This window comes from Biomphalaria glabrata, chromosome 15 (genome assembly GCF_947242115.1).
Source record: "Biomphalaria glabrata chromosome 15, xgBioGlab47.1, whole genome shotgun sequence".
NCBI lineage: Eukaryota > Metazoa > Mollusca > Gastropoda > Planorbidae > Biomphalaria > Biomphalaria glabrata.
In genome coordinates this window covers 31,896,134-31,968,222 of record NC_074725.1, presented here as the reverse complement: position 1 = coordinate 31,968,222, position 72,089 = coordinate 31,896,134, and the positions used below count along the sequence as shown (strand labels likewise).

At 37.8% G+C, this 72,089-nt stretch overlaps 3 protein-coding genes across 3 annotated transcripts; 1 reads left to right on the top strand and 2 right to left on the bottom strand.

The window, feature by feature from the left end:
* Positions 1-15,995: 15,995 nt before the first annotated feature.
* On the bottom strand, positions 15,996-19,271 carry LOC106053230 (uncharacterized). Its single transcript, XM_013208755.2, has 2 exons — positions 18,917-19,271; positions 15,996-16,705 (listed from the first exon to the last, which is right to left on the bottom strand). The coding sequence occupies exons 1-2, from the start codon at positions 19,175-19,177 to the stop codon at positions 16,355-16,357; spliced, it is 612 nt and encodes a 203-aa protein (XP_013064209.2). The 5' UTR covers positions 19,178-19,271; the 3' UTR covers positions 15,996-16,354.
* Positions 19,272-24,210: 4,939 nt separating this feature from the next.
* On the top strand, positions 24,211-32,748 carry LOC106053229 (uncharacterized). Its single transcript, XM_013208753.2, has 2 exons — positions 24,211-25,368; positions 30,646-32,748. The coding sequence occupies exons 1-2, from the start codon at positions 24,976-24,978 to the stop codon at positions 30,979-30,981; spliced, it is 729 nt and encodes a 242-aa protein (XP_013064207.2). The 5' UTR covers positions 24,211-24,975; the 3' UTR covers positions 30,982-32,748.
* On the bottom strand, positions 32,631-63,784 carry LOC129923070 (uncharacterized). The gene is made up of 4 exons (XM_056012031.1): positions 63,575-63,784; positions 61,667-61,799; positions 34,060-34,403; positions 32,631-32,975 (listed from the first exon to the last, which is right to left on the bottom strand). Exons 1-4 carry the CDS (start codon positions 63,782-63,784, stop codon positions 32,631-32,633), a joined length of 1,032 nt encoding a protein of 343 aa, XP_055868006.1.
* Between the last annotated feature and the right edge of the window lie 8,305 nt (positions 63,785-72,089).

Genomic DNA, 72,089 nt, shown 5'->3' with positions numbered 1-72,089 from the left:
GGTGGTGGTGGTGGTGGTGGTCAGGTGGTTGTGGTGGTCAGGTGGTGTTCAGGTGGTGGTGGTGGTGGTGGTGGTGGTGGTGGTGGTGGTGGTCAGGTGGTGGTGGTGGTGGTCAGGTGGTGGTGGTGGTGGTAGTGGTGGTCAGGTGGTGGTGGTCAGGTGGTGGTGGTGGTCAGGTGGTCAGGTGGTGGTGGTCAGGTGGTCAGGTGGTAGTGGTGGTGGTCAGGTGGTGGTGGTAGTGGTGGTGGTGATGGTGGTGATGGTCAGGTGGTGGTGGTGGTGGTGGTGGTGGTCAGGTGGTGGTGGTGGTGGTGGTGGTCAGGTGGTGGTGGTGGTCAGGTGGTGGTGGTGGTGGTGGTCAGGTGGTGGTGATGGTCAGGTGGTGGTGGTGGTGGTGGTCAGGTGGTGGTGGTGGTCAGGTGGTGGTGGTGGTGGTGGTGGTGGTCAGGTGGTGGTGGGAAGCGTGGTCGAGAGGCCAAGTGCGCTTCAACTTGGCTTGGCTTGGCTACCTAGAAGGGGGCTCGAGGTTCGACACCCGACTCGGACAGAGTTGTGTTTACTGAGCGCCTATAGGCAGCACGGAAAACCAACTCCTAGATACCCCCTCCCCCCCCCCCCACCTGGTCCACAAATGAGATTGAACCAAAAGCGCTCTGAGCATGCTATAAGCATGAAAGTAGCGCTATATAAAAGCTATAAATAATAATAATTTTACAGAGGGTAAGAGAGACGCTTCTTATGTATACCAATACCACAAGGTTTTCAGGGCTCGGAAAGACCTTTCTTCAAGGAACAGTACCAGGAAAAAGAAGGAGAGGCAGACAGAGAAAAAGCGATAGGAAGACAACATAAAAGAATGGACGGGTCTGTCAGTGACTGCTAATTAATGAGTGTGTATGTTTGTGTGCATGATTATTCGGTGACGGGGAGATTGGTGATGCAACATAGTTTGCATCGTCTGGTCATTTGGTCTTAGGACAGTCGTAACCAGAGCGTGACAACGAAAAATTGTGTAATTGTTGTGAGTTTGGGTTAGGGTTAATGTTATGTTATGTTAAAAAATATATAAAAAATATTATAACTTAAGTCTATATTATAATAAAAGTTATATTTAGTATTATTCACAAGTAAGTTCTGTAAGTTATTAGAAGTTGTATTAGTTAATTAGTTACGCCTACAGCGGTTTAATTATCTACTAGCTGCTCGGTGCTACAAGTCAACGACCGCCAACAACACCAAGGCAAAAGACAGAAAGGAATGATCGACGGATCTTGTGTTGTGCCCCGACGGTTCAACATAGTAAGGAATGTGCGAAGGTATAGTAGAAAAGAGTTACATCTGAAGCATAAAGCAGGAAATCTGATCCGTCACGCGTGATTATATTGTTTGGAGTTTGCTATTCTTATTGTAAGCAAACACATTTGTTCTAATGGAACTCTATTCCTCAGGGTCACGAGATCTAGCGTCTGCACGCACGTCACTACAATGTGTAGCATGTAAATACTTGACCTAATTTTTGTCTAATTGATTCATATAAGAAAGGAGATGTTTGTTTTTAGATTACAATCAATACTACATCAGTTACAAAGTGAAAAAAAATAACGAGCATCTTTTAGGTACCCTCTAACTCAGTGTTTCCCAAACTGTGTTCCGCGGAACCCTAATATTCCGCGTGGCCTGAATAGGGTGTTCCACGGCCAAGAACTATGGAATAATTAACTAGACTTAATCTCTAAAAAAAAAAAAAAAGCAAAGTGTTCCGCTAAATACTCAGAATGTGCGAAGTGCTCCGTTATGGTAAAAAATTTAGAACCACTGTTCGAAAGTATTATTGAGACGTCCCACTTTTTTTTTCCCCCTGAAACACTAAATCCTTAAAATACTTGCTCAATATTATAATTTCAATATTTGATTCAGTAAGTGCAAAGAGAAGAAGAGTTTCCTATAGCCTATAAACGATTCGCTTTTTTTTTCCAAAATATTTAAATAGACAAAACTTAAAAAAAAACAAGTAAATATTTAATAAATCAGATTCTTCTTAGAAGGTGCACAGTACAGACAATCATACCACATACGAAGAGTATATATGATTAGGAAATACAAAGATTCTTAATAAACAAAAAAATTAAAAAAAACAATAGTGATTTTTTTTTTTAAATTAATAACTTTAAGAATGTTTGAAAATTATTTTAAATTTTAATGTAAAAATTGTTGGAAGGAAAATACTACGGACTTTACGAAATGATTTACAGGATTTCGCTTCTTTGTATTTTATTGTCTCCTACTGGAGAGGCATGCAACAAAAGTTGTTCAATAACTTTTCAAGATAAAACTCTAGAACCAGTTGGTTGCAATGAGACCACGATGTGGACATTCACCAGCTGGTCAAAACTGTCCTGTGCCTTGTCCTGCTTGACCACTACCTCCTGCGCAGTTTTTACTTATGTCAGTGAGACAAGAATATGCTCGTTGTGTCAAGGTGAGCTTCTACAGAGTCTGGCCTTTAACACGACCAAAGTTTACTCATGGCCTCTGAAATTTCAAGAGAAAGGATCGCTTTCTGATTTCTATGTTGTTGATTATCTTACTTTTACGAGCGGAATCAATACAGGTTCAGTGGTAGGTATTTTGTTTACTGAGAAAACATAAACTACTTGTGTTTTTATTAGCGGCCCCCGAAAGGGGAAAAGACGCTATTAGTTTTGTGTGGTTTGTCTGTCTGTCCGTCCGTCCGTCCGTCCCGTTTAGATCTCATTAGCTAGAGGAAAAAATGAAAATCGGACATCATGTTAAGACTAAGACTAAGACTGCTTTATTGATCCTAACGGAAATTTGTTGTGATTACAAGGACTCTTTTCTCATAAAAAGACAACACAACAGAAAAATACACAGATCATTCTCAACTAAATACTAAAACTATGATTCCCGAATTATTAAAAATCAAGCAAAACTTAAAAATAAAAGATAGGTCTAAAGTTTCATCATAAAGCTTAAAGACTGTTTATCATCATTATAATCTGTCACTTGACTTAGGGGTACTGTGACACAGTGACAGTGATAGATAGATAGATAGATAGATAGATAGATAGATAGATAGATAGATAGATAGATAGATAGATAGATAGATAGATAGATAGATAGGATAGATAGATAGATAGATAGATAGATAGATGTATATATTTACATTTTATTTTCAGATCCACTTTTCTGGTAATGTGAACGTCTTGGAGATAATTCTAAGCGAATCTGACACATATGTAACAACGCCTTTGTGTATGTCCTTCTCGTACGTAAATCATACATTGTTGCTAGACATGTATACTGAAAAAATGTTACAGCGTGTAATGTCCAAATCAGCAGTTGTGACTTTCGACATAACCACACCTCAAAATAATATCGACATTACAATAAATGTATTGGTGTCAGAAGTGGGATATCATATTTACATCAATGAATGCTTCTTATATTTCTATGATCACGTCCTCCCTGTGCAAATGATCAATTTTATAAAAATTTTTAGCTTCTTGCAAAGCTATGAATTAAGTTTTTAACTTGGGTTGACAGAAATATATAGCAGGAAAATAACCAAAGGACACAGCAAGAAAATTAAACTTAAAATTTACTCTATTCATGTATTTACATTCTGAACATAGTTAACAAAAATATAAATAAGCTGTAATTTAAACAGCTTTATATTTATTTGCTTGACACATGCGGAGGAGCTTTGTCTTATTTCCGAAGCAATTTACTTATCAGGAGGTATACCCCAGTAGCGTAGCTAGGAATATGGAGGTCCGATGTTGGCCTCCCTAAGGGCAGCTGCATTCTGACATTCAACATCATGACATAAGATAGTGTACTAAATAATATATGTCTACCGAGGCGTGATGCCAGAGCGGTAAAGTGCTAGGCTTCTGAACAGGGGATCCCGGGTTCGAATCCTAGTGAAGACTGTGATTTTTTAATTTCGGGATCTTTGGGCGCTTCTGAGTTTAACCCAGCTCTAATATGTACCTGACATTAGTTGGGGAAAAGTAAAGGCGGTTAGCCCTTGTTAACCATGGGCCACAGAAACAGACGATTTAAACATCATCTGGCCTACTGATCGCAAAGCCTGAAAAGGGTACTTTACTTTTTCACTTCAATATAAGTCTAATGTGTGGAATATATGCAACATGGTCACTAATTTATATAACAACATGAATAGAAGGATAACAAATTAGACGAACAAAAATTTGGACACTCACTCCAGGAGGAGTTTCAAATTTGGACCCACCACTCCCCCACCATAGCTACGCCACTGGTATACCCTAAGATAATGTCCCCTGTGAACTTGCTTGATTATTTTGCTCTCACCTTGTGGAATAAGCGGCTAATAATTAACTAATTTCTATAGAGTCATCTAAGGCGGCTCCTTTATTGATTTGTTTAAAAGTTGTGTATAAATATATTAGTATTATGTTTGGTGTTGCTATTTAATAAAAGCAGATAATGTGTTTCATGTTTTTGTAAAAATTATTACATCTTTTAGTTCGTAGCAACGTTTTAAAAAAACGTACCCACAATTTTCTTTCTTGTTTATCTTAGAAATAGCTTAAAAGTAAACTTAAGTTCCCCTTTCAGACCTTGTGGTCTAGAAGGCAGATGATGAAAAGGTCATCTGTTTCTGTGGCCTACGGTTAACAAGGGTGTCATGTGGCCAGCACAACGACCAACCGCCTTTACTTTTACCCTAATTAATGTACCCATTAGAGCTGGGTGGACGCCCGAAGATCCCGAAATTAAAAATCCCAGTCTTCACCAGGATTCGAACCCCGGTCCCCTGTTCGGAAGTCAAGCGCTTTACCACTCAGCCACCGCGCCTCCTAGAAATAGCTTAATGTTCCTACTAATAAGGCTTGTCTTCGAGTCCGAAGATTAAGTAGGAGTGCAGTATGTCAGGTGGCTATGCAGTCCAAGCTGTGACCAACGCTGAACCTGTTTCTTCCTATTTAATCCATGAATAGCAAGTTTTTGGTCCATTTTGTTAACAGAATATGTCCTTTTTTTGGACTTTGTAAAGCAAGGTACTTCAAAATTCTTCCTATTTCAGTCAGACAGAGAGTAAACTTATTTTACACTTGCAAAAAACTAAGGCTGCTTTATTGATCCATATGGAAATTTGTTGTGATTACAAGGACTCTTTTTCTCATATAAAGACAACACAACAGAAACATTCACATAAATAGAACAGACACAACATATAGAGAGTTCATTTAGCGACTACACACAGGCATCTTGGTCCTTTTCATGTTTCCTGATCAACGAGTGGCGTTGATATAGTCTGACCGAGTAAGGTACGAACGAGTTTTTGTACCGCTCTGTTCTTGTCTTGATTGACAGTAGTCACCCACTTCGCGACAACTTGACGTAGCCATGATGGAGTGGGTGACTGTTGTCTTACAAGATTTTTCACATTTTTCTTAGACATTTCAGCTCTTAAAGTTTATTCAAATATAGTAAAGTTGTGGGTGTGATTTTTGATGCCCTTTTTATAATGTTTTTATGATGTTTTCTAGGCAGCGCAACAGTTTAGATGAGGCGTTGCGTTGCCCAACAAGTTATTCCTTATGTTAGCAGATTTTGCATAGTCGCGACGTAAAAATTTGAAACTGAAGAAGTGTTTATTTAATTCGGTACACACTAGCTTATTGGCCAGACTAGACAAAAAAAATCTAATGTGAATATTGTTCCCATATTTGGTCTAAATCATTATACATTTTCATAATCTAATCTTTTAAGATTAATTTTTGGTCGCAATCATTATACATTTTGAAAATATTAAGATTTCATTTTATTTAGACAATTTTTTTCTCTTGAACCAAGTATGTCAGCGGGTAGTCCCGCTTGTCTTAATAAAAGAGCTAAATAAATAAATATACTTCCAGGAATACTTTACGCTTTGTCTTCTAAAATCTGAATATGTAAGCCCAACATATAGTCTGGTTTCATTTATACATGCGCTTAACCAGAAAGTTATTTTGAAACTTGTTTGTTTTGTATACATAATACATACCACAGAGCCAATATTTTTCTCTCTCATGAAATAGTAAAAAACATAGAGTGAGGCTGCTTACCTACGATTCATTTAAACTTGTGTACTCATTTAAATGTTGATACGGCCATGACAGCAGCACTGCTGTGTTGAAGGTCAAGCTCCGAATGACGTCACCGCTACACATCGAGCACATGCTGGAGGTCATGTGATAAATAAAAACTGTAAAAATGTTTTACATGTTTCGGATGTTCCTTCAGAGTTGAAGAATGTTTACTTTCTAGTCCAAACCTCCCGGAGGACGACGGGGGTTGGGAGCGGGCAGGGTTTGAAGCCGGGACCCATCGATAAATCCAAACGACAGTCCAGCGCACGACCTGGCAGCCATCCGACTGCGCACTTGTTACTGAATGAGCACCAGATGGCACAAGTCAACTTTGACCTGCTCGTGATGCTCAACATGGACGTCTCATTGCAGCCAATGTCAAGGTCATGATAAGTGATAAAATGCGCTAAAAAGACATTATTGCTTGAGGCAGACATCATAGTACGAAAAAAAAAAGACTTAAAAGAAACAATATGTGAAACATTCTCTTAACCCTTAAAACGCGTGTGGTAGTTTAGCCTCTAAACATCAGAATTGTAATTCCATTTTGTATGCGCTCATTCTAAAACAGATTAGCACTTTGAGGGTTAATATCATTATACCTATTTATAGAGTAGGAACTTTTTCCAATTAAAAAGCCATTTAATTGTTATAAGTGTTGAAGCATTTTAACAAATCAATTAACAGTTCTGTCGTGGTTTTTAAATATTTATACACAAAGAAAGATTATTTTTTATACCATTTTTATGGAGTGTACAAGACATTTAAGATATTTTATTAAGAAATGCGCAATCATGCAGATATCTAAAAGCTTAATTGTGTTGATTGAGTTAAATGGAAACAGTAAAAAAAAAAGAGAAATACACTACAATAGGTATACAGCACATATACACACACTGGCATGGAAACAAACCATCCAATCTGGCCATCGTGACGACGATTTAACAATTCTTTCATCACAAAGCACACACGCGTTCCAGCAGCAGTCAATAAAAAAACAGATACAAATGCAACTATCTATGACAAAAGGATCAAGTTCTTATATGTCCTAAAAAAAACAATATGGTTTTAATGGCAGAGTCGAGACAGTCTAACTAAATACATCGATTTGAAGTAACCGATATAACTGCTATTGTGATAATCCATCAAATGATATCAAAATTAAATATCAATATCACACTACATGGACACATTGGCATCATGGGAAATGAAAAGACAGATAAGCTATCAAAGGCAGGTCCATCTATGGAGCAACCAGATAGACCTGTTAACTACCTCACCCTAAGGTCAATGTTAGTCAATAATCACAAAGAGGAGTGGCTCAACCAATGGGCATCAGGAAACACAGGCAGAGCCATGTACAAAGAAATGACTACACCTAACAAACTGGACAGTATTAACTTCCTCCTCCGCAAAGAACAATCTACAATTTTCCAACTAAGAACAGGACACACACCACTATTAAACTCCACACAACTCCCCCTTTGCAGATACTGTTTTCAACCCTTTGAAACCGTAAACATTATCCTCTTTGAATGCCCCTCCCAAATCCACCTTAGGCAGACCCTACTTCCACTAGAGCCCAACATAACCAACACCCTGTACGGCAGTGCTGAACAACTGAAGAAGACAGCACACTATTTTTCCTCGGCACAATCTGCAAAAGAGCTCACAGCTCAGCAGCAATAAAGCTGGCTAGAAGAAGAAGAAGAAGAAGAAGTTGACTTGTAGTTAATACGTTTTATCCTCTTTGAATGCCCCTCCCTAATCAACCTTACGCACACCCTACTTCCACTACAGCCCAACACTACTTTCTCTTTTAAAAACTTGGTCCCTGGTGCTGTTATTCATTTATGTTTAATATATGTATAGCCCAACATAACCAACACATTCTAAGACAGTGCTGGAGAACTGAAGAAAACAGCACACTTTTTTGTTTCCTTGGCACAGTCTGCAAAACAGCTCACATCTCAGAAGCAATAAAGCTGGCTAGAAGAAGAAGAAAATGTAACTGTCTATAGTTTATTGTTACTAGAATGTAAAATCAATGTCTACATAACTGTCTAGCATCTCTCTATCTATTGGATCGACGTCATACAGCTAGAGCGTCCTCATTGTTCCATATATTGTTTCGTTAAAAACGTTTCAATTGTCTACTAATTAATTCATTGTTTTACTATGATACTTAAATTACAAGAGAAACAGTGTACTGCTGTGTTCCCCTGTGTTCCGCGGAACCTTTAAATTCCGCTAGGTCTGCATAGGTGTTCCACAAACTGCTTGAATAATTAACTAGTATGGTACGACGTACTTTTCCATGCTAAATTATTGAGTAAAGACCCTTCAACTCTAAAAACATTAAGAAACTGGAACAGACACAAAATAGAGCAGTGAGACTCATAACAAACGAATATTCACATTTGAGTAGAGTAACAACTTTAGTAAAATCACTAAATTTAGAAAGCCTTCAGGACACAAGACTCAAAAGTAAAGTAGCAATCATACATAAAACACTGAACCATAATCTTCAAATACAAAAACAAAATTTAATAAAATACTCTGAAAGACACAAAGATAAAGGCACATTCCTCGTCCCATATGCTAGGACAAATTTGTACAAATACTCCTTCTTCCCTAGTGCAATTAGAGCATGGAATGGGTTGCCTGAGCTAGCCAGGAAAACCAGTGACTTGGCAGAATTTAAGTCATTGTTTAACATGCATGACTAAATGCATGACGCCTAGGACGTAATCATCTTCTTTTTTTGAAGTAACGTCTGTATTATATAAGATAATATAAGAAACAGTAGATTTGAGCACTGCAATAGATTCGTACAGCAACTTGATGACTTGACTAAGGAAACTGAGTTAATGGGTCTATTTGCAAAGGGACTGGTTCAAAACATGGAAGTCTTGCAGCAATCTGCTGTGTGATAAATCTGTGAGAAACTTCAGAGCTGAAATATAGAAGATAACTGCAAGATAAATTGCTTCAAGAGAATTGTGGACACTGAAATTCACATCTTGCAGCCGAGATTTGAACACCTGAAATCTATTCGATTTTTTTTTCAGCTTCAAGTGCTTTCAGCGTTATGGCATACGATGTTTACAGCCAGGCTCAACAAGCATTGACGACATCGAAAGACAAGTCTGCATATATATTTGGGCAAGAATCAGCAAATGAAATGTAATCTTTAAGGCATATTCTACCAAATACCACCAAAACCCCGGTCGAAATTTTAGCTTACCTGTCCACTAAATTACACTGTTTTCCCAAACAACTTTGTTGAACTCAGAATATTTTTACTAATACCCGTAACAGTGGCATCTGGTAAAAGCTTCTTTTTCGCTTTATACAAATCATGAGTTACTTGCGGTCAGTTTTTCAGGAAGATGGATTTAGCCATTTGGCAAATCTTGATATTGAACGTGAACAGAATTTCGATAATATACTGCATGACTTCGCTATATGTTAGGCTCGCGCAAAGTTAGGTTAATTTGGTCGTGATTTTGTACTTAGTAAAGAATGAACAAAATGCGCATTGCATTTTGCATAGGGTCTCGCAATTGTTAGGGCCGACCTTGCCCTAGAGAAATAACCAGTATGCACCATTTGGTTTAAATATTTTTTTTTTAAATTAAAGGATGGTATGTCTAGTTTAAATTGTTTGTCAGGGTACCTGACATTAGTTGGGGAAAAACTTAAAGGTGGTTGGTCGTTGTGCTGGTCACGTGACACCCTTGATAACGGAGTGTCCACATTATCATTACCTTTCAATCATCTGCCCTATTAAATACAGTGTTTGAATGGGGAACTTTACTTTTTTTTTGGGTGATGTTGTGTCATCCTTTCTGTCATATTTTGGGTGTGCCTCGTAACCCAGGAAAACAGTCCAAGTGCTCGATGAACAAATCACTCATTGATCTTTATAGACTATCATTATGGAGTTTTATTTTTACTAATCATTTATTGGTTAATTGATTTTTCCTAGATAAAACACTCGACTACTAGATCAACATTTCATTGTTAATATTTGTTGATGGCATAGAGTGGAATAGTCTCCCCTTCCTAATTTTTAAAAAAATCAAATCAACAAGTAATGGAAACTAATTTAAATTATCTCATGTATAAAAGTAGCAGAAAGAAGACGATATTACTTTGTTTCAAAATTCTTCTGGTGTTTTCTGGGTTTATTGTGTAATTTTAAAGTGTGACAAAGATTTTTTTTCTTTACACTCATATATATGTTTATTAACATTAAAATATTGACAACTAGGATTTTATCGATATAGATTGTTTTATAGTATATTAGACATTAAAGAAAAAAAAATATATGAATATAAAATTTTAGCAATATTATATGGTGAATTTTACGGTAAAGACTGTTTACAGAAAATGTAAAATTTCATGAACTTATTAAAAAACAAACTTTCAACAATGATAACCGGTTTGGTCTTCTCTTTCGTATTATTGGTAATACGCGGAGAATCCTGTAGCAGCATCTGCTCAATACTTTTTCAAGACCAACCATTAGAACCAATTGGCTGTAACGAGACCACGATGTGGACTTTCACCAGGCGGTCAAAACTGTCCTGTGCCTTGTCCTGTGTACTGCTTTCATCTTGTGCCGCTTTTACATATTCCAGTGACACACAGCTCTGCTCATTATGCAACAGAGAACTGATACGCACTGTAACTTTTGGCACGGGCAGTGGATTCTCGTGGCCGTTTCAACATCAGGAGATTAACAAACCTTCGAAGTCGTTTTTAAATCTTTATTTTACAATGCCTAATGGAATTCGACCTGGATCCGTAGTAAGTAAAACCTCAGCATTATAATCTCAGCAGTTACTTAACGGCAATGTTGATGATACACGTTGGTTAGGGTATTTCAACTCTATTAGCTGATTGGTGTCGGCTACTTTCCACTTTAAATGGGGCAAATTCTGTGAGAACAGGGGTGCTCAAACTTTTCATCCCAAGGGGTGGGGGGCTGTTGACGGTCGTTGACTTGTAGTGTCGATATGTAGTTATGCATCAAAACCGCTGTAGGCGTGTTATATTTTAACTAATAAACTTAGAAGAGGTTTGAATAACTTCTTTGTGAATAAATCTAAATATAAATTGTTATTGCAATATAGACAATTTTAGCTTGAGATGAAAATAACCGATATCTAACACATCTAACTTACTATATAGACACGACTTTTCACTCTGACTTCCTGGAGTCGTCTGGCGTACCTAACACAGCTTACGACACTGCAGCTTATCTTGCATCATTCACACCGCATAGCCACCAACCAATCGCTAGCCTTTCTCGCCGTTACAATAGATATATACACACATTCTTCATAACAGGCGGGCACATTTTAAAGGGCCGATTTCGTCCTCTTTGTTGCCATTTGTCACTTAACGCAGGTTTCCTAAAATGTGGACAGACGTTAGCTGTCTTAGAACTGAACCGCCCAATAAAACCATTATTTATAGGGCACATTTCTTTTTTCTTTATTTATGGAACATTTTTTTGAAATTATGCATAGCAACAGAAACCATAAACATCGTGTTGCATGTAATGTAAGACTACTTAAGGCTATTTAAAAAAAATTACTGGCGGCAAAAAATGAACGGGTGTTTGTTCTGAAGTTCAGAAAACAGGATTCTCCTCTATTTCCAGCTTTCGATTTCTACATTTTCTAGCTTTCCCAGCTGTAATATTAAGTCCACATAAATCTTTTTATTTCTTATTGAAATTTCGGGTAGTCTTAAATTTGGTCAGGCAGAGGCGTATCTAGCAATGTGCGGGTAGAGTGGGCCGCACTGGGCAACATTTACCCTAGCTACGCCACTGTTGCAAAGATTTGACTTAGATTTCATTTCACGTAGCATGGTGTGAAGAAGATATTAACGTCGAACTGATTAGCTCAGAGACCAAACTATAACAAATGTCCTATTATCTCATTCTGTATAAATCGAGTCGGATGCTGTAATTGAAATTTCAATGTCACATGACACATGTCCACATATAAATAAATAAATTATTGCTTCAATATAGCGCTAATTTCATGCTGAGAGCGCTATAGTCCAATCTCATTTAAGGAAGGAGGGTATCTGGGAGAAGGTTTTCCGTGCTGCATTTAGGCGCTCAATTAACACAACTCTGCTCGAGCCCCCATCTTACGTAGCCCAGCCAAGCCAAGTTCAAACGTACTTAGCGTCTCGACCACGCTTCGTTCGGCTGCCCAGTCTCCCCGAGACGCCCCCAAGTTTTCAATAAAATGAAGCTGAAAGTGAAGTCTTAATCTCACAATAATATCATCTATCCCTTGACTTTTGTCGTAGGGGTGCTTTGGCTGTTCGCGTAATTAAACCAATAATAGAAAATGAGTCCTCTGTTGGGGACCCCCTCATCTCAAGAAAACATCAAGAAACTGGATCAGATACAAAATAGAGCAGTGAGATTCATAACAATTTTCACATTTCACTAGAAAGCACCTTTAGTAAAATCACTAAATTTAGAAAGTCTTCAGGAGAGAAGACTCAAAAGTAAAGTAGCAATCATACATTATACCTTCAACAAAAATCTTTAAATACAAAAACAAAATTAAAATATTCAGAAAGACACAAAGATAAAGGCACTTTCCTCGTTTCATATGCTAGGACAAATTTGTACAAAGGCTCCTTCTTCCCTAGTGCTATTAGTGCATGGAATGGGTTGCCTGAGCCTGCCAGGAAAACCAGTGACTTGGCAGAATTTAAATCATTGGTTAACATGCATGACGAGATTCTATGACGTGAAGGACGTAATCATCTTTTTTTTTGAAGTAACGTCTGTATAATATAAGCTAAGAAGATAAGATAAATCCAGCCATGTTTACCGGTCAGCTGCTGTTCTTTGCATGAGATAGATTACAGGCCTGTCCATTCTTTTACGTTGTCCAGCCAACTTCTCGTTGGTCAACTCGTGATCGAAGATGAGCACATTTGTCACATCCTATGGACTCGAAGATGACTGTAAAGTCCAATCCTCGCTATAAAAAGCCGGCCGCATACGTGGCATGGGTGGGTTTGGTAAGTTGCTGATAGGCCTGCTTCTTCTCTCAGCTTACAATATAACTATTATAGACAAGTGTACGATGTAGCAGTTTCAATACATATCTATTATACAAAACTTTACAATGCAACTCCAACCACTATTTTTACAAGCTCCATATTCGAACTAACATTAACACAAATCAGGAATCGAATACCTTCTTTTCACAATCCTTACTTTTTTCACAAGTACCAGTACAAACACACCACTTAGACACTTTAATTGCCTCGCGTCTAACACTCATGTATCACACTCACCCACCCGTATCATATCAACAAACATCTTTCTCTCATCCAGACATTGGCGCATGCGCACTCTCCTATCTCCAGTCTCCACAATGACCAAACCAGCTCAGCTTTCGTTTCTTTATAATATTGAGGCGTTCTTCCTTCTTGCTAGCCAGTCTTAATTTAGCAAACATCAACAAACATACAAACAAACAAACAACTAATCGATTTTAACAGACATGGTGGCCGAGTGGTAAAGCGCTTAACTTTCAAACCTAAAGTTCTCTGTTTTGGACGCCCCTGAATCCACCAAACTCCAAGACTTCCTTTGCATTAGTCTGGGAAAATAAAGATGGTTTGTCGTTGTGCTGGCTACATGACACCCTCGTTAATTAACAGTCTGCCAAAGAAATAGACGGCCTTTACAAAAGCTATCCAACTTCTGAAATGTTCCTCAAGGGGCCGCTACTTAAATGGCGTGTCCCTCACGGTTAGCCTGGTATAGAAAAGGAAAATAGCGGGGGTCTTAGCTTACGCGGCCTCTTGCCACGAGTCTGACCCACCCGCCGGACAGAACAGTGTACACTGTTCTCATTCAGGCCGGTGAGAGGGAGCTCTTGTTCACTTTTGCTGGCCTAGAGTTCCAAGAGCCGAAGGCTCAACTCTACCTGACAGTTTCAAGAAGAAGAAGAATACTAATCTATTACATTCTGTTCACAGATTCACCTGTCAGCTAGTCCATATGCAATAATGGGATACTACGTTCAATTCAAATTGTACTTGAGCCAAGAACAAAATTACAAGATGGTCCCGCTAGAAATACACAATATCTACGGACGGGATATTCGCATGTATTCTTTTAATAACTCCATCGCCTTGGTCAACATCAACTCAACCTCAACTGTCCTAACATACCCAGATTACACCATCACACTGGACATTCTGGTAACAGACAAGGGTTACCAGATCTATACCAATAAGACCTACTGCTGCTTTTACCCACACTATCTCCCGTATGAACCAGTCAAATATTTGGGAGTTTATGGATACATGCAAATCTATGAGCTCAGCTATTAGAAATCAGACTTCAAGAAAACATTACAAGAAGGACAACTCTTTTTTTTATATATCTGATTAATACGGAGTTAATGTTCTTTCAAGTAGTTATTGGGAAACAAAAAAGAAAACAAGGTTACAAAGAAAGTTTGTGTGGAAACACAAACTCAAAATCGGCCCCTGCATTGGTCCACCCGGGCGGGCAAAAAGGCAGGTTTCAATATTTTCAAAATGAATATCAAAATGAAATTCTATCAAAGGCAAATGACAGAGAAGAATGTAGAAAGAAGGTTGACGGATCTTGTGTGGTGCCCCAACGGTCCAGCAGGTAGGTGAAAGTGAATGCAGGGTTAGATGTGAACATGGCCTAACTGATGTCTTTGGATGATTATCTAATTGTTTTGTAAAGGGTCAATCTCTTATTCAAAGCCTCAATAAAAAAAAAACACATTTCGGTAAAGAAAAAACATAGTCGTTGCATCAGTACTTTGAATGGTCTAAATCAGTGATGCCCAACCTTACTCATCCTTCGGGCCATGTTCATTTCCAACACTCGAGTCGCGGGCCACATCAACAAAAAGATACAGAAATGAAATTAATCTGAAACTATTTGATTCGAACCCCGTGGATCTAGTACCCGTAGTTAAACAATCTTTGACTCGCGGCTCAAATCAAGAATGCCGCCATATTTGTATTGCAATGCCAGTTTATACGTTATTATTGTTGTTTTTTCTAAACAGCCACGCTACCCTAATAAACCAACATGTTGGCTTAGTGTCATGTTCCACAAGTTGTGATCCGTTCACTTTTTTTTCCATTCAGAAATGTTATGGATCATGGTACCTATATTGATTTAAAATGAGGGCCCTAATTTAGATACATTTTCAACCTTTTTTTTAAAAAAAAAGGAGATAGGGGATTTTTTACACCTTGCGCCGACGTTTCGGCGGGCCGGATGGAACAACTTCGCGAGCCGGATCTGGCCCGCGGGCCGTATTTTGGGCATCACTGGTCTAAATTATTATGATGTCGGATTTTCACTATCTTTTCTATTTACGAGATCCATAGCAATATTTACCATCTTATGATTTCATAAATAATTTTATTGCAATTCTTTTTTCTGCAATACTAATTATAGGCCACCAAACAGAATGATGCTTGCACATCTCTTAGCGGCCCCCAAATGCAGAATAAGATGCTAATAGTTTTGTGTCGTTAGTCTGTTCTTTCGTCTGTCAGTCCGCCTTTCTCCTTTATAGCTCAAAAACTGAAAAGTGGTTTATAAATATATATTTCAACAAATTTCGTATTCATTGTTTTTATGTATACAGAATAAACCATTTTTAAAACATTTCTTTAGTCTTATATATTGTGTTAGTTAAACTATAATAGACTACCCAGCTATACTAGGCATATATATGTATTTATAAACTAGCTTAACACAATTTAGAATTAATAAATAATGTGTGTATGTATAAAAAATTAAACAGCATTTACATGTATTAACTAAAACATGACCTACTTATGTGATCATAAAAAAGACATGACCTACATTTGTATCCTTCATTAATTATAGCCTACATTAGTATTCGTAAAGTAAACATGACCTACATTTTTGGTTTTGTAAAGTAAACATGACCTACTTTTGTATTTTATACTAAACATGACCTACATTTGTATTCTTAAAAAAAAACTTACCTATATTTACATTCGTAAATCAACGTGACCTACTTTTGTAGCCTGTACATAACTAAATATGACCTACACTTGTACTTAGCAATAAACCTAACACAATAAGAAAATAATTTTTAGGGCGACAATCCATTGAGAGAAAATCTGTTTCAAAGCGTGAGTTCCATAACTTGGATATATCCATGGATCCACAAATATTTTGCTACCTTATACGGCATCAGATGTCTGTACAAACAGCAGTAAGTTCTGTCCATGTAAACTCGAAATCCTTCAGCTGTAACCAGGATATCAACCACATGTGTAGTTCCCGCTAAAAGTGAGCCAGATCCCAAGTGGACATAGGTGGAATTGGTCATCACTGACCCCTTGACGGAATACAAAGAGATTTGGCCATGGTTAACTAATAATGACAACGGGTAATCTCCAGTGGTCTCATTCTCCTTAAGGTCAATCGAGAAATATGGTGGCTTATTTGGAAAAAGGTAAATGCAGAGGTGTATCTGAAACAAAATGAAATTTGATATACATAAATTATTATCTGCAGACAGAGAAAGCGATGGGAAGGCTTAATCGTATCGCAAAGACCTTCCTTCAGGGAACAGTACCAGGAAAAAGCAGAAGAGGCAAACAGAGAAAGCGATGGGAAGGCTTAATCGTATCGCAAAGACCTTCCTTCAGGGAACAGTACCAGGAAAAAGCAGAAGAGGCAGACAGAGAAAGCGATGGGAGGACAACATAAAAGAATGGACGGGTCCTGCCATTGAAAGAGGTTCCATCCAAGGCAATAGGTTGAGAGAAATGGAGAAAGACGGTCGACAAATCTTGTGTGGTGCCCCAACGGTCCAACAGACTAAAGGATAGGTGAAGGTGAAATAATAGTTTCGGAGAGGCGGTGGCTAAGTGGTAAAGTGCTCAGCTTCCAGACCGAAGGTTCCCAGGTTCGAATCCTGGTGGAGACTGGGATTATTTATTACATAATCTTTATGGCCCTCTGAGTCCAACTAGCCTTACATTAGTAGGGGGAAAGCTAAGGTGGTTAGTAGCTGTGCTGGTCACATAACACCCTATTTAACATTGGTCCACATAAACAGATCACATTGACATCATCTGCCCCAGAGATCGCAATGTCTGAAAGGGAGAACTAAAATATAATTTCGAGTAAAAATGTTACAATACAACTTCATTGGTTCTTAGCATTAATTAACATGACTTTGTTGACTTGTAGTTAATAGGTTTTAGAAATAAGATAATACAAAATAATATAAGATAATAAACAAGCAAAACAATTAGAAATACTATACCTCCATTAAATAACTTTAAAAAAAAAGTTATGATATAAAATTTTTTTTTTAAATGTATGGTCACAATCATAGTATCGAATCCGAAATTTTTTACACAGTCAGATGCGTGAAGTTTGGCATTTAACATTTGAGCCAGCGAAACTTCGTACTTTTAGCGATTATTAATTGATATTTCGATGGTTATGCCTGTACTGGTTGTGGCAAAATATGTAGGTCACAGTTGGGGATGCGTAGCTACTGGGAATACTGCATTCCTTATTAATCTTAGAACTCGAAGACAAGCCTTATTGTTATTATCATTTATGGACATCTACATCTAATACTAGACTTCTAATTTAGATCTCTTAAGATCTAGTCTGCATCTAGATCCTCTTCTAGATCTAGAAACTAGATGTAATATATATTACATTGACGTAACAAACATATAAGTAAGGCTTAGATACAATTTTGGAGGCGCGGTGGCTGAGCGGTAAAGCGCTGGGCTACCGAACCGGGGTCCGGGGTTCGAATCCTGGTGAAGACTGGGATTTTTAACTTCAGGATCTTATGCGCCTCTGAGTCCACGCAGCTCTAATGGGTACGTTGGGGAAACGTAAAGGCCGTTGGTCGTTGTGCTGGCCACAAGACACCCTCGTTAATTAACCGTAGGCCACAGAAGCAGGTGACCTTTACATCATCTGCCCTATAGACCACAAGGTGAAAGGGGAATTTTACTTTCTTAGATATACTTTAAATTTAATTGAAACGAAATTAAATTTACTCTGTTTATTTCGATACACTAAGGCTGACTAAGCCATGTTTGTTTGTTTCTAAGTCTAGTCAAGCCAAATTTATTTATTTTTTACTTGGGAAAAATATAACAGTCAAACTAGAGTTTTTCCGGTGTGGCCAACAAACTAGTCATTCTTGTCTCAGTGATTTACATGAACTGTTGAATTTATAATACAAATCGTTAGAGCCGTTTTTGAGATCAGGTGTCCATGTTCCTGCTGGGTCCAGGTTCCTGGATCCAGGTTCCACGAAGGAGAGATTTGAATAGAGGTATTGTAAAAATAATAAATAAACAAAAACATTTCTTTATTATCTTGTAAGAATTATTTAAAAAAAATCTCTCCTTGACTGAGTTGTGTAGCTAAGGTTTTGTTGAAAGCCCGGGGGGGGGGGGGGGGGGGGCTAAACCTCTTTAGGGACCCCTGCAATTTGACATTCGACACCATGACATAAGATAATGCCGTAATATCTAGGGTAAAAACCAAATTTTGGACACTCATTTGGGGTGCCCTCAAGTAAGGGGTCCGGGGAGATTTTTAAATTAGGATCCTCCCTCCCCCACACTAGCTACGCCACTGCCTTGACTTATTCAATGTAAATAAACTTAAAGTTATTCATATGATAAATCAAAACACTTACTATGGTGCCGAGTGAAAGACTGCCATGGATAAATTTTGATTGTGAGTAAAATGTGCTGATGGTTGATGGCTGATAATTCTCTAGAATGACGAATGCCCAGGTGAAGGTTTTCCATGCGTTGTAAGTCAGATTCTGTATCATGTCACCGTGACACAGTGAGCAGGTATTGGAGCCACTGACATATGAGAAAAGCACGCACGCTTCAATGAACATGCAAGACATAGCGCACGACAACTTTGACCCGCTGACCTCTGTCAACATCGTCTGTTCATTGCAGCCGACAGGGTCAAGGTCAGTTTTGTCCTGAAATAGCAGAGAACTTTGCGATTTGTTTTGAGGATTACCTGTAATGTTATTAAGATAAGACAAGAGACACAGAAATAAGAATAGATTCGTCATCTTGATACGTCCATCTACATACAATCGATATATCTGCAGAAATTTCTTACATTAGTATCATCTTCATCAGATCTTTGACATACTATATTGAGGTGTGTGACAGTTTGCATAATCAATTCCTTCCGCTTTTCCCGGGCAGCAGCTGTGTTTAACAGGATATCAAGAGATAGGTCAGTCCATCTTTTTCACATTGTCCAGCCTTCTTTTCTTTGGACGACCCTTTCTTCGTGCTTCCTCCCGTGTACCTTGAAGGATGACTTTTGAAAGTGGGTCAAGTCATACAATATGACTTGACCAGCTCAGTCTTTGTCTTCTTGAGTATTGAGTTAGTCCTTTTAGCCTTTTGTAATTAGTACATAAGACTACTTAGAATCAAACATAGAAAAAGAAGTAAAGTTTCCCTTTCAGACCTTGTGATCCATGGCAGATGATGTAAAGGTCATCTGTATCTTTGGCCTACGGTTAACAAGGGTGTCATGTGGCCAGCACAACGACCAACCTCCTTTACTTTTCCCCAACTTTTGTCAGGCACCCATTAGAGCTGGGTGAACTCAGAGGGCGCCCGAAGATCCCAAAATTAAAAATCCCAGTCTTTACCAGGATTCGAACCCCGGACCCCGGTTTGGAAGCCAAGCGCTTTACCGCTCAGCCACCGCCACTTAAAATTAAACATAGAAATAAATACTATATGTATTAATATATTGTAAAGTAGCGCGGCCTATCTCGTCACAGTCGTATCGCTTGCATAGCACTTTAAAACTCTGTGCCTCCAATTTATAAGAAAAATAATCGGAGTAGCTGAATATTCGTCTGTCTGTCTTTCTGTCTGTCTGGTAAAAAAGTCTGTACACGTTATTTCTCCCACGCCCAATCTCGGATCAATATGAAATTTCGCACCATTATTTCTTTTACATGCCAACACAAGAATCAATAAAGAAAAACACAGTTAGCTAATTAACTATGGGTAATTAATCCTTTTGTTTTGGTCTATCGAACAAGAGAAATTTTACTTGACTGACAATGTAGTATAAGTTGAGTTAGTCCCCTTTATTGTTTGTAGACAGAAAAGTTTGTAAATAACTATAAACTATATATTCTGAGGAGTGGCTCCGTGGCACAATGGTTAACGTACTGGCATGCGAAGGTTTTAGGCCTGGAGTTCGAATTCAGGTATCTCACATTTTGAATATTATAATACATTTAAAAAGCGACGACCCAGATACCCCTCTTCCCCCTTCCAACAGATCCAGACAAGTGATAGGATTATAGCATAATGTGAAAGCTAAAACCATTAAATTGCGCTAAACAAAAATAAATTGGTAAAAATATTTCTAATCGCATATATTTATTATTGTTAGTCTAGATCTCATACAAATTTAATTACACGACTGATCCAAACTAATTGATACACCTACATTTAATATAAAACTTTTTTTTTTATTTTGATTGTTTAAAAGTTACAGAGGTTTTTCCAAAATGAAAGACTTTGGCATCCGTATCCTTATTTGAACTAATGAACTACTGTTCAGGTAATATTTGTCTATACTGCTATTGTAAACAGAAAACATTGTCCATATAGCCACGAATTGATGAAAAAATCTGATTTCACACTATGACCTAGATCGGGACTTTAAAGCAAGCTTTATACTGTATACCGTTACCGAATTCTGCCCTAAAAAAGAAAAGTGGTCGCAACGAATTATATACACAACTAGTTTGATCTGTTTTGACTCTACGCGATTTAAGGGGAAACAACTTGCCTGTATGGTGTAATGTTTGACAATTATAGTCTTTCCTTGATTAGAGAACTATTTAAAAAAAAAAAAACAAGTTGATTAATCATTGAACATTTCTTTTATTCTGGCCAGAGTGTTTGGCAAATTATGAAACACCAACAATGCAGCTCTTTTATCAATCATTTGTATTGAGATCGAATGGAAATCAATACATTGTAAATATCACGATCTAATAAGAGCGATTGGACCCCATGATGACCTGCATGCTATGGTTAAAAACATAAGCTAAAAATATATGGCCGTATTACAAGATCCTTGGAGCCCATAAAAACCTTCCTTCAGGGAACAGTACCAGGAAAAGAAGAAGAGGCGGACAGAGAAAGCGATGGGAAGACAACATTAAAGAATAGACGGGGCCTGCCATTGAAAGCGGTTCTAACCAAGGCAAAAGACAAGAGATGAATGGAGAAGGACGGTCAAAGAATCCTGCGTGGTGCCCCAACGGTCCAACAGACCAATGAATAGGTAAAGGTAAAATACTAAAAGGAAATGTGTTATAAAGGAAAAACAATAAATGAAAATATAAATATGCAAATTACGTGAAACTGATTTAATCAAATAAACTTATTTGTATTAAAGTGTTTTGCTAGTGTAAAAGCCGCCAGACTACACCGTCATAGTTTGTCATTGTGATATATGTTTTGTAACTATCTGGCAAATTTGAGACCTGATAAAATGTATATATTTTAAGCTCTTATTACAAACAAGCAAAATATAAAATAACACGTATAAGGACAGAGCTTATCTAAATGGAAAATACCGTAAAGAATCAGACATATATCTCAATACTAGATAAATAAGCTCCCTTTTCTTTATATAAAACAAAAATCAAATTAATTAATTACCTATAATTGATTAAATATTTGGTTGATCTTTTATAGATTCATGAGTTGACATCGACTATGAATAATTATGCGAAATTTCAACTTCATCCGAGAATGGGAAGTGGGACAAAATAAAATCGTTTACAAAAGTAATGAGGGTCATTTGATTCCTTTGCTTGATACTAAAAGAAAATTAATTAGCAGTAATTAATTAGCTTATTAGTTCATTTTATGATTGATTCTTGCTTTAATAGCTATAACAAATAATTGTGTAAAGTTTCAGCCTGATCGATAATAGGAGTAAGAGAATAGCGTGTAGAAAAAGTATACAGCATAGAGAGACAAACAGTGTTAATATTAGCATTGTAAAAGGGTGTAAAGCTACCCCTATTCAGGCCTTGCGACATGGGGGCAGATGATGTAAAGCTTATCTGTTTATATGGCTTTCAGTTAACAGGTGAGATTCATAACAAACGAATATTCACATTTGACTAGAGTAACACCTTTAATAAAATCACTAAATTTAGAAAGCCTTCAGGATAGAAGACTCAAAAGTAGCACTAAGACTAAGGCTGCTTTATTGATCCTTACGGAAATTTGTTGTGATTACAAGGACTCTTTTCTCATATAAAGACAACACAACAGAAAAACACACATAAATACAACAGACAACATAAAGAGTTCATTCAGCGACTACACGCAGGTATCTTGGTGCATTTCATGTTCCCTGATCAATGAGTGGCGGTGATAGAGTCTGACCGAGTGAGGTACTAACGAGTTTTTGTACCGCTACGTTCTTGTTTTGATTGACAGCAGTCGGCCACTTCGTTTATTGCACTAAAGAGGACGGAATGTGAACACGCCATTACCCAGGCATGCCATCCTGACTCATAGTGGCGTCCGGGTGGAAACGATCGTAGGAGGAAACGATTAGGCTAAAGGGTAGCAAAACAAGGGTAGCCTAAGGAAGGTGCCTGAGGGGGTGCGAGAGCATCCTCATTGCAATGTGCGGAGTTGTTGAAAAGCTCCCACAACCTTGTCACAATCCAGGCGCTGTTCCTCAAGTGGCAGTTACATTAATGGCGTGTCCTGCACGGTTACACTGGTAGAGAAAGGGAAAATGGCGGAGTGCCGGGTGTACGCGGTCTCTAGCCGCGAGTCTGACCCCCGCTAGACAGTACAGGGTACACTGTTCTCATACAGGCCGGTGAGAGGAAGCTCTTGTTTCACTTTTGCTGGCCTAGAGTTCGAAGAGTTGAAGGCTCAACTCTACCTGACAGCTTCAAGAAGACGAAGAACGCGGCATCAAAAGCAATTTTAATTGCAAAGTCTAGATCAGGGGTTCTCAACCTGTTGGTCGCGACCCCCTTGGGGGTCGATTGACCATTTGCCAGGGGTCGCCTAAGACCATCGAAAATATGGAATGGTATTGTCTATACTCTTCTATTGCTGTATGTGTGTGTGTGAGTGGGGGGGAGGTCGCGGCAGAGTAGGGGATTGTAAAAAGGGGTCGCCGAGCTTAAAAGGTTGAGAACCGCTGGTCTAGATAATTAGTAGCATACGAGGCAGACTAGACCAGTCATGGAGTTAACATCAGCACCTTACTAAGCTAGCATACTCAATCATACTCTAGTAATCATTGAACTATAGTATTCACCTGTTGATAGCTTCATTACCTCTACTAGTTTTTGAGACAAATATGTAATAATGAGTAAGACCTTGCGATCTAAGGGACAAGTAATGCAAAAGGTCAGCTATTTCTTTGGCGTACGAGAACGTCATGTGGCCAGCACAAAGACCAGCCGACTTTACGTGTTTCTCCAACTAATGACAAGTTCCCATTTGAGCTGGATGAAACTCATCGGAAACCCACAAAAAATCTAGAAATATTTCCTAGTCCAAACCTCCCGAAAGGACGACGGGGGATGGGAGCGGGGCAGGGTTTGAACCCGGGACCATCGATCAATCTCAACGACAGTCCAGCGCGCAAACCGCGCGACCAGGGCAGCCATCCATGTCTTTTGGTATCGACTGACAACTCACTGCCACGTCACAGGTCTGCAGTCAGACTTACCATAACGGTTGGTCTCGGGTTACTCCGTGACCTCCGTGACCTCAATGTCGAAGGCGCCGGTTACTCTCGCTACGCATCTGAATAGGCCAGAGATGTCTTATGACTGGAAAAGGGGGGGGGGGCGATGACTGACAGAAGTCAAATATATATTATTCATTCGTATTTCCTGTTAGACTTCTTCGCTGATCTCACTCGAAGCGTGAACAAAGAGAACAGCAATTGGCTATTTACGTAGCAACAAAATAAAACGGAGCCTCTATTCATAAATCATCTCGAGGTTTTTGTGTTCAGAATTTGCGTAGGAAACGTTTATTGAGCTGAAGTAGAACACTAATTGTTTCACGACTAGGAATTAGTTATTTGTTTCGTACATAGGGGGGAAGTTTTGACTCCGAGACAATGCCCCGACTTGTAAAAACAAGACTAGGTTTTGAGAGCGAATAGCGAAACGCAAATAGAGACTACTTTGGACGGCTTTAAAAGAGAGGAGCTGTTTATGAACGTAGAGATGTAGCTTCACGACATTCGACGGTTTCCTTTTGTTATTATAGGACTTATTCGACACTCGCTATCAGCGTCGACTAACTAATCTTGTTGGCCTTTAACCCGTGTGATTGGATTTCGTTTTTTGAGTGTTACCTCCGTTTGACTTAGCTGAACATTTTATTTTTAAAGGAAACCTCAGAATTTGCGGTTTAAAATTTTAGCAATAGACCTCATTCACCAACCGTAAAGAAACAACATTTAGCCACGTGGTGCTCTTATACCTTCTATATAATTTACGATCTCATGTTTAATTCATGATGGCTATCACGTGACAGTTTTTTTTTTTAATTTATCAACATGATCACGTGACTTTCCGTATGTGTTAATATTTAAGCTAGCAAAATATACAGGCCATAATATATTACGCTTTCAGTCTATGTTAGGATATAAAAGCACAAACCAATAATAGGTTGAGAAAAAATGAATAAAACGATTCCACTACTGTTCGTTCTATTTTTCGTTTCATTCTATAATGGCCGCGAGTGTAACGATGCTAGTAACACCCTTTCTGTCACTTATCGTGACCTTGAACTTCAACCTGTCGGCTGCAATGACACCACCATGTTGACCGTCGCCAGTAGGTCGAAATCGTCGTGTGCAGTCTCCTGCAGGCTCAGTAGCACGTGCGCCGCTTTCGTTTACTCCAGGACCTTAAGCGCGTGCTCCATGTGCAGTGGTGACGTCATTCAAAATATGACGTACAACACAGGGGTCAAATTTTCATGGCCACATCAAGATCTGGATACCTCCGATATAAATCAGTTCTATGCAGGTGTTGTATCACTACAGTACGGAATTAATGTTGGACATGTGGTAGGTATGCACGTGAATAGAAATGAAATTAAATTTTGGACATGTGGTAGTGTAACGTATATTCTATTACACTTAGACTGGCCACCAAAATGTAACGTATATATGTGTATTCAGGGCCGGCCCTAGCATTTGCGGGGCCCAGTCTGGGTAGGGATAAGCATAATGTCAAAATTATTATTTTTTAATTAGAAAATAATCCTACTTTCCTCTTTGCAATAAATCTTTATCAAATGAAATCTCGCAATGCCACTTTTTATTTATTAACACCCCAAAATGTCAATTTCGTCTATTCTTTAGGAGATTTGAATAAATTCAAAAAAAAAGTTCAGGACTTTATCGTATATTTTGCCTTTTCATGAGATTTCATGGAGGCCCTGGAAAATCAGGAGGTTGAGAAAACCCTGTTATTTTATATAATGGTTTAATTTAATAATGTACACTTAGAATTAGCGCGGGGCCTATGAAAGCGCGGGGCCCACTGCGACTGCATAGGCTGCAGTGGCCTAAGGCCGGCCATGTGTGTATTGCTAGTCGCTGAGATGAAGTATATACAGGGGCGTAGCTAGTAATTTTCCATCGTTTGGGGACCCGAGGGGTTTGACCTCTTTAGGGGCCCCCAAACGATGCATAATGCTTAATTTTTTATGTAAAATCCCTCATTTGGGGACCCCCTCAAGTGGGGGCCCGGGGTTGGATTCATATTCTCCTTCCTCCTCCACTCTACGCCACTGAGTATATATTGTGCATTACTATCAATGTGTCGCGAATGTTGTAGAATGCTGGGTTCTTGCGTTCTGTAGCTCCACTTAACACTAAACATAAATTGAATAGACAAAGTACTATCCCAGTTTAGCAAAGATAACGTTTATTCAATAATGACATATTGCAGCTTCTAGGTAGTTACATAAAAATAAAATCCAATTTGAAATATAATTAAATCCGCATAACAGCGTTATCAAAGATACAGGTATACTAGGCCCTCTGGGGTAAGAATAACTTCCGCATCACATCGGGTAACAGAATAACTTCAATAGTATGTAACCAGCTCCAAGTACAGAAAACAACTATTAGAAATACGTGTACTGTCTCTAATGACTTCAAGAGACCACTCTCAACTGAACTCAAGTTACTACTGACTAGAAGTCCATTTAGTCATTCTTCCTTCCTCTTTCTATGTCCGAGGTTTCTCCTGGCTTTCACTCTCTTGACCGGAGGTGAACATATAGCAGGTAATGTCAACCGAGACTGACAGGTAGGTATGCACGTGAATATTACTCAACTGGTACAACCGACATGTGGCAGATATGCACTTATATACAAACAATGTTCGAGAGCATTACATGTGGCAGATATGCACTTGAATATAAACAATCTGTGAATGCATTACATGTGGTAGATATGCACGTGAATATAAGTACATTGGTAATGTTTGACATGTGGGAGGTATGCACGTGAATATAAATGTATTATGGTGTTGGACATGTGGTAGATATGCACGTGAATATAAATAGTTTATAATGTTGGACATGTGGTAGGTATGCACGTGAATAGAATTATAATGTAATGTTGGACATGTGGTAGATATGCACATGAATATAAATGGATTAAAACGTTGAACATGTGGTAGGTATGCACGTGAATATAAATGAAATAAAACAGGTAACATTTTTTTTAAAATTTAATTCTCCATTATTAAGCTGATAGAGGCGTGGGGTTCTAAGTGGTAAAGCGCCCCTGGTGAATACAGCTGCGGAAAAGTAAAGGAAGTTGCTCGTTGTGCTGGCCACAGGATACTCTCGTTAACCGTAGGCCACAGAGACAGATGATTTGTACATCCTCTGCCCCTATACATCGCAGGGTTTGAAAAGTGTAACTGACTAATTATTGTTACAAAGCTAATGATGGCTTTTCCCATTTCATTCATTGTATTTCTTGGAATGCTTTAATTAATATTGCGCATCAGACTCTTTTATAAACATTTAAGTTGAAGATTTCTACACTAGTCGGTGCGCATAAAGTTTATGGACGACAATTCACAGTCCTCTATATATTATACCTCGACAAGTGTAACGGATGCATGTGTAGTCAGATGTAGCTGAAGTATTTCTAGAAGATGCTTAATTAGACTACTTGCGTGAGTACCTTGTTTGATGTATTTTCAATCCGCGAGTTCTTCATGCACACCGTCACAAATATAGATAAGGTACTAACAGGAACACAGACTCAATGACCAAGTTGACTCAAGGTGAACTTCAAACAAACTTTTATTACAAAATGGGCCACGGTCTAGTCTGTCACTATAAATCGATGTTATCCCCTCGAGAGTCTAGCAGTAACTGATTCCTAAAAGTCAATCTTAACCTCTAACCCCAAAGTCTATGTCGTCATTCTAAAATATTAGTTCACTGTCAGTACATTTAAGTGCGCAACCCAACGAACTAAACTAGCTATCTAACACCAGACTCCAGACATGGAGATCTCTAGCACTGCAGACAAGTGTCGAGAAAAACTACAAAAAAGCTGAAACAGCTTAAGCGGAAATGTTGCACAATTATTTCTTTTACCTGGCAACACAAGAATCAAATTACGAAAATTATAAATTAACTAATGGACCTCATTCACCAATCGTATACAAACAACATTTAGCCACGTGGTGCTCTATCTCTTCTATATCATTTACGATCTCATGTTTAATTCATGATGGTTGTCACGTGACAGTTTTTTTTTACATTGTTTTATCAATAAGATCACGTGACTAAATGTTGTTTGTTTACGATTGGTGAATGAGGTCCATTGGTAATTAACTACTTTGTTTGGTATCTCAAACAAGAGATAGACATAGTACTCGACTGAAGTGGTGGTATAAGCTAAATTATTCCCCTTTATGGATGGATTACATGACTGATCCAAGCTAATTGAGACACTAATAAGGACATTGTTTGGTATCTCAAACAAGGGAAAGACTGAAGTGGTGGTATAAGCTGAATTAGTCCCCTTTCCAATGGAAAGAAATAGTACTTGACTGTAATGGTGGTATAAGCTGAATTAGTCCTCTTTATAGTTTGTCGTCTGAGGCTTATTACAAATTTAATTACATCCAGACTACTTTATACATTGCTGTTGTGTGTTTCGCTTTTTTTTTTTTTTTTTTTAAAGTTTATTTGTGTGTTACAAGTTTGACAAGCAACATTGTGAATAAAACAAGTCCTTTTAAGTATCAACTGCCTTTATTGTGAAGCATACAAACATAACATATTTACAAGGCTCACATTATCTACAGATAACCAACTCCACTAGATGACTTCCTTCTGCATATTTAAAAAAGAAAATAGTCACTTCCCGCAAGTCCCTTAACTCTCCGATACCCAACACTGGCCGGTCTGTCACGTTTGACCACGCATAGTAACCTTGTCACAACAACCATGTTACGCTTTCTTCTTTTATCAAGTTCACACACACAAACAAGAAAAAAACAAACTCTTTAACTCTTTCTCTCCGTAATTATTTACCACATTCTGGTCGAATCAACGCTGGTATCGTCAGTTAGGAGAGAAAGAGTTAAAAATAACAAAGCTTAAATTAAGTGTAATAGTATCAATAAGTTTAGATCAGTCATGTAAATTACATTTGTAGTAGATGCATACTAACAATAACAAATCTGTGCGATTAGAAATATTTGTATCAGTTATTTTTGTGCAGCGCTAATTTAGCTTTCTCATTACGCTACGATCCTATCACTTGTCTGAACCAGTTGGGAAGGACGAAGGGGAGAAAGAACAGGGTATCTGTGTGAATGTTGCCGTAATCGCTTTTTTATAGCATATATATAAAAAAAAGATTTGAACGACAGGATTCGAACTCGAAGCCTCTAGCCTCCCCCAACCTCCTCAAGCTAACACACAAACCTGAATAAATGTTTTTTTAAAGTTATCTAGTTTCTAACTTCAAGCCAAAGTATAATTCTACTTCCACACCAGTCAAGTACCATTTCTTTCCCTTGTTCGATACCAGAAAATAATTAATTACCAATAGTTAATTAACTAAAAGGTTAATTTTTAAAAATTGTTTCTCGTTTTGTCAGGTGCAAGGAATAGTTGTGCGAAATTTGAACTTGATCTGAGATTATTGGGTATGGGAGAAATAACGTGTATAACCTTTTTTACCAGACAAAAGACAGACAGACAGAGTGAGTTAATTCAGACTTTGTAAAAAAAATGATCGCCTTAGGCTAATGGTCATCTTCCCTACTGGGCCTTGCAGCTGTTGAACTGCAAGAAGTGTCTCTTTGCTGACCACACCAGCTTCCAGAAGAACATGACTAATTCCTTTTAACATGTAAATATTTTCGAATGTTAATAAGCAACTTTTATGATGTTCCCCCAGTGGCGAAGCTCGGATGGAGAGAGGAGTAGGGAATAAATTTGAATATCCCCGCGGGCCCCCCACACGAGGGGGGGGGCCAATATGAGTGTTTTTTTTTACATTAAATATTATATATTACGCAAAATGCAGGGTCCTCCAAAGAGGTCAAGCCCTCTGGGCCCCCTAATGATGGAAAATTCCTAGCTACGCCCCTGTGTTTCCCTTTCAGACCTTGAGATCTATTGGGCGGGAGATGTAATACACTTAGTCAGTATTAATAGGCACTTAATTAGTATAGAGACGCCCCATAGTTGACGGACTTTGAACGCGACATGTATTGACCTCGCGGTGTAGTGGCTTCTAGGTTATTAATGTTATTATTAGTCAGTTGGTGTGGGGACGTTAAGGTAATTACTTCGAGTTACGGACTGAGACTTGACTGTCGCCTTTTCAGTATTAAACTTCATTCAACTTCATTCAAGTCTATGACGGTCTGGACTCAGCCTATTAACCTTGTTACATGTGTAGGCATTGTCCTGTAGTAGTTTAAACACAACTTATACGCAACTTAATCTGTCAAAGTCAGACAGCCATCATTAACTACAAGAAAGAAGGCTTATCACAAAAGGTCATCTGTTTCGGAGGCCCACGGTTAACGAGTGTGTCATGTGATCAACACATCGACCAACCGCCTTTATTTTTTTCCCAACTAATGTCAGGTTCCCATTAGAGCTGAGCGGACTCATAGGCTCCCTAAATATCCCAAAATGAAAAAGTCCAGTCTTCAACAGCATTCGAACCAGGACCCTCCGGTAATTAAGCCAAGCGCTTTACCACTGAGCCACCGTGCCTCCTTTTATGATGTATTGATTTAAAAAAAACAACATGTGAAATAATTTTTATATTTTTTTTTAGGTCCGAATGACATGCTATCCTTTTCTGTACTCACCAGACGGGCCGCTCTTCGGCATCAGACTACAAACACAGACCGGAAGTGAGGATAATTCTCTTTTGGTAAATGTGGGCAAGGTGTACACAAACACTTACTATGAAGGCGTCTACATGTTCACAAAGTTTTACACAGTCGATGTGAACACAACCCATGTTGTAGACATTCTGGTGGCCAATGACGGCTATCAAATTTTTATAGACCATTCCCATATCGGGTTTATTGCTCACAGACTACCGTACAAGCCAACGCAGATTGTATCAGTGTCTGGAAAAATCCAGGCTTACGCTTTCAGTGTGTAACAGATAGACCCATGAGTCTTGGACGCTCTTGCAAAAAAAAAAACACATAGTTTTTTGTTATTATATTACTATTCAACTCGTAACTTCGTGGAAACTGGGTGTGAAAAACCTGGGTGGGTGAAACCCGGACACGGATCTTCAATTTGGCTGAAACCATTTTCCTAGACATTGAATAGTTACTAAATATCGCTGAGAAAAATCTAACATTCATTAGTTATTTAAAAGCATCAAAGAAAATTACAACATTTGTATTTACATATATGGCTAAATCTGTTGAGTTTAGTACCTTAAATAATTGTTAACACTATTTCACCCTCACGCATTCTCCGATCAAGTTGATACTTTAAACAAGTATCCATTGTACCTAATAAAACAAGTGTCATTAAACAAAAAATATTCAATCAATCAAATAACTATTGGTAGTTTTTTCCTATATCGAATAAGGGAAATAACTTGTACATTATTAGTAGATATGGTTTTAAGGACGGGATTATTTCCCTTTGATACGGCTACATAGACATAAATAAATATAGACTGGCCAATAAAAGATTTTTATGAAACGAAAATGTGTGACTTGCAATTTTGTGTACTTTATTATAAAGCATTTATGAGCAGTATAAAAGTGCTTTTTTTAACTTAGATACACACCTATATATATTGTATATAAGGAGGCAGTGTAGATTTGTTTAATTTCTAAGAATGAAGATCATGCAACTTTTCATAATTCGGAAATCCGAATACAATAGATATACATGTTTTCAAGTTACATGAAGTTATTTCTTTTTTTCCAGTCTATATTTATTGATGTCTATGTATGGCTATTTTTTTTTTATTTTTTTTTTACGTGATAACGAACCTTCACGAAGGTCATACCAAGTCGCGAAATGTATCGTTCTGTTGTCAAATACACTTGTAGATCAAAGATACGGTTCGTCTAAATGCCGATCTAACAAAACAATACATGAAATTATAGTCTTGCTTCTACGACTAATTTCTTGAAAAAACGTAAATTTTGCCCGAACGCAAAGAAAACAAAAAATATAGGTGATAATTAAGTTATATAAATATTTCTTTTGCATTGATAGAAGAGTAATATGATTCGATTTATGCTTTTGTTGTTTTTTTTTTCCGGTTAAATAGATGTTAAAATGCATTTTAATAGTCCCGTTCATGTGTCGTGCACACCGCTATGTAAACACGCTATAATTGGACAGGCTACATGAGGCTCTATATAGGGGATATTAAATATACAAACATAAAATAATTAATAATAATAATTGAATTCACTCTTATAATAGTAGGTCTACATCTATTACAATATTGCCTAGACTCTAGATCTAGATCTAAATATATGTAGATCTACAAAGAAATGTTTTTATTTTTAAAAATGAATTTAGGTCGATTAGCTATTTTGATAGCTCCATTCATACTATTTTTTACATTCACGCATTCGCTTTACTTATAACATTATTATTTCGTTTAATTGTTTCCAAAACACTCTCAGTAACTATATCAACAGTGATACCCAAATTAAGACCCGCGGGACGTCGGTAACATATGGCTAGTTTATAAATAAACATAGCACAATTTGAAAATCAATGTTTAAGATAGCCATACATTGCAATCAATTAATGTTATATTCTTTTATTTTACACTGCAAGCTCCGTAACTTGGATAAGGCCACGGATGAATAAAAACTTTGTTTTATTAAATGGAATGAGATGCCTATACAAACTGTAGTAAATCTTGTCTATGTAAAGTTGAAAGCCGTCTGCAGTAACCAGTATATCCACTGCATGCGTTTTTCCTTCTACAAGTGAGCCCAAAGCTAACTGGATATAGGTGGCATTCGTCACCGCACGGCCGGAATACAGGCAGATAGTGTTATTGCTAACCATTAATGTCAAAGGGTAACTTTCGGTCAGAGTTCCTTCCCTTAGGGCAAGCACGAAATACGGTTGCCTATTGGGAAATAGGTAAATGCAGAGGTGTATCTGAAAGATGGAAAAAAAAAGTTATTAAAAAAATGGTTTATATTGTAATTGTATCAATTAGTTTTGATCAGTAATGTAATTCAAGTTGTAATAGATCTAGACTTACAATAAATAAGGCCAATACTAGAATATGCATCCTCCGTTTGGGACCCCTCAACTCAAGATAACATTAAGAAACTAGAACAGACACAAAATAGAGAAGTGAGATTCATAACAAACGAATATTCACACTTAACCAGAGTAACACCTTTAGTAAAATCACTAAATTTAGAAAGCCTTCAAGACACAAGACTCAAAAGTAAAGTAGCAATTATACGTAAAACACTGAACCATAATCTTCAAATACAAAAACAAAATTTAATAAAATACTCTGAAAGACACAAAGATAAATGCACATTTCTCGTCCCGTATACTAGGACAAATTTGTACAAATACTCCTTCTTCCCTAGTGCTGTTAGAGCATGGAATGGGTTGCCTGAGCTAGCCAGGAAAACCAGTGACTTGGCAAAATTTAAGTCATTGGTTAATATGCATGACTAAATGCATGACGCGTAGGACGTAATCATCTTCTTTTTTTTGAAGTAACGTCTGTATTATATAAGATAACCTAACATTTTAGTTTTATGTTCTTGTTTGATTTATAGAAATTTCTTTTAATAAATCCTAATGCTTTGTTTGATTTTTTGATAGTTTCATTAATATATGGACTCCATGACAGTTTTTCATGTATTATAACACCTAGGTATTTTGCGTTTTTAGTCTGTATTACTGGTTTGTCATGAATAAGATAAGTGGAATTAATTTGTGAATCAATAAAAAAAAAATTGAACACTTAGTTAATTTATTGAAGGCGTTTAATTATTTAGTTTTTTTTTGTGAAATAAGGGAAATAAATGGTACATTTAGTTAATCATTCAGTATTAATTAACTAATTTTGTTTTATAAAACAAAAATGGAGCTAAACCCTGTCACTTTCTGGTAAATGGCAGCATTTAGCGGTTATTTCCCCCTATATAGGCTTCGGTTTATTTTAAAAAGTATTCCTTTTTCTAGATAGCCATGTAACGAAACAAATAGGACTTACTATAGTGCCGATTGAAAGACCGCCTGGAACAACTCTTCCAAGATTGCAAGTTGTGTTAATGGTTGTTGGTTCATAGTTCTCAAAAAGTACGTAAGACCAACTAAACGTTTTGTCAGCATTGAAAGTTAGATTCTGAATCATGCCACCGTGACAAAGTGAGCAGGTTTTGGAGTCACTGACATATGAGAAAAGCACGCACGCTTCACTAAACATGCAAGACATAGCGCACGACAACTTTGACCCGCTGACCACTGTCAACATCGTCTGTTCATTGCAGCCGATAGGGTCAAGGTCAGGTTTGTCCTGAAACAGCAGAGAACTTTTGGATTTGTTTTGGCTGTTGCCTTTAACGTTTTCAAGATAAGATAACAGACACAGGAATAAGAATCGATTCGTCATCTCGATACGTCCATAAGAATATAATTTAATTTTATTTTCCCACTGTTTTTTTTATATCATCATTATTATCATCATCATCATTATCATCATCATCATCATCATCATAAGTAGGACGTAATAATCTTTTTTTTTTTTAAGTAACGTCTGTATTATATCAGATAAGATAAGTTCATTGACATAAATTGATAAGGTGTTGTGACCTTTATCGTAACCAAATCTTTCCAATCTTCCTGGTCAGCAGCTGTTCTTAGAAGGACACCAGAAGGAAGGCCGGTAACTTCTTTGATATCGTCCATTCAGTTTTTTCTTTGGACGACTGTTGCTTCATGTTCCCTCTACTGCACCTTGTAGAATACTTTTTTTTTAACAGTATAACCGAACCAGCTCTGCCTCTTCACAGTATCGATGATTTCCTCATTTTCGCTATTTGTAATTAGCAAACACATTCTTAATCTTCGGAATCCATAACATTGCCGTAATTGTTAATTAACAAAATACAACACTCTGAATCATACAGGGAAATGAATACAATGTTTTTATACTGTACTGCAATCCGATTGTGGTCCGCACTTCGAAAACTTTCGATATCTTTCTGATTATATATTCTCAAGAAAATAAAAGGAATAAATCACAGTCTATTTTCTCCAAACTATAAAATTGTTCTTCAAAGTGATATACATATCTATAAGCGAAACTAGTCATCAGGTCACATATAGATATATATATATATAGCTCCTCTTTCGTGGTCGAAGATGTGCACATTTCTCATTTCCTATGGACTCGAAGATGGCTGTAAAGTCCAGTCTTCGCTTTAAAAAGCCGGCCGCATACGTGCCATGGGTGGGTTAGGTCAGTTGCAGATAGGCCTGAGTACCTTGTCATTATTACCACATAATAATGAATAATTCCTGATATTACTATTGTGACGTGAAACGGCTTGAAATGCGTCTAGCTTATATGCTGTCCCTGAACAAAACAAGCCTTTGTTTGATAGTCAAATATACCAGCTATCGCTATGGATAAAATACAAAACTGCTTTGATCTGTTTTGCAGCTAGACGATTTAAAAGGTGAACTACATACTTGTATGCATTGGCGTAGCTAGAAATGTTCCATCGTTTGGGGGCCCGGAAGGCTTGACCTCTTTCAGGGCCTCTGCATTTCGCGTAATATTTCATTTTTAATGTAAAAAATAAACCACTCATTAGGGGCCCCCTCGAGCGGGGTCTTGGGGGATCCTCAAATTCTACCTCCCTCTCCCCCCACCCTAGCTACGCCACTGCTGGTATGGTATAATATGTAACAATAATTTTTTTTTTGTTCATTTATATAAAAAGAAATTTCAAGAGGGAAACATGTGGATTAATTATTCATTTGTTATACTCTGGGCAGACTGTTTGAACAATTATGAAACATAATAACACTGCAGTTCACTTGTCAATCATTTTTAGTGAGATTAAATATACAATAAAATAAAAATTAATACACTGTAAATATCACGACCTAATACTACAACTAATTACTGATATCCGTTAATTGAAGACATAAAGTAATGTTCCCCCTTTTTCAATCATGGTTGACCTCTGACCTTGCGCTGGACGCTGTTATGTGTGCCAACTACACGATTAAGAGTTACGATAATATCGACTCGTACTTAGTAATGCGACGTTCTCTCTTCTCTCTTGAAATGCTATAAGACAGTGATGCCCAAAATTACGGCCCGTGGGCCAGATTCGGCCCGCGAAGTGTTTTTATCCGGCCCGCTGAGATGTCGGCATAAGGTATAGACATCCCCTCCAAAAAAAAAAAAAAAAGGTCAAATAAGGTTGGGCCTCACTTTTCAACAGCGTGTGGCTGTTTAAAAAAAAGAACCATATGTCAACGTCGTTAAGTAACAAATAGGAAGGCATTCTTGGTTTGAGCCGCGAATAAAAAGATTGTTAAACTACGCCTACAGATTGGAGGATCGATGCAAATATTTAGCAAAAAAAGGCGACAAGAAAATATGTTGGTGGTGAAGCTAGCTCCAATGTTGCTCTTTGATTTGAAGTAGTGGGAGGCGTGGTCGAGAGACTAAGTGCGCTTGCACTTGGCTTGGCTTGGCCACCTAGAAGGGGGCTCGAGGTTCGACACCCGACTCGGGCAGAGTTGTGTTTACTGAGCGCCTAAAGGCAGCACGGAAAACCTTCTCCCAGATACCCCTTCCCCCCACTGAGATTGGACCATAGAGCTCTGAGCATGCTATAAGCATGAAAGTAGCGCTATATAAAAGCCATAATTAGAGAAATTAAGTCGTTTTGTGACGCGTGAAAAAAATCACTTAAGATATCCAATTTATTAATGTAAGTACAAGATCTAATCAAATAGTCTCAAATTCAGGTAAATTTCTTTTCGTTTGTGTGTGTGTGTGTGTGCACTTTTGCTCATGTGGCCCGCGACACGAGTGTCAGAAATTAAAATGGCCCGCAGGTCGAATTAGATTGGGCATCACTGCTATAAGATATATCTAATTTCTCGCTCATCCTTGAAATATATAATCAAACTGCTAAACATGAACGGCAACTCATCAATAAAGTAGCGCTCAAGGAGTCTTAGTAATAAAACGATTATCTTTCCTGAGTTCCGATGAAATGATTTAGTGGCGTCAGCGTAAAACACCAACACCTATCCCTTAGTCTGAGAAGACGTTGGGGCACCACGCATGATCTGTTGAACGTCTTTTTCCATCCCTGTCTTTTACCTTTAAGTAGAAGCTTTTTCAATGACAGTCGCGTCCATTCTTTTATGTTGTCTTACCGTGGCTTTTTTCTGCCTCTTCTTCTTTTTCCTGGTACTGTTCCCTGAAAGAAGGTCTTTGCAAGCCCCTGATGTTTTGCGTTTTTTGACATAGGTAAGCAGGTCATCGTGGGGTCCATTTGCCGTCGCTATCCTGTTTCTAATCTCTTTGTTTGTGATGCGGTATTTGTATGTGATACCAAGGATCCTTCTGTAGCATCTCAATTCCATTGCTGGGATCCTCCTCTCTTGCTCTGAAGTCAGCGTCTAAGACTCACAAGCATTTAAAATGTGGCCATGACCAAGGTGAGCATCAGTTTGATTTTGGTTTCGCGGGCTATGCATTTGTCCTTCCATATTATTTTAAGCTTTGAAAGGGCTGCTGTGGACTGTGCAATTTCTTCTTCTTCTTCATCGTTCTCATTATTATGTTGCAGTGCTCATATGACTAGACCAATACATGAGATGAACTGCGCGGTGGTTTCCAAATCAGGGAGCTCTCTATATAGTTTTCTTTCTATTGGGGTGATTTGGGGCCAATGTCTTATACGGGCCTCTTGGTAAAGAGAGCAGTTTTGGAGGACGTGGTCGGCATTCTCTGGTGATACTCCACATGGGCAGATTTCACTTGTTCCAATTTTGAGCTTCCGGTACATGTGTTGTCGCATTCTGTTGTGTCCGGTCCTGAGTCGAGAGGTTAGACTGTGCTATTAGAGCCAGTAGTTCAGGTTTTCTTCCCTCATCTGAGATAATAACTCCTGGGTTTTAAAAGTTTACCTTGCCAAAAAAAAAAAACCCAAAATAAAACACACTAGACAAACAAAGCAAGTTGCATGGTCCCTCAACAGGAAATGTTTAAAATTTGTTCAGAAATTGTTCATTTGGTTGTCCTTGTTTTCCAGCTCTAGACACGCGAACGTCCTCAGACATACCATATTGGGTTGCATCTCACACGATACGAAATGCTTGAACTTAGGAGTTTTGAAAGTCATGGATGCTACTCAATATTGATGCTCAGCATTCCTGCACACTTAATACAAAAAAGTTTGTAAGGATAGAAGGTTTTCGTTACTGATTAAAGGGAAACAATTTTGACAATTTTCGATATTATATATGTTTTGATTTACAGATAATGAATATATTATTCTTTTATTTTTTTTAATTTGCAATAATAACTTTGTAATTGATGTTTTTCTGACATATTTTTTCTGCGCATCCAAAACGATCTGTTTGTTACCGGGTTTCTATGTGACGTCACACTAACCTATTAATTTAATCTATTGACTTATTGTATAACGGGAGACCATACAGCAAAGTTTACATTCTCAGAAGAAATTTATATTTTCGTCTATGCAGTTAGATCTAGATCTTGTAAGTAAAGAAAAAAATGCGTGTTGAAAATAAATTTACATGCATGACTAACCACTGCAGTGTGTATTTTCTCGCCTGACCACTCAACACACAACAAACACTATCGCTTGGTTGTCTTGTCATGACCGACTACACGTAGTCTAGACTTGCTTACACTGACCAGTCAGACACACGATCTATATAGTTTTTAGGACAGGGAGGGGCTTAGATGAAAATGCTACTCTATTTTCATCGAGTTGGTTATCCTAAAGCTTTTAGATCTCTCTCTATCTCTCTCTCTCTCTCTCTCTCTCTCTCTCTCTCTCTCTATATATATATATATATATATATATATATATATATATATATATATATATATATATATAAATAACTGTACCATAGCTCTCGACTAGGCCGTCATTAATTCTAACAGCTACTGTAGTAAGAATGAAACGATTGATTAAATGTAGTTTCTTTTTCAGTATTGTTGATGGAAGTGACGTACGCCTAACCTAAAAACAAAATCTAAAAGCACCCCGTTTTTTTTTTTTTTGAGATGTCAAAAATTTACTGTCTAATTTATTAAATATAATATAATATTAAATATATTAAATATAAATGTTTCTAAGCAATTAAGTAAAAAATGGTAAAATGTTTACAATTACAACTTCTTGCACAGAATTTAAATATGTTAATTTGATAAACCATCGGAGTTTCCTTTTAAATCTCAGCCAGTGGAAGGGGCTTGTCTTCAGCACAGGTTGTAGGGCCTAAAGCATCTTAATACTATGACTGTTTTATCTATGTCATATTTTTTTAAGGAAACCTCAGAATTTGCGCTATTCAGTTTTAGCTTTATCTTCTTTTTTTTTTTTTTTTTTAAAAGGAAACCTCAGAATTTGCGCTATTCAGTTTTAGCTTTATCATCATAGGAATCCTTGGGCTTTATGCCTCTTTTCTTTGCCTCTTTTATGGGATTTATTATCATTGTACATTAGCAATGTTAAGTAAAGAAATAACAAACAAATATGTCATCTTGGCTTTATTAACACCAAATTTTTTTTATCTTGATTGTGGTGGACACGGTTTTGCATAGTCACCACACACTTAATTAATAAATGTCTACAATGTTCCTAGTCATGACAAACTTAATTGAATTGTAAGGCGATTTGCGTGCAGTAATCCCAATATAAGACTGGTCAATATAAATTTGATGACCTTCTTTGGCCACCAGGATGTCTAGAGATGTGTAGGGTTCATGCTGTTCAGGATGGTGAAAACGGTGAAGCTTTTAGTGTTTACTCATGAAGAATTGAATGAGACTCGCACTCTGAGATTATAAGCAGTCGTTTTATTTTCTGACTGCAGGTCAATGAGCAATGAGGGATTTATTGGCCAGTGGACAAGATTTTTAAAAAATGTACCTAAAAAAAAAATTCACAAAATCTTTTTTATTTAACAGGATTATACCTTTGTTGAAGGCATCAAAACATTTCAGAAATAAATCTCTATATGTAGAATGTATAAGTCTTCATTAAATTTACAAAATAAATTATATCTTAGGTTAAATGTTACACATAAGAAATAACGAACTCTTATGGGATATAGTGAAGGGTAAATCACAACAAAATTTATATCATGACTCTTTCTCTCTGTAATTATTTTCCACGTTCCGACGGAATTCTTCATTTTGCTCATTAGTATTTTTTTCTACCCTGTTATGATTAAGCTTGAATAACTTTGACGTTTGTTATAATCAGAAAATGTTCGATTTGGTCTAGAATTAAAGAGGAATGCATGCTCTTTTTATATAACACAAAGTAAATTTTACACAATCAAACATTAATTTAATTGAGGTCAAATCAACGATGGTATCGTCAATCCGGAGAGAAAGAGTTAAAAATTACAAAGAAACAAAATAAATGAATTTTTTAAAAATTATTACAAATATTGTATTAGTTCACTCTGTCTGTCAAAAGTTTGAACATAATGATAATAATAATAACCGCTACCATTATTGACATCCCCGTACCACTGTCTCATATTTTAAAGAAAAACCTAAATAGGAAAACCAATGAAAATATGGCAACCTGGCAGATCTGCCACATCACCTTGAGATGAACTCCTATTGAAAAAAAAAACAGAGCAGGAAGGACTCAATCCTCCCGTAGTGCTCTGGCAAGAAACTGGGCCGTTCGGCGTGATGCCTCGTAGACACCATACAAGTCGAATGACTGCTCAGGCACGTCCCCTCCCTTAACTCGCGGAGATGAGGACACTCGCACAAGACGTGCGACACTGATTCGACGCTCTCTCCACAGTGACGGCATCGGGAGTCAAAGTTCGGACGGAACCGGGCAAAGTATGCCCCATCACCAGAAGATTCCTCAGTGGCAACTGTTAAAGAGACTATGAATTCTATTTTCTCTTTTTTCTCAACCCCGGCAGCGCCAGAGAATTGAACATTCATAATAATAATAACAGTAATAATAATAATACTTATAGCGTTTATTTAGCGCTACTTTCATGCTTATAGCATACTCAGAGCGCTATGGTCCAATCTCATTTGTAAGCCAGTGGGGGGGGGGGGGAGGAGGTATCTGGGAGAAGGTTTTTTCGTGCTGCCTTAAGCTGCTTGGTAAACTCTGCTCGATTCGGGTGTCGAACCTCGATCCCCTTCATAACCAAGTTCAAGCGTACTTAGCCTATCGACCACACTCCCCACGTATATTCTCACTATTCCCAAAATCTGATCAACTTAAAACTGCAAAATTATTAATTGAACATTTATCAATGAAAAAAAAACAACATCAATTAATTAATTAATTACTGGTGATTAACTATTTTGGTTGATCTCGAAATGAGGGCAATAAATTCTACTTAATGAGAGATATGGATGTATATATAGATTTAATCCCAATTAAATAATAATGTTTTAGAATTTAGACTAACGTGTAATAATCTAATCAAATGCTAAATTAAGCGAAATCTAATTATGGCTATTGTTAATCTTAGCTAAATAATTTGGCTAAAGACAAGTAAGTTAAAAAGCTAAAATTGAATGGCTTTATTACGGCCTATGTAGAAAGTTTGATATAGTTAAACTTAAATTAAGTTAAAGTTAGATAAAGTTAAACTTGGTATAAGCTAAAATAAGAATAAGTTCAAAAAAATATTACCTTAAGCTTATTTCACTCACTGACCAAAAACAAAAGACTCTGCTATATTTCTAACGTCATTGTTGCTACGTTAGCTAAAGTGTCACTTTCAGACCTTACGATCTATGGGGCAGATGATGTTAAGGTCATCTGTTTCTTTGGTCAACGGTTTACCAGCAGGGTGTCATGTGGCCAGCTCAACGACAAACTCAGGTCAGATACCCACGAGAGTTGGGTGGGCTCAGGGGCACTCTAACACATCCCAGTATTCACCGAGATTTGAACACAGGAAGCTAAGCGCTTTTAGACCTTACGATCTATGGGGCTAAGGGGCTAAGCGCTTTCAGACCTTACGATCTATGGGGCAGATGATGTTAAGGTCATCTGTTTCTTTGATCAACGGTTTATTAGCAGGGCATCATGTAGCCAGCACAACGACCAGCTCAAGTCAGGTACCCACGAGAGTTGGGTGGGCTCAGGGGCACTCTAACACATCCCAGTATTCACCGAGATTTGAACACAGGAAGCTAAGCGCTTAACCACTCGGCTGGACCGCGCCCCTATAATTAAACAAAAAAGTAAACCTCCCCTTTTAGACCTTGTGGTCTATAGGGCAGAAGATGTAAAGGTCATCTGTTTCTGTGGCCTATATTGGACCTCATTCACCAATCGTAAACAAACAACATTTTGCCACGTGGTTCTCTATCTCTTCTATACAAATTATGATATACTTTTAATACACAGTGGCTGTAACGTGACAGTTTTTTTTTCTTGTTTTATCAATATGATCAGATAAGCTATCAAAGGCAGGTTCATCTATGAAACAACCAGATAGACCTGTTAACTACCTCACCCTAAGGTCAATGTACCAATCACAAAGAGGAGTGGCTCAACCAATGGGCATCAGGAAACACAGGCAGAGCCATGTACAAAGAAATGACTAGGCTTAACAAACTGGACAGTATTAACTTCCTCCCCCGCAAAGAACAATCTACAATCTTCCAACTAAGAACAGGACACACACCACTATTAAATTACCACCTGAACAAAATAAACTCCACACAACTCCCCCTTTGCAGACACCGCGCCCACCCCTTTGAAACCGTAAACCATATCCTCTTTGAATGCCCCTCCCTAATCCACCTTACGCACACCCTACTTCCACTACAGCCCAACATAACCAACACCCAGTACGGCAGTGCTGAACAACTGAAGAAAACAGCACACTAGTTTTCCTTGGCACAGTCTGCAAAAGAGCTCGAAGCTCAGCAGCAGTAAAGCTGGCTAGAAGAAGAAGAAGATCAATATGATCACGTGACTAAATGTTTGTTTACGATTGGTGAATGAGGTCCATTGCCAAGTGAAAAAAAAAAAAAACTTTTTATTCCCATTATTACACAATACATATCAAAGATCCAATATTAAGTTCTGTATGAAGAGGTATTAATCTTTAAGATTCTAATACCGCCATGAATACATTAACCTTTGCGTTGAAGGTCAGGTTTCGAATGACGTCACACCGCTACACAGTAAACACGCGGTCTCCGCGTCAAGAAGAAAAAACAGCAAACGTGTTACCCAGCATGCAAAGAGAGAGCACTGGCCAGCTTAGACCCGCTGGTGATGGTCAATGTGGTGGTTTCGGTATAGCCAACCTGTTCAGGGTCGCGGTGGTGATAAGTAACGGAACGGGTCGTGACGACGTCATCACCAGTGGGCCTACCGACATGATAGCATGAAACGAAATGTAAAATTATCACTATTTGAAACAATCTTGTCGATTTCTATAGAATATGTCCTTTCTTTTTTTTTTTTAACTGACTTCCTTGAAATAGTTAAACTATATAGTAACTGCCTCGTCTTCTTCCTGCTTCTAGATTGTAGATAACCGAAAACTGACCTTTTTTTGTTTTTAAAAATTTTCAGTCTTTAGTCCAGGGGTTCTCAACCTGTGGGTCGATTGACGATTTGCCAGGGGTCGCCTAAGACCATCAAAAATTTGGATTGTTTTTTGTCTATTCTTCTTTTGCTGTATGTGTGTGAGGGTGGGGTGGGGTAGGGGGCCGCGGCTGAGTGGGGAATTGTAAAAAGGGGTCTCCGATCTTAAAAGGTTGAGAACCGCTGCTTTAGTCAAAGCGCACAAGTCGTAGAAGATTTATGAACAAAGGGAAGCAATCACACACATTTTGACAGCTCATTTGTATCCTTTTGGACGTGTTATTAAAAAATAATTCGATCAATATAAACGACAGAGAAATATGTAATGGATTTTTTAAATTTTGTATATAATAACCTACATATGATGAACAAAAGTACTTTAACCATCAACCATTATGGACATCTAATTTTAATTATCACCATTTAATAGTTTTTTGTTGTTGTTTGTTTATTATAGCTTTTATATATCGCTACTTTCATGCTTATAGCATACTCTCCAATCTCATTTGTGAACCAGTAATGGGGGGGAGGGGGGGAGGGGGTATCTAGGAGTTGGTTTTCCGTGCTGCCTTTAGGCGTTCAGTAAACACAACTCTGCCCGAGTCAAGCGCACTTGGCCTCTCGACCACGTTTCCCATAAATAGTTATACATAATATACATGTATGAAATAAACACTTATACATATTCAATGGCGATAGCACTATATAATCTCAACCCCCAGGCAAATGACACTCGGGCAGTATTCCAGAAATGGGGCGTTGGGGGTCAGGGATATTTGATATTGTGTTGATTGTTTTGGGGTAGAGGATCCTTGTATCATTTTTCTGTCTCTGGTGGTTTCAAGAGATAGGTAGTATGTCTTTGCTATTAAATATTATTTTTTACTATTATTATATTTTTAGGTTAATCACTTTTCAATTGTTTATGATTTAATACTTGTGAATTATGAGAACTTACAAATAAAAAAAAAGAGGCCACAAAAGAGGCATGAGGGCCCATAAAAGAGGCATATAAAGCCCAAAAAGGAGGCAAGGAAAAGAGGCCTAAGGCCCAAGGATTCCTATGATGATAAAGCTAAAATTTCCCCCCCCCCCAAAAAAAAAATAATAATTAATGTTTATCTAAACCAAATTTAAGTACACTGCTGATCCAAACTAATTGATTTTTCTATTCGCTTTTTTTATAAGTACCTTTGTAATATTATCTTGTTTTAAATCTAGCATTCATTAGTTATTAAGAGCTAAGTAATCTCTCTTACAAAAAAGGTATGAACTTCATGAAGAAGGCATTGTTACTTGATTCATAGCAGCTTTAAAAGTAAGAAGAAGAAGAAGCAACAGAGAATGAATACTCGTTCGTTTCTAGCATAATAATAATAATAATAATAATCGTAACACCTCTGAGTCTACTCAGCTCTAATGGGTACCTGGCTTTAGTTGGGGAAAGTAAAGGCGGCTGTTCGTTGTGCTAGACACACTAAAAAAGTAAAGTTCCCATTTCAGACCTTGTGGTCTATAGGGCAGATGATGTAAAGGTCATCTGTTTCTGTGGCCTACGGTTAACGAGGGTGTCATGTGGCCAGCACAACGACCAACCGCCTTTACTTTTCCCCAACTAATGTCAGGTACCCATTACAGCTGTGTGGACTCAGAGGCGCCCAAGGATCCATAAATAAAAATCCCAGCCTTAACCAGGATTCGATCCAGGAACCCTCGGTTCTGAAGCCAAGCGCTTTACCGCTCAGCCACCGCGCCTCCGCTGGACACACTACACACACGTTAACCGTAGGCCACAGAAATAGAAGGCAATTACATTATCTGTTGTATAGACCACAAGGTCTAAAATGGGAACTTTACGTTCTACTTTACTTGTTAACAAACAAAATGTAGGCTCAAGGCGCTGTGATAACATTACAAACATAAACACGAGAGCTAAAATGACAAACTCATCTTAAACAGTTTTGAACAGATAGGTCTAATTGAAACTGTATACTTTTTTAAAACATGTGTATAATATAGTCTCTAAATGAACAGTTCAAACAACTAGTTATCCTGCAGGAAAGTTTCCCTGGTCATAAGTTATTTCCCTTTGGACTATTTTCACAATGTTCCCGACTGTTTCCCGCCCTTCTGTTTCCGGTCTTCCTGAAAGAAGACCGAAGTAAGACATACTTAATATATATTACAGAATAGTTCAGTTTTACAATGAAAGTTTTACATACAAGTGAATTGAGAGGACGCCTATAAATAATCCTATATTTAGAGTTTTTAAATCGACCACACTGCAAAGAGGGTGAGTTCCGCTTAACAACGGGGTTGGGGACCAGAAAGTCCGTTGTTAAGTGTGACCCCCGATTAGTAAAAGTAAAGTAAATTTCCTCCTTCAATGTCATCTGTTTCTGTGTCCCACGGTTAACGAGGGTGTCATTTCGCTACCACAACGACCAGCCGACTTTACTTTTTTACAATTAATGTCTGACTAGAGTTGGGTTGACTCAAAGTCGCAATAAAGATCCCAAATTGAAAAATCCTAGTCTTCACCAGGTTTCAAACCAGAGGCAAACCGCTTAACCTATCAGTCACCGCGCCTAGGTTTGGGTTAGGTATTAATCATTTTTTGATAGTAGAGCATAAAGTCACTTTTTGTTTTTCATACACTAGTCGCATTTAAATACTAATAAAGTTCCCCTTTCAGGCCTTTAGAATTAGCGAGCAGGGTGTCATGTGGCCAGCACAACGACCAACCGCCTTTACTTGCCCCAACTAAAGTCAATTAGAGTATGTTGGACTCAAGGGCGCCCTAACAATCCCAAAATTCCAAATTCCAGTCGATACCGGGACCATAATAATAATAATAATCTTTATTGATTGTCCATAAGGAAATTTGTCTTACAATTTGTGCGTTACACCAAACAAAAAACATTTATAAGAAACCAAAGTGTACATTCACACCCAGACTCACTCATAATTTACATGTGACAAAGTTTGTACCAGATTGTTCTTATGTAATGATTTGATTGCCAGGGGAAACAAAAGAGTGTTTGTGTCTGTTTGTCTTTGCTATCGGTGTCTTCGTATCGCTTTTGTGATGGTAAAATCACAAAATCCTGACACAAAGTGTTAAGTTAGGCGCTTAGCTACTCAGCCACAGCCTCCCATATTCTACTAAAGGAGGTAACATATTTTATCCATATAGTGTAGACCCTAACCGCCTACAGGCACTTTTTCGTTTTTCAGCCATGTTGGTGGGATACATTTTGATAGTACAACTGAAAAAAAAAAAAGCTTATATTAAGTGTAAAACATCAATTAGTTTGGAACAGTCATGTAATTACAATTGTAGTGTATAACTACAAGAAATAGTAAATCTTTCGATTAAAAATATTTTCATAAAACTGTTTTTGTTAAGCTTTTAGCTTTCTCAATGCGATATGACCCTGGAGCAGTTGGGAGAGGGGACGAAAGGGGGTATCTTTGTGAATGTTTACATGACAGCCTTTTAAATGCCACTGAAACAGTTTTCATCATCTGCCGCAGAGACCGCGTGATCTGAAAGGGCATATGTGGCGTTACTTTGGCTATTTATTTAACTTAAAGTTAAGGTTGACCTTCTTCATTTGTTGTACAATTCAAAGAGTTAAACGCATTTATTTTGAATTCTTTTGTATGTTTTCTTTTAATGACTTTTGCTTTGTTCCTTCAATATATAGGCCTAGGTTACACTTTTCTTTTTCCCTTACGAAACATTTGTTTTAAGTGTCTGTGGCATTTTACGTCTCAGGAGACGATCTTTTCCCTTTGCAAACTTCTTGTGTGATTAAAAAGGCCGATTTGTTATTAGTGTACTTAAAATATCTGACAACTTTAGGGCTTCAAAGATCAAAACATCATAAATAATTCATCTTCGAGGCTTCCTAGATTGTGTTTGGGCGACTTGTCATGACATATGTCCATTTGTCATTATTTAAAGAATACTATGAAAACAATGTATCACAAAAGTCGACAAATTATTGACATCTTTATTTTGTTTCTTTTTAGTGATTATTTGATGCCGTAATATTTTGATTTCGAAAGTACTTTATGACAGGCGTTCAAAACCATTGATGTTCTAGGTGGTGCTGTAGATTGATGTTCTAGGTGGTGCTGTAGATTGATGTTCTAGGTGGCGCTGTAGATTGATGTTCTAGGTGGCGCTGTAGATTGATGTTCTAGGTGGTGCTGTAGATTGATGTTCTAGGTGGCGCTGTAGATTGATGTTCTAGGTGGCGCTGTAGATTGATGTTCTAGGTGGCGCTGTAGATTGATGTTCTAGGTGGCGCTGTAGATTGATGTTCTAGGTGGCGCTATAGATTGATGTTCTAGGTGGTGCTGTAGATTGATGGTCTAGGTGGTGCTGTAGATTGATGTTCTAGGTGGCGCTGTAGATTGATGTTCTAGGTGGTGCTGTAGATTGATGTTCTAGGTGGTGCTGTAGATTGATGTTCTAGGTGGCGCTGTAGATTGATGTTCTAGGTGGCGCTATAGATTGATATTTAAGGTGGTGCTATAGATTGATGTTCTATGTGTTGCTGTAGATTGATATTTAAGGTGGTGCTGTAGATTGATGTTCTAGGTGATGCTGTAGATTTAGGGTTCATTTTGTTAATTATAATGTTCCCATGCTTTATTAATAATTTCCATTTTAAAGCAATATCTTACACACAAAAAAATCACATATTTTTTTTCATTTTAATAACTATTATTAATATTAGCTTAGTTTATCTATGATTATTAAATAAACATTGAGAAATCTTTGGTTCGGTAACAAATTATTGTGGCAAGCGTGGTCGAGAGGCTAAGTGCGCTTGAACTTGGCTTGTCTTGGCTACCTAGAAGGGGACTCGAGGTTCGACACCCGACTCGGGCAGAGTTGCGTTTACTGAGCGCCTAAAGGCAGCTCTGAAAACCAACTCCTAAATACCCCCTCCCCCCCTCCACAAATGAGATTGGACCAAAGCGCTCTGAGCATGCTAAAAGCATGAAAGTAGCGCTCTATAAAAGCTATAATAAAAAAAATAGTCAATACTTCGTATTATCTCTCTAGCTTCCCATCTTAAGTATATATTAAAGATTCGCATCCATTAAAGACTGGGATTTTTTAATCTTGTAATATTAATAGTTCACCAAGCCCGACAATAATTTGGGGGGAAAGGAAAGGCTCTTGGTCGTTGTGCTGGCCTCACATCACCCAGAAACAGATGACCCTAGCACCATCTGCCCTATTGATCGAAGAAAAGTCTGAAAAGGGAATGCCCATGCAATATTTAAAGCAATATCTTTCACACAAAAAAATCACATATTTTTTTTTCATTTCAATAACTATAATTAATATTAGCTTAGTTTATCTAAGATTATTAAATAAACATTGAGAAATCTTTGGTTCGAGAGGCTAAGTGCGCTTGAACTTGGCTTGTCTTGGCTACCTAGAAGTGGGCTCGATGTTGTGTTTACTGAGCGCCTAAAGGCAGCTAAACTCCTAAATACCCCCTCCCCACCCCCTCCACAAATGAGATTGGACCAAAGCGCTCTGAGCATGCTATAAGCATGAAAGTAGCGTTATATAAAAGCTATAATAAAGAAATAGTCAATACTTCGTATTATCTCTTTAACTTCCAATCTTAAGTATATATTAAAGATTCGCATCCATTAAAGACTGGGATTTTTAATCGTGTAATATTAATAGTTCACCAAACCCGACAATAATTGGGAGGGGGGGGGGAGGGGGGAAGGAAAGGCGCTTAGCCGTTGTGCTGGCCTCACATCACCCAGAAACAGATGACCCTAGCGCCATCAGCCCTATTGATCGAAGAAAAGTCTGAAAAAGGGAACGCCCATGACAGTTCCAGGATTTCATGTTCTCCTGTTAAATTGTATTGCTGTTTGTAAACAAGGGCAGCAGAAAATGTAACATTTATTAGTATTTGTTACGTGAAGTGGGGAAGCAATGCGGTGAACGGAAGTGACGTCAAAATTTGAAAATTCCCCCATCGCCCCTACTTGAGGGGGGGGGGAGGGCTAGTGAGTGTTTTTTTTACATAAAATCTTAAATATTACGCAAAAGGCAGCTGGCCACAAAGAGGTCAAGCCCCCCGGGCCCCAAATTAATGGCGAATTCCTAGCTAGCTGCGTATGTGTATGTACCGGCCAGTGGTCAGCAATCTCCAAAACCAGAAGAGGCAAAGATTTTTGTGAAGCTTTGAGGGTAGCTGAACTCCGCCTTTATTAGAAAAAACTAAAAACTAATTTCACGGCTAACAATGACGCGCCCGTTTTCAAGAAAGAGCGATTTAAAAATAAAACAAAGTGAAAGTTGGTCGTCAGGAGTTATCAGCGGCATGGTCATAAGTATTCTAATCGTTCTCAACTCTTAAATGATGTCCACCACACTTAAGTCTTTGATCATTAAGTCATGCGCAAATTGAATATTATATATATTACATCCCCCAAATTCAACAGAAGTTCTATAGCGAAGTACACGCTTAGATTTATAAAATATATTATAAGGTTTCTCATCAAGAATGTAAAGTGGAAAGGGAAACACTATAAACGCACGTGTCAAAAATTATCAAAAAGAATTCCAAATCATCATACTTATTATTATTATCGCGCCATTTTCATGCTCATAGCATGCTCAGAGCGCTTTTGGACCAATCTCATTTGTGGACCAGTGAAGGGAGGGGGTATCTAGGAGTTGGTTTTCCGTGCTGCCTTTAAGCGCTCAGTAAACACAACTCTGCCCGAGTCGGGTGTCGAACATCGAGCCCCCTTCTAGGTAGCCAAGCCAAGTTAAAGCGCACTTGTCCTCTAGACCACTCTTCCCACTTATATATTAGATTAAATCAGGGCTTTAAGTAAGTCAAAGTCCTACCAGCACAATTAAACAATAAATAAGAAATAAATATTCAATAGTGAGCTGGAATGAAGAGACCAAGGATGAAGTGACCGAGGATGAAATGACCGAGGATGAATGACGGGAACGAAGTGACCGGGGATGAAATGACCAGAATAAAGTGACCGGAGATGGAGTATCCGGAATTTGTTTTTCTATTAAATATTACGCTTTTATCTCATGTCATGATGTCGGATGTCAAAATAAATTTCCCCGTAAAGAGGTCAAGCCCCCAGTGTCCCCAAATCCCATATTATGCCACTGCATTAAAGACTCAAAAGAAAAGCCATTATTGAAGACAGGTACAGAAGACAAAAAAACAAACAAACAACTAAATAGACCGCCAGCGGACAACGACTTTGCATGAATTATGGCAAAATATGCAGGTCGCAATTGGGTCTGCATAGACCTGTGAAACAAAGCACGCATTCTTACTCTTTCGAATCGAAGACATTCCCATTATAGATTTATATGGATGTGGCAAAATATGTAGGTCACCGCAGGGGATGCATAGCCGCTGGAAATACTGCAATCCTCATTCATCTTCGCCACCATAGACAACCCTTATATACATATATTTTATTATTTATATATATTCATAAGAATGCTGTTGATGTTTTTTTTTTTAAAGAATACATTATTTAATTTATTTAAAAAATCATCCTTGTTATAAATATTAACAAATATGGATAAAATGAAATGAAAATGATCTAAACATCTACATTCTTCTTCTAGCCAGCTTTTTACTGCGGAGCTGTTAGCTCTTTCTGCAGACTATGCTAAACAAACATAGTGTTTTGTTCTCTTCGGCACTGCTGTACAGAGTGTTGGTTATGTTGGGCTGTAGTGGTAGTAGGGTCTGTCTAAGATGGATTAGGGAGGGGCATTCAAAGAGGATATGGTTTAAAACATCTACATCCAGGGGCGGACTCGGTGTCAAAATTGGCCCGGGCGTTACCATATAACCCGGCCCACAAATGACATGTCATATTATATGTGTATAATATATGTAGATAAAGTTTGATAATGTGTCAAATACTGCATGTATGCTTGCGTAGGATTACATACTGTATTTTATTTATACATGTAGCCTTTGTATTCTGAAAACTATTAACAGTACAATAGCAGTCTTAATAAGTTTGAAATGAATATATTGTTATATCTCTGCTCCTACATTGAAGCGTATGGTGCGCACCAGGGCACTGTTAAAGACGAGTGAGTGGGTAGAAACAAGATGGTGGACTGTTGATTCCGGTCAAGTAGATAGAGAGACAGGATAGAGATAGGTTAGAAGCTTAGAACCGCCTGAGTTGTAGAAGGGATCATTGCCAGTGTGGTCAGCGGGTCAGAAGCAATGTAGTTTGTCTGGTCAGGAAGAAGTCTTGTGAGGAAACTGGAAAGGGTCATTTCTGTTAGTGTATGTATCCTATTGTTCCTGAGACACGTAATGTAACCTGTGTTAGTGGCAAGATAGAGAGCCCTGTTGGAATGATAAGACATAGGCGGCAGCAGTGAACGGTGCATGTTAGTGGAAGGCAGGGGCGGAGACAGTGAACCCTGCAGGCCAGAGCAGCTAAATGAACTCATAAGACTTTTATGTTGTGATCGTCTAATACCTTGTAAAAAAAATATCTCTTCACCTTTATCTTTCGTGGAGTGTTTGCCCTCGGTTACAATAGTATGAAATGTTACGTTATGATATTACTTCTAGATGACAGATGTTACTTTAAAGAAAAAAGAAGATAATTGCGTCCTAGGCATTTCATGTGTCATGTCACTGGGTGTCTGATAAGTCGTTGGTTTTCCTGGCTGACTCAAACAACCTATTCCATTTAAATATTAGAGAAAGCAGAACGTTTAGAGGGGAACTTAATGTGAAAAGCTCTTGCTTCGTCTTAGTACATTCTCAAAAAACGCGAATTTTATAAGAATGTACCATGACCCATTATTTATAGGGCCTGATTTAAGTATGTGGGGACCCCGGGGAAGGTTTTTTGTGGAGGCCCCCTACAGTTTTTCAAAAGCTTTGATGAAATTCCACTTAGGAATAAAAATACTTATATCTAAAAACATGCTAAATTTAGTATCACTTTGCATTTTTTTAAACATTTAATATGCAAATTTTAGTTTTAAGAAGTGTATAAATTTGAGTTTGTGGAGGGTAAGGGCCGGTAAGGTAGATGTACTGCCGTAATTCCGGAGCTGCATTCCTATATTACGAGCATGCCACAAGCGGACACACTTCACGACAGCGTTGCCAGCCGACCTAAGTTTTAAAGTGTTAGCTTTAAAAATAAAAATAAAAAGATGATTACAAGTTTCAGAGACGTCGACATACCGACCTATTTATATATTTCCTCGGGGATGTAGCCCCGCCTGCCCTCCCTTAAGTCCGGCCCTGATTATTTCAACTATAAATCTCCTTTCATTAAATATCGGATGTAACAGCGCTACATAAAACCAGTTCATTAGTATAAGAATGTACGTCTTTAAGGACTTCGAACTTAGCAGACGTTTGTACATGCCGACCAGCAAAATGATCAGGCCAAACACAACCACGAAGACATCAAAGCAGTGCTGAAGTCCATGGCGCTCGTACATAACAAAACATTACGGTCTGACGTTTTGCAAATGATAATAAGTATAGTGAAAAGTTTTTGATACTCTAGTTGAATTTTAAACAAAATTAATTGTCCAAAAAACAACTTGAACATCTCTTTCTTGCTGCTGTCACTTTTTTTGCAAGTTGTCTTAATTGAAAAAAAAAGTATCTGGTCACGACCAGACCGGCCCATTTGGTACCGGCCCACCGGGCATTTGCCCGAATGCCCATATAGCCAGTCCGCCCCTGTCTACATCATTTATTCTTAATTTTTCCAACTTTTAAAGTAGGATGAACATTAAGTTTTTAAAATCAAGGGGAGATAGCTCTAGAATTTAGAAATTCTGACCGTCGACCAGATATTCCATATCAAATAGGCCTATTTGATCTTATATGCATTTTGGAATTTTGTTAATTATTTTACTTTCATATGTAATAAAATATTTCCATCTTAGAGAAACACTTTTGATACATATACTAACATAAAACTATTTGTTTTAAATATTATTATTGATATTTAAAGCTCTTTCAAGCTTAGTTTCTCTAAGAATATTACAGTAACATTGCGAAGTCCTCATCATTTAAAAGAATATTCTGTAATTCTTTTGTACATTATCTGGTACAGAAGATTTTCGTACCTACTGTATTAAGTGAATGTTACAAGACTTGATTTTTTTTTTATTTCGGGATCTTAAGGACGCCTCTGATACCATCCAGCACTAATGGGTACCTGGCATTAGTTGAGGGAGAAAAGATATACGTTAACTGTAAATTTCTAGGAAAATCATTTTAGTCGTTTTGTGAACAGCAGCCGCCCACCTAGTATTTTGAGCTCATGAATTTGCAAACTTGATAGTGGAAAATTGAACAAGATTTCATAATGTTAAGTGTATCCCAAATAGAACATCGACATCTAGACTTGAACAATAGAAAAAATGTGAAGCCAAATGTGGCAAACTATTGTCAAAATACTTTTAAAACACATCGTATCTTTCTAATAGCGTGTATATATATATATATATATATATGTATGTCTGCATGTATTTATGTATGTATATGTGTGTGTATGAACGTATGTATATATATATATATATATATATATATATATATATATATATATATATGTATATATGTATGTATGTATGTATGTATGTATATATGTATGTATGTATGTATGTATGTATGTATGTATGTATGTATGTATGTATATATGTATGTATGTATGTATGTATGTATGTATGTATGTATATATGTATGTATGTATGTATGTATGTATGTATGTATGTATGTATGTATGTATATATGTATGTATGTATGTATGTATGTATGTATGTATGTATCTTTGTATGTATATGTGTGTATGTATGTATGTATGTATCTTTGTATGTATATGTGTGTATGTATGTATGTATCTTTGTATGTATATGTGTGTATGTATGTATGTATATGTGTGTATGTATGTATGTATGTATGTATGTATGTATATGTGTGTATGTATACATACAAGTTGTTATGGCTCTTCCGCGGAGTCGAATGTAATCAATGAAATAAACAGGAGGTAACCTTCAACTAAGTCATGAACACCGGCGAATAGCCACAACAATCAATATAAGTAGTCGACGCTAGTATTAAACAATAATAAATACTTTAATACTTAAGAAAGGATCCGACCAATGTCTTTCAGTAAAGCCGTATATCTATTTTTTTATTTCTACTGCTCCACACACAAAGCGTCTTGTTTGTAGTGGTCACTTTTCGCTAAGTAACACTTTCCCCTTATTTCCGAAACAAATACTGAAATCCAATCATGTCATAACAACTCCTCCCCCTCCGTCAAATAAAAATTGCCTGTCAATTTTTTTTATCTACTGTCCATTGTGCAAGAAAATCTGCTGCCCGAGGACAAACGCAGACGACAAAAAAGAAAATCTAAATCGACCACATGTGGAAAATGGTTATGCTTGCCCTGGATGTGGGAAAATATGTAGGTCACAGCTGGGGCTGCGCAGCCACGGAAAATACTGCATTCCTCACTAATCTTTTGACTCGAAGACAAGCCTTATTATTGTTATTTTTATGTATATGTGTGTGCGTGTGTATGTGTGTATGTATGTATGTATGTATGTATGTATGTATGTGTATGTATGTGTGTGTGTGTGTGTGTGTAATTGTAGTTGTAAATTAATATATATATTTTTTTTAATAATGCAGTTGGTTTTCTTTTAAAAAGAATACATTGAATTTATTTAGAGATTATCCGTTGTTATAATAATGAAAAATCATGTATAAAATGTAATCACAATGACCCAAACATCTACATTATCTATTCTGAATTTTCAAACTTAGAAAATATTACAAACATTATTAATTTTCAACCATGGGGCATAACTATAGAAATCATTAGTTCTGGTTGTCGGCCAGCTAGCTATTCCATATCAAATATTTAATTTTTATGTTCATTTTTTATTTTGTGTTAACTGTTATACCTTAGATATGAATAAAATATTTCCATCTAGGTGCAATATTTTACACAAAAAAACTTACATAACTTTTTTTTATTTTAATTACTATTATAATATTATGAAGTTATCTCAAGTTTAGTTTATCTAAGCATATTCAATAAACGTTGATAAATCATTTAATTGACCGATGGGCTTTTGATTTTCCTGTAATCTCTCTATGCTCAGGAGATACCATCTTGCTATGTTAAGTGTATAGTAACCATTTAGCATCCTTTAGAAGACTTGGGATTTTACATTTCGAGATATAAATCCGCCCCTGAGTCAATCCAACTCTAATGGGAACCTGGCCTTGGGGAAACGTAAACGCCCTTGGTCTTTGTGCTCGTCACATAACACCCACTTTAACAGTGGGCCACAGAAACAGATGGCCTTAGCAGCATCCGGTGCGTGACGTTTCGGCGCAGCCGTTTTGGCGCGAGATGCTTTGCCGCTAGCCTTTTTTAGCGCAGGGTACGTTTTGGCACGAGATATTCAGACTATTATTTTAAGAAACATATATCTTTTATAATAAGGTTTATGTCAGTGATGCCCAAAATACGGCCCGCGGGCCAGATTCGGCCGGCGACGTGGTTCTATCCGGCCCGCCGAAATGTTGGCACAAAGTAAAATCCTCCCTCCCCCCCCCTTTTTTTTTTCAATAGAAAATTTTGAAAAATGAATTCTAACCTACTTTAGAATCTCAGAACGTAGAATCTACCGGGAAAAGTGAACGGATCTTTACTTTTTTTGTTTGTGGAACATGATAATAAGCCAAGCATGACCAACATATTTGCTTTATAAAGAAAGTGTGGCTGTTTCAGATGAGGGAATAAAACCCGAATTATTGGTCCGAATAGCACAGTCCACAGCAGCCCTTTCAAAACTTAAAATAATATGGAAAGATAAGAGCTTAGCCCTAGGCACCAAAATCAGACTGATGCGCTCTCTGGTCATGGCCACATTTTTATATGCTTGCGAGTCGTGGACGTTGAATGCAGAGCTTGAGAGGAGGATCCTAGCAATGGAATTGAGATGCTACAGAAGGATCCTAGGCATCACATTCAAAGACCGCATCACAAATCAAGAAATCAGAGACAGAGTTACTGTAGCGATCGGAGCCCATGACGACCTGCTAACTATTGTGCAAAGACGAAAGCTTAAAACCTTTGGCCACATTACAAGATCTACGGGGCTCGCAAAGACCTTCCTTCAGGGAACAGTGCCAGGTAAAAGAAGAAGAGGCAGACAGAAAAAGCGATGGGAGGACAACATTAAAGAATGGACGGGCCTGCCATTGAGAGAGGTTCTAAACAAGGCAAAAAAAGGGAGGAATGGAGAAAGACGGTCGACAAATCTTGCTTGGTGCCCCAACGGTCCAACAGACTAAGGAATAGGTCCGGGGTCGGCAACCTGCGGCTCGCGAGCCACATGCGGCTCTTTGGATGTGAAGTTGCGGCTCTTTATTTCCATACGCAAATATTATTTATTTTATCGAAACTTTTAAAAAATAGTTCTGAATCGTTTAATGAGTATTAAGCGCCGATTCGATTTCTCAGCCACTTGTACTCGCTTTTCGCCACACCCATCCCCCTTTACACGCGTCGTCACTATTGTCAGTCTGTCAGAAGCTCTCGAATGACGCCGTCGTCGGATGTTTCTATGTAGGTTTTAATTTGCTTTGACGCAAGACGATTTGGCGTCTTCACCACGCACTTTGACTGTGACTGTTGTTTAAGTAAATGAGTTAGAAGCGAATTATCTTCTCAAAGTTAGAAGCAATCTACAAGTAATGCTATTCTGGCTAGCTTTGATGCACCACTAGAAATTGCACAAAAAGGCAAACCATTTACAGATGGTGAGTATGTCAAAGACTGCGTCATACGTCATTCTGCCTTACAATAGATTAGTCTTGCGACTTAAAGACGGCACAAGTTGCCCATTTGTCAGGTATATGCTATAGTCATATCCTCTTTGAATGCCCCTTCCTAAGCCACTTTAGGCAGACCCTACAACCACTCCAGCCCAACATAACCAACACCCTGTACGGCAGTGCTGAACAACTGAAGAAAACAGCACACTTTTTTTTTCCTTGGCACAGTCTGCAAAAGAGCTCACAGCTCAGCGGCAAAAAGCTGGCTAGAAGAAGAAGAAGGATCGCTACCGCTCTCATGACAAATAAGAGGGGACGATAGAGCGAATGCTATGCAAAAATACCTTGCAAAAATACCTTGAAGACAATAAGATCGATTTAAATAAAATCATACGAATAGCAACTGATAGAGCCAGAAGTATGACAGGAAAAATTGAAGGGGCAACAACGATTCCTCGAGCAAAATAAACCAAGAAATTCTTACTTTTCACTGAATAATGCACCAAGAAGCGCTTTGTGCCCAAAACGATTCCGACTGAATGAGGTCATGAATTTGGTAATAAAGATTATTAATAGCATCTTGTCAAAAGCTATGACTTTCCAAAGGTAAGGTGGTGAAACGTTTTGCTTTGTGCTTGAATGAAATAAATACATTTCTAAATGAAAAAGGCATTTATCACACCGAATTAGAGAACAACAAATAGTTGCAAGCATTTTACTTTATGATTGATATAACAGAGAAATTAAATGAGCTGAATCTAAAACTGCAAGGAAAGGAAAACCCATCATATGTTTTGGTACAAGAATAGGTTTATTTTGAAGCAAAATTAATTCTTTTTGCAAAAGATATTCAGTGCGGTCAATTACTTCTTTTTGAATGTCTAAAGCAGTATCTCGATAAAATCAGTGCAACTTTTGACACCAATTACTTCAGCACAGTTATTTAGAACAAATCAAAGACAGATTTGTGCAGTTCAAAACCAACAAAACTATTCTAGTATTCCTAGTACACCATCTCAACACAAATAGTAACGAAATCCACACTGATACATTTAGAATTGATACTGGATCTCGAGAAATGTAATTAATCGATTTAAAAAGTAAAGCTTTGTGGGATGAGACATTTACAGAGTTGAAAAGCAAGTTGGAAGTGTTAGAGGTCCAGAAATGTAACGCCACAAAAGTGGACAACTTTAAAAGGAATGCAGCGAGTTGATTCGGCGCATGGACTAATCTCCCAGATCGCTACAGTGAGGTGAATAAGTTACCATTTGAAGTGCTGACTATCTTTAGATCGACATAGTCGTGCGAGAAGGCGTTCTCTTGCATGAATAGAATTAAAAGTAAAGTAAGAAGCCAACTAACAATTGGAAAATTAGAGTCGTGTTTGAAACTAAGAAAACAAGTTACCATATGTGCCAAATGTATCCAAACTTTCTAAAGCCATACAAAGCCAACGCTCCCGTTGAATTTTCTTGCTCAATTGTTTGTTAGTGAAGTACTTGTTGTTGTTGTAAGTAAATGTTTAACTGCTTTAGTTATTACTGAATTTGTATAGCCAGGAAAACCAGTGACTTGGAAGAATTTAAGTCATTGGTTAATATGCATGACTAAATGCATGACGCGTAGGACGTAATCATCTTCTTTTTTGAAGTAACGTCTGTATTATATAAGATAAGATATGATTGGCCTCTTTAGTCACACAAGAAGTTGCAAAGGGAAAAGATCGTCTCTCGAGACGTAAAATGCCACAGGACAGGGCATATCTTATATATATATATATATATATATATATATAGATAGATATATAGATATAGATATAGATAGATAGTTAAATAGATATTATTTAACTTATTGTGAAAAACATTACTTATGCATGAATTCGTTTTTTTTTTCATTTTAAAAAAAGCATTGTGTGAGAGCTATTTATGATTGGGACGAAAAAACTTTGTGGCTCTTTAAAAACTTCTAATTTTATAAAATTGTAATTTTTGGCTCTTCCGACTCCAAAGGTTGCCGACCCCTGGGATAGGTAAAGGTAAAAGGTAAGTGGCTGTTTTAAAAAACAACAACATATAATCGGCATTACGAAACAAAAATGGCGGTATTCATGGTATAAGTCGCGAATTGTTAAACTACTCCTTGAGTGGAAGATTGCTGGGAATATTCACTAAAAAAGAAACCAGAAAATGAGTCGGTGGTAGATGTAGCTACAATGTTGCTCATTGTAAGTAAAGAAATGAAGCCATTTTCCGAATTAATATCTCATTAATTAATGTAGTTCTGGATCCACTAGTTTCTAATCAAATAGTTTCATATCAATTTTATTTCGTTTTTGAACCTTTTCGTTCAAGCGGCACGAGTGTCGGAAATTAAAATGGCCCTCAGGCCAATTTAGGTTGAGCATCACTGGTTTATGTCATTATTGTATTGTTGCATGTATAGTTTGAATCCAACCCTCATCCACCGAATTTTTTTTAGTAAAGATTTTGATATTTCATGAATAAGTCAGATTCCTACCTAAGACCATGGTTGGTTAGTTTGGTTTACATGTTTCGGATGTTCCTTCAGAGTTGAAGATAGTTTACTTCCTAGTCCAAACCTCCCTTAGGACGACGGGGGATGGGAGCGGGCAGGGTTTGAACCCGAGACCATCGATAAATCCGAACGACAGTTCAGCGTAAACCGCACGACCAGGCTGCCATGCGAATACTTTCCTCTTCCTCTCTAAATCATATGCGAGTTCTATGTATTAAATATTATCCACTGCTTTCTATTTCCAAAAGAAAATTTAAAAAAAAATATATTGAAATTAATTTTATATCCTTAAAAGCTAAGAAACTTTTAAAAGATAGGTTATAATTGCTTTTAATTGATAAAATTTTAGGCTAAAGGGTAGAAAAACAAGACTCCCTTGGGGGTGCCTAAGGGGAGAGCGAGAGCATCCTCATTGCACTGCGCGGAGTTGTAAAAAAAAAAAGCTCCCACAACCTTGTCACAATCCAGGCGCTGTTCTTCAAGGGGCCGTTACATAATAAATGGCGTGTCCCGCACGGTTAGCCTGGTATAGAAAAGGAAAATGGCGGGGGTCTTAGTGTACGCGGCCTCTTGCCGCGAGTTTGACTCACTCGCCAGACAAAACATTGTACACTGTTCTCATTCAGGCCGGTGAGAGGGAGATCTTCTTCACTTTTGCTGGTCTAGAGTCCCAAGAGCCGAGGGCTCAACTCTACCTGACAGTTTAAGAAGAAGAAGAAGAAAGTATCAATTGGTTTTGTTTATAAATTAGCGTCATTAAGTAAATAAAGATTGTTGAGTTCAATATACAAACATGCACAAGCTGAAATATGTGAAACTAAAACACGCATATACATGCAATAAATTGTGTATGCCATTTGTTCATTCCCATAGTGAGAACTATGAAACTACGGATGACTTCCTGGTCGTGTGACATTGTCTCGTGATTTATCTTCTGGAAAGTCCCGATTCAAACATTTCCTGACGCAATCCCACCCCCCACCCCCCGGCCATCCATTGGGATGTTCGTTTGAATGTTATAATCCTTAATATTTACCTTTATATATCCCTTAGAGGCGCGGTGGCTGAGCGGTAAAGCGCTTGGCTTCCGAACCGGGGACCGGGGTTCAAACCCTGGTGAAGACTGGGATTTTTACAAAACAACAACCAAATAGACCGCAAGCGGACAACGGCTTTGCCTGCACGATTTACGGCAAAATATGCAGGTCGCAACTGGGTCTGCATAGTCATGTGAAACAAACACTGCACTCATTCTTAATCTTTGGAATCAAAGACATTGCCATTATAGATGTATATGAATATGGCAAATATGTAGGTCATAGCTGAGGGAAAATACTGCATTCCTTATCTTAGTCAACGAACACAATCCTTATTATATATATATATATATATATATATATATATATATATATATATATATATATATATATATATATATATATATGCTGTTTTTTTATAAAGAATACATTGAACTCATTTAGAAAATCATCCTTATTATAAATATAAACAAATAAGGATATAATGTAACGAAAATAATTTAAACATCTACATTCTTCTTCTTCTTCTTCATCATCTATCCAGGTTTTTGCTGCTGAGCTGTGAGCTCCTTTGCAGACTGTTCCAAGGAAAAATAGTGTGCTGTTGTCTTCAGCACTGCCGTACAGGCTGTTGGTTATGTTTGGCTGAAATGGTAGTAGGATCTGTTTAAGTTTGATTACGAAGGGGCATTCTAAGAGGATATGGTTTAAAACATCTACATCACTTATTCTAAATATTCAGACTTTTAAAGTAGGATACACATTAATTTTTAAATCAAGGGGGATAGCTCTAGTATTTAAAATTTTTGGAGGTCGACCAGCTATTCCATATCAAATATTTGATCTTATAGACTTTTTAAACATTTTGTTAATTATATATCTCAAAGGCATAATAAAATGTTTCCATTTTAGAGAAACATGTTTCATACAAATACTAACATAAAACTATTTGTTTTAAATATTATTATTAATATATTAAAGCTCTTTCAAGCTTAGTTTATCTAAGAATATTAATTACACAATACAAAGTTTTTTTTTTTAGTGGTTTCGTATTCGAGTAGTTCCTTCTGTACTCTTACCTGGCACAGGAGAGTATCCTATCCAAAGTATAAAGTAAAGGTTCGAATCCTGATACCATCCATCTCTAATTGTTACCTAGCATTAGTTGAGAAAAAGTAAAGGCGCTTGGTCGTTGTGCTGGCCACATAACACCCTCCTTAACAGTGTGCCACAGAAACAGATGACCTTAGCACCATCTGCCCTATAGAATCAGCGGTTCTCAACCTTTTAAGCTCGGCGACCCCTTTTTACAATCCCCCTCTCTGACGTGACCCCCCCCCACCCACACACACACAGCAATAGGAGAATAGACAAAAACAATCCATATTTTCGATGGTCTTAGGCGACCCCTGGCAAATCGTCAATCGACCCCCATGAGGGTCGTGACCCACATGTTGAGAACCCCTGCTACAGATCGAATGGTCTGAAAAGATAAATTTCTACTATTAAATCGTTTTGCTCTTTATTATGTGCAAGTCTGTTACCATACTCATTAAAAATTAATAGTGTCTAGTTACTATCTCCACGTTCCTGTCGCTTGAGACCCTCTGTTTCACTAACACACGAGAGACACCCCCCCCTTTTGTAGACACTGCGCCCACCCTTATGAAACCGTAAACCTTATCCGTTTTGAATGCCCCCTTCCTAATCCACCTTTGGCAGACCCTACTACCACTCCAGCCCAACATAACCAACACCCTGTACGGCAGTGCTGAACAACTGAAGAAAACAGCACACTTTTTTTTTCTTGGCACAGTATGCAAAAGAGCTGACAGCTCAGCAGCAAAAAGCTGGAAGAAGAAGAAGTCACCACACTTATTAAAAATTAATAGTGTACCACGAAGTCTAGTTACTATCTCCACATTCCTGTCACTTGAGGCCCTCTGTTTCGCTAACACACGAGAGACTGTCACTCTGACACCGACAGTTTACCATGTAGATTGTAGAGATACTTCTTAAGTAACCAGCTCCGCGATTAACGAAAGATAGTAACAGACAGTTACAGACAGATAGTAACAAACATAGTAATAATAGAGATATGAGTTGTACTTCTTTTCAGTGCACTTTTAGAATGTTCACTTGTTTGATGTGCACTTGTTGGTTTTTATTTTTTTTTAAATTTCGCTTGCTTATGAACATATGTTGAACGTATAATAACTTGAGCTGCAAACAGTTTTAAGTGCACTTTTATAAGCACTTGTTAATGTGCACTTGTTTAATTGCACTTCTTTGATGTGCACGTGTTTGATGCGCACTTGTTTAATGAACACTTGCTTAATGTGTACTTGTTTGATGTTCATTTGTTTGATGTTCACTTGTTTAATGTGCACTTATTTGATGTGCACTTGTTTGATGTTCACTTGTTTAATGTGAGCTTGTTTGATGTGCACTTGTTTAATGTTCACTTGTTTAATGTGCACATGTTTGATGTGCACTTGTTTGATGTGCACTTGTTTAATGTTCACTTGTTTAATGTGCACTTGTTTAATGTGCACTTGTTTGATGTGCACTTGTTTGATGTGCACTTGTTTGATGTGCACTTGTTTGATGTGCACTTGTTTGATGTTCATTTGTTTAATGTGCACTTGCTTGATGTTCACTTGTTTGATGTGCACTTGTTTAATGTGCACTTGTTTGATGTGCACTTATTTGATGTGCACTTGTTTGATGTTCACTTGTTTAATGTGCGCATGTTTGATGTGCACTTGTTTGATGTTCACTTGTTTAATGTGCGCTTGTTTGATGTGCACTTGTTTGATGTTCACTTGTTTAATGTGCACTTGTTTGATGTGCATTTGTTTGATGTGCACTTGTTTGATGTGCACTTGTTTGATGTTCACTTGTTTGATGTGCACTTGTTTGATGTGCACTTGTTTGATGTGCACTTGTTTGATGTGCACTTGTTTAATTTGCACTTGTTTGCTATGCCTTTTATTCATATGCCTATGTTTAATATGCACTCGATTAATGTGCACTTGTTATATATGCATTAGTTGTGCACTTATTAAAGGGGTACTAGACGGATAGTGTTCAGTGATCTCATCTTTAAACATAAAATGTAACACTTTCAAAGTGAAATCGAGGCGATCTATTCTGTCAATATTTTTCTTTAAAAGAACTTGAAAATAGACACATCCGAAATATAGGACAAGATTCATTTTGACAGTTGATTTTTTTTATCTTGCATTACTACAAGAATTATATTGTAGTATTGAAGGTTAAACTAATAAAATGCTTAGTGTTCAAGTGGTGTATTTTTATGAAAAAACTGCTTGCATAAGTGATTTAAAAATTAGATTTTTCGCTTTCAGAAAAGAAAAAAGTAAGGCGTTGGATCAGAATTTTGAAAGGTCTAAAATATTATGATGTCGGATTTTCACTATCTTTTCTAGATCTAAACGGGACGGACAGACAGACGGAGAGACGGACAGACAGGCCACACATTTCCCCTTTCGGAGGCCACTAAAAATTAATCTTAGTAATTCAGTAAAGCATGAGTAATCGGTTAAGTTTTATTTTTTTAAATCTTCCTTTGTTTTGTATTAATAGTAAACATTTACAAAATAGATGCATTAAGATGAAAAATATAAAAAACAAATCAGTTATAAAGAGTTTGATTAATAATGAAAGAGCCTCCCATACATGCTAATTAAGAATGTGTACATTACATATTCATAAATATAAAATTACATTTTTAAAATGTGCTATAGCACACTAGGTATACCTTCCTACCACAGTTTCTCTTCAGCACTACATGTGAAATTTACAACAGGATGGCTGCCTGGTCGTGCGGTTTGCGCACTGGACTGTCGTTCAGATTTATCGACGGTCGAGGGTTCAAGCCCTGCCCGCTCCCATCCCCCGTCGTCCTACGGTAGGTTTGGACTAGGAAGTAAACTATCTTCAACTCTGAAGGAACATCCGAAACATGTAAAACATTTTTTTTTACAACAGACAGCTACAGTTTCTTCAAAGATTTAAATACTCAAGGAACAAAAAGAGTTTTGTGTCTATCTGTTTATTGAAATCTGGGGGGGGGGGGGGTAATCTTCTTTGGGGGGGGGTATCTTCTTTGTGATGGTAAAATGTAAAAAAGCATGAAGAAGAGGGGGGACTCTTTTACGCTTTAAACCTTTATAGCTTTCAATGTTTTTCTCAAATAAGATAAGATAAGATAACTTTTATTGATCCAATCAAATGGAAATTCGGTTTGACTACAATTGACAACCTCAGCGTAACTCATGTACAATAACAATATAGATGCACGATATACATGCACATACGAACAACATTCACACACGAAAAACACAGACACTCATAACCAGCGCTTTATAAATAGACTTCTATGTACTTCTTGATGACGACAGAATGTTAATTTTTAATGTTGGTCATCCAGGGTCTGGATCTGAATGTTTTAATTTTTCTTCTTTGGTACAATCATGTTTTCACAGAACTGCGGTTTGTTTCTTGCCTATGGTCTTATTTGCAGCATTCACAGTTTTTTTTTTAACTTTCTTATTTCATTATGTACAGGCAGCTTGGCGTCCCTTGTAAAGTCAATAAGTAACTGTTTCCGGTGTTGTGTAAAGTGCTACGTATTTGGCAGGCCGTTGCATATGTTCAGAGACAGCGTTCTAGGGCAGGGGTTCTCAACCTGTGGATCGCGACCCCCTTGGGGGTCGATTGACGATTTACCAGGGGTCGCCAAAGACCATCAAAAAAGTCTGTTTTTCTATTGCTGTATGTGTGTGAGCGGGGGGGGGGGGGTCGCGGCAGAGTGGGGGGATTGTAAAAAGGGGTCGCCGAGCTTAAAAGGTTGAGAACCGCTGCTCTAGGGGAAGGACATTGGTTAGAATGTTTCTGTTAGACAGAACAGATATCTAAGTTATTCTTATTTTTTTCAAGGTGTTAGGCTTGGTTTTAAAGGTTGTCATGGCCGGGGGTGTTAATGGGGATAAGCGCCCATTGTCTATAAAATACTCCTTAAGTCATGCATCTCAGATAGCCTCTGACAACTAAGTCCAGCACCTGGCCTGCTCGTGTGGCTCAGATACTAAGCTCGGAGAAACTGCTCTTACTAATAGGTGAAAGGGTAAAGGCGGATACCTGGCGCCACTAAACCTGGAGCTTCTGGCAAACGGAGCTTGTCAGCCTAGTAAGGAAATTCATCTAGGAGAGGGGTACTCTGACTTAAAACCCCCGCTGCCTTGCGGTACTGAGGCTTCAGGGGACAACCTCGAGAAAAATATCAGGAGTGAAGCCCCTTAGGCGTTGAGAGTATAAACCAGCGGTTCTCAACCTTTTATGCTCGGCGACCCCTTTTTACAATCCCCCACTCCGCCGTGACCCCCTTCCCCGCACACACACATACAGCAATAGAAGAGTAGTCAATAACAATCCATATTTTGGATCGCCTTAGGCGACCCCTGGCAAATCGTTTATCGACCCCCAAAGGGGTCGTGACCCACTGGTTGAGAACCCCTGGTATAAACTGTGAAATTCCCTCCGGCAGCTTCTGCAACTGAGTTGGTGCCAACTGTAATGCGAAGCGTTCCTTTACATCTCATCAGCAAGGTCGAGAGAGGGACTATGACAAATGGGCCACCCATCACCCCTTATCTAAGGCCCAGGAATGCGCCCCTGGAGAGGAAACTCTGGTACTGCTGCAAAGCGGCTAAAACAACACGGGAAACATCGGGTTATAAGTCCAACTTGATTGGCGTAATAACAAAGACATTGACTCACATGGGCGCACCCATTATCTTCCGAGACATGAGAAGCCATATAAAGGCTAGGGACTACGATGGAGTGTGTAGTTTTGACCTCACCATTCGAGCCGTGACTGACCCTTGACTACTTTGAGCCTTACATCTCCGTGGTGTAGTATTTGGAGCTACTGGACCGTGTGGCCGAAATTGAGTGTGCGTGCGTGCGATTTGTTCATTTATGTAATTCATAATACATTAACTTATCCCATGATGTGTACATATTCTGAATATAAGTATTGGTATTTAGTATTAAATAGTGTTAATGTTTAACGATCGTTGACCGCTTTATTGACAGTTCGGTTATTATGCAACTTGGTCTGCTGTAGTTCTTTGATTAATACAGATGCTTACATGCCAAAATGGAAATGCGTATTTGAGTGGCAAATGAGCTTTTTCCCTAAATATTAAGAAATATATTCAGGAAAGACTAAAAATCATTTAAGCATGTAATATACACGAAATGCTGCAATCCTAAAGTTAACACAGCATAAAGTTATATCAAACATTGTGTACATTTTGTCAAAATGTGTACACTTTTGTCATACACTTTTCTAGAAAACGTTAGAATAATGCAGATCTTGTCACTTGTCAATGATTTTATGATGCCTTAGTGGAGGCGCGGTGGCTGAGCGGTATAGCGCTTGACTTCCGAACCGGGGGTCGGGGTTCGAATCCTGGTGAAGACTGGGATTTTTTTTATTCCTGGATCTTCGGGCGCCTCTGAGTCCACCCAGCTCTCACCTGACATTAGTTGGGGAAAAGTAAAAGGCGGTTGGTCGTTGTGCTGGCCACATGACACCCACGTTAACGTAGGCCACAGAATCAGATGACCTTTACATCATCTGCCCTATAGACCACAAGGTCTGAAAGGGATACTTTACTAATGCCTCTAGTGTATTCCACATTCCATAATAGCGGCAAAAAAATTTCATTAAAAAAAGAATGGGAATTTTTGTTACAAGTAAAATGAGACTTACACCAGATGTAATGGTCTGCTTAGCTGGGTCAGTGACATCAAATTCTATATTATTATTTTTGTTTATATGCAATTTCTTTACAAGGTATCCAGACACTGGAAATATTTATCACATTTTGAAAGAATTCAAGCTTTCTTCTATCAGACCAATCTTTGCAGAGTTAGCTATGAAAGTTATGGCATCCTCTACAGTCACTAAAAACAAACATTTGTAAGATTTTTGTTTCAAGGCAGATAATCCTAATGAGTCACTGAATTTGTTTCTAATATAAAAGCTGAGGCTATTTAGTTTGCTGAACAGCTGTTGAGATAGAGCTATGTGTTCTGGTTTCTGATGCTTGAAATCGTTAATAATTGTTATAATATAAACTAGAATTAGATTTAGATCTTTATCGAGATCTACATCTAGAATTATCTAGATCTATTTACATTTAGACCTTATTTCCAAATCTAGATTTACGTAAATTCTATTATAGGTGCCTGACATCGTAAAATATCTCTAGTTCTAGGTCAAGATGAATTAGGACTAATTAATCAATTCCCAATCAGTTTGAAGACTTCTTAAATATTGATACAATGACAGGAACTTTGCTCTATTTAGATCAGTAAAATCTAGGAAACATTTCAATTTTCGCGCGCGCAAATCCTTATTGACGCACTGATTTATATAATTATATATTGTTGCAACTCTAGGGTTAGGCACTCAATGAAAAGGCAGGCAACTCAATACAGTTTAACAGGAAATAAATAGTTGTGTTTATTCACTAGGGCAAACACATAACATCCTTCAGCTTCCTCAGAGTCTTGCTACTAAGTATACCAGTCCTTTGCTACTTGACCCGAATGTGGACCAACGACAGCCTTTCCCGCTTCGCTCCAGGTCCCTACTGCAACCTTCAGGCAGCACAAAAGTTGGCCTCTTAGTTTCCCAAACATTCAGACTCTTCACAATCCTTGATGCACTGTTATTCTCTCTCTCCTAGTGTCTTCCTGTTTACGTTCACTAGTGCGCTAGTGCGCACCTCAAGCACTGGTGCAAGGCAGGGTTACAACAATATATTTTTTTTTTTGCTTTAAAGGGGAAAATGCGTATTTTCAGATGTTAAACCGTACTTACGTATTTTCGTGTCCATTTGCGTACAAAATACGCAAGTTGCGTACCCTGTTGAGGTGGGGAACCCGGTGAATTGTGTCATCTCCTAGATAAACCCGTAAAGCCCACCTTGACAAACATTCTTACACAAGACAGCAACTGCCCTTCACTGGATACAAGAAGAAAGTCTTAAGACTTTATGATTACTGAAGAGTTAAGGTCAAAGGTTACAACTTTTCAAGACGCAGTATTTTGTTGTTGTTTCTATGAAAGATATTAACTACATTTTATTTATTCAGTATTTACAGAGCGTAACATTGTCAGATTACTCAAAACAAACAATGAAACAGTTATGGGTCCTCGTGAATAATATTCAATAATTTTTCATTTTCCCTGGTAATATAGACTGTCCATTGGTTCCCGGAGGATTCCAGCTACCCGTCGCCTCAGCGTGGCGCCTCCGGTGGAAACGTCTAGGGGTGGACCTAGATAGGCTAAGTACGAGTAGCGAATCAGGCCCTTGCGGGACCCCCTGGGTGAGCTCTTTGTATTTTTTTTTATCTCACTCGGAGTAGGGATGGAACAAGTAGCCCGCACACAAGTCCAAAAAGTCCACCACGCCGTTTCACATGGGGTCCGTCATCAGTGGTGGTCCTTGCACGGAACAGTGGCGGTTACAGTATGAGGCAAGCTCCCCTCAGTTAGCACTGTTCTCGGCCACTTGTAGCGAGTGGGGCCCAGGAACGGGGACGGTGCGCTGTGTACACGGCACGGCCCGGTCCGGCCCAGTCAATCGATATGACCGTCTACTGCTGGGAGCCCTCAGACAGGACAGGGGTGAAGAACTCCATGTCCAGGCCTGGTAGTTAGATAAAAGCCTTTCTAACCACCAAGGGGATAATGCTGCCTACGGCGCCGACGTATTACTGGACTTCACTGAAGGTCCATTGGTTCTGACTAGAGAAATTTTTAATCCAGTTACATGTCAGCGCGGTGGAGGAGTGGTAAAGTTATTGAGTTAATTCCGTTTTTAGTGGAAATATGTCGTCAATAATTGGACTAGATTTTTGTTGTAATATGTCGTAAATATCTGAACTATATTTCATAATCAATATGTCGTGAATAGGTGGACTAGATTTTAGTGGCAACATTTCTTGAATAGGTGGACTAGATTTTAGTGGCAATATGTCGTGAATAGGTGGACTAGATTTTAGTGGCAACATTTCTTGAATAGGTGGACTAGATTTTAGTGGCAACATTTCTTGAATAGGTGGACTAGATTTTAGTGGCAATATGTCGTGAATAGGTGGACTAGATTTTAGTGGCAACATTTCTTGAATAGGTGGACTAGATTTTAGTGGCAATATGTCGTGAATAGGTGGACTAGATTTTAGTGGCAATATGTCGTGAATAGGTGGACTAGATTTTAGTGGCAACATTTCTTGAATAGGTGGACTAGATTTTAGTGGCAACATTTCTTGAATAGGTGGACTAGATTTTAGTGGCAATATGTCGTGAATAGGTGGACTAGATTTTAGTGGCAATATGTCGTGAATAGGTGGACTAGATTTTAGTGGCAATATGTCGTGAATAGGTGGACTAGATTTTAGTGGCAATATGTCGTGAATAGGTGGACTAGATTTTAGTGGCAATATGTCGTGAATAGGTGGACTAGATTTTAGTGGCAATATGTTGTAAATAGGTGGACTAGATAATGAAAGGCTATATGTTGTAAATATTTGGACAAGATAATGAAAGGCAATATGTTGTAAATATTTGGACTAGATAATGAAAGGCAATATGTTGTAAATATTTGGACAAGATAATGAAAGGCAATATGTTGTAAATATTTGGACTAGATAATGAAAGGCAATATGTTGTAAATATTTGGACTAGATAATGAAAGGCAATATGTTGTAAATATTTGGACTAGATAATGAAAGGCAATATGTTGTAAATATTTGGACTAGATAATGAAAGGCAATATGTTGTAAATAGGTGGACTAGATAATGAAAGGCTATATGTTGTAAATATTTGGACAAGATAATGAAAGGCAATATGTTTTGAATTGGTGGACTAGATTTGGATTTATTTTTTTATTCAAATCAAATCAATAAAACATATTCACAATTTTGTTTTCATCATGACTGTGGTACAAATAGTCTCGGAAAGTCACCACACACTTATATCGTAAGTCTCTGCACATCCTCTGATCCTGAGAAACTTTGTTGAATTGTAAGGTAATCTGTGTGCAGCAAACTTGATATAGGTCTGGTCAACGTAAATTTGATAACCGTCATTGGCTACCAGGATGTCTAAGCTGTGTGTAGAGTTTACGTTGGTCATGTTGTAACTAGTGTTGTAGTTGATTGTATTATTATATATATATGAAGTATGTATCAACAGATGATCTCGATAAACTACAACTATAAGAGTAAAGTCAATCGTTTTATTTTCTAACCGCAGATCCATGCTGAATAAGGAACCAGATGGCAAGATGCTGACTGGGTAACAGCTCAGATGTACCTAAAATAAAATAAATACTTTCTTTTTATCTGGCGAGTTGACATGCATCATAAATTCACAACATTAGAGAAATATGCATGTATCTATACTATAAAGTAGAATGTTTGGCGTATATATGTGTGTATGTCCCCGTATAGAAATAAAAACCGCTTGACCAATCTTGATAAAACTTAGCAAAAAATGTTCCTTGGGTACCAACTTAGACCATAATGTATGTATTGTGTCCCTTAAACAAACTTAAGACCCTCAAAAAAAGAAAAGACCAACTCTATTACAGCTATAGTATTTTATGGATCTAGGCCATGTTTACAATGTTGACATGAGAAAAGATCGAAAGGATTTAGATCTAGATCTAATTTTAAGAAATACACTTTGCGCAGATAGTTTTGAACTTTGACACATGAAAATAAATGGATTTAAGTAGATTAGTTATTTTGATTTGATGGCTTCATTCATACTATTTTTACATTTACACATTCGCTTTATTTATTACATTATTATTTCGTTTAAA

Coding starts and splice junctions, on each gene's coding strand:
- LOC106053229 (XM_013208753.2), top strand. CDS start 24,976: ATGAATAAAACGATTCCACTACTGTTCGTTCTATTTTTCGTTTCATTC. Junction 25,369..30,645: donor GAATTAATGTTGGACATGTG/GTAGGTATGCAC, acceptor ATTTTTTTTTAG/GTCCGAATGACATGCTATCC.
- LOC106053230 (XM_013208755.2), bottom strand. CDS start 19,177: ATGTTGACAGAGGTCAGCGGGTCAAAGTTGTCGTGCGCTATGTCTTGC. Junction 16,706..18,916: donor GTCTTTCACTCGGCACCATA/GTAAGTGTTTTG, acceptor ATTTTGTTTCAG/ATACACCTCTGCATTTACCT.
- LOC129923070 (XM_056012031.1), bottom strand. CDS start 63,784: ATGAACATCAAACAAGTGCACATCAAACAAGTGCACATCAAACAAGTG. Junction 34,404..61,666: donor TGAAGAAGAAGAAGAAGAAT/GTAGATGTTTAA, acceptor AAAACGTTAAAG/GCAACAGCCAAAACAAATCC. Junction 32,976..34,059: donor GTCTTTCAATCGGCACTATA/GTAAGTCCTATT, acceptor TCCATCTTTCAG/ATACACCTCTGCATTTACCT.